Source organism: Helianthus annuus, chromosome 4 (assembly GCF_002127325.2).
Source record: "Helianthus annuus cultivar XRQ/B chromosome 4, HanXRQr2.0-SUNRISE, whole genome shotgun sequence".
Lineage (NCBI taxonomy): Eukaryota > Viridiplantae > Streptophyta > Magnoliopsida > Asterales > Asteraceae > Helianthus > Helianthus annuus.
Genome location: NC_035436.2, coordinates 1,479,011 through 1,546,214, shown reverse-complemented (window position 1 = coordinate 1,546,214; position 67,204 = coordinate 1,479,011). Strand labels below are relative to the sequence as shown.

Below are 67,204 nucleotides of genomic sequence, written 5' to 3'. Positions count from 1 at the left end.
GTCGTCGGCCTAGAGGCCTTCACACTGGCCTTGATCGCCGGCTCTAAGCCCCCAATGAAGCGGGCAATCCTTCGAGGTTCTGGTGTCACGAGATATGGCACCAGGCGTGACATGGTGTTAAAGCTTGTCAGATATGCTTGACAATCCAGGTTTGTCATCACTAGTGAGACAAAATCCGCCTCAATCTTCTCAACCTCGTGCTGAGGGCAGTAGTTTTCTTTAATGAGAGCAATAAATTCCTCCCATGTCATCTTGTACAAAGCAGACTTACCAGATGCCTGCACCAACGCCCTCCACCATGCCAGGGCCTCGCCCTTGAATGACTGCGACACATACTTCACCACATCCCTCGCTGCACACCCGCTGATGTCCACAATAGTGTCCATCTCGTCTAGCCAGGTGATACAGTCAACCGCACCTTTCTCCCCTGTAAATTCCCGGGGCTTACATGATACAAAGTATTTGTAGGTGCAACCCTTAGCACTGGATGCATCAGTATATTCTCTATCGCGATGAACGCTGTGCTCAGTGGACGAGTGTTTGTCGTCATCTTTCTTGGGTTCAGAGGGTGGTTTGGAGTGTGTCTTTGGTTTAGAGGGTGGTTTTGACACGGTTCTGCCTTGGGACTCAGTATATTGACGATCAATAGCTGCCTAAACAGCATTGTCAATTAGAGCCTTCAGTTGTGCGCCTGTCAGATGCACTGGCGTATTGTCATAGTCATCTTCATTTGTGTGGCTGTTCTCTCCATTGGGATCCGCCATTGTAACTTGAATCTGTTACCGAAGATAACAAAATTTTATTCAGGAGATTATTATATAATTGTCTTTTATGACAATTTGTCAACCATGGTACAGAGACCATATTTGGTTATCTTTTTATTTCATTAAATATTAGGATTTGAATATATCCTATTTCAGCTATATAAATAGTATTGGCGGCATAAAGCCTAATCATGATGATATTTTATAATATTAGCCGAGATTTCAGAGAATCAAAGGCATAGAGAATTGAACCGTAGTTCTTTTATCTCTTTCTGACAGGGAGTCATAGACCACCACTGTCTTTTGTCGTTATAAGTCAATTATTACGGCTCATAGGCACTACACCTCTAATGGATGTTTTAGTATGGTTGGCCCGTAGGCACTACATCTCTAATGGATGTTTTAATAATATTGGCCCGTAGGCTCTACACCTCAAATGGATGTTTTAATAATACTGGCCCGTAGGCAGTGCATCACTAATGGATGTCTTTATAATACTGGCCCGTAGGCACTACATCACTAACGGATGTTTTAATAATATTGGCCCGTAGGCACTACATCACTAATGGATGTTTTCATAGTATTGGCCCGTAGGCACTACATCACTAATGGATGTTTTAATAAGATTGGCCCGTAGGCACTACATCACTAATGGATGTTTTAATAGTATTGGCCCGTAGGCACTACATCACTAATGGATGTTTTAATAATATTGATCACCTTCATTGATGATTTAACCCACGATTTATTAATCTTTTAGTTGGGTTTTGAAATCCTTAAAGGATTATTGTATAAGAATGACGTGCGTGATTTTAACGAATCACATCTGCCATGATCGTTAACATGCGTACAGAGGTTAACAGGGAATCAGAATCTTTTCAATTAGGTCGTACCATCTTGACTGGATCTGAAAGACACCAAGCTAGGTTTCACCTTTTAAGATTCTTTATTTAGGCAGATCAATATAAAAGGAATGGTTTTGATTTATTTTATACATATTAAAACAAAACTCATAACATACATTCCAAAATCTCAAATACAATTACATATTGCCCTAAACGGGTCTTTCAAATAGTACATACCTCCACAGAGGTTTCAAAATAAGTGACAAGTCCACGCAGGGACCAATACAAGATAGGTGTCCAAGCAAGGACTAAAGATAAGTCCACGTAGGGACTGAATACCATAAGTTGTCCACGCAGGGACTTATTTCAAAGTAGAAATTACATTAGTACAACTATTAAGGGCTAGTGGTCACGTTTCTTCTTTTTGCCCTTTAGTAGGTTCGCCAAGCCCTTGAGAAATCCTCGGTGGCTTTTCTTCTCTTCCTCGAACTCTCTCTCCACACGATCTAGTCGATGGAGTATCTCTTCCTGTTCAGGAGGAGAGAAACGTGGTTGTGGCGCTTGATGCGGAACTGGAGGTCTGGGAGGTATTGGATACCCATGAGCTGAGTAGTCCGGTGGTCCCATGTTTCCATGTGCTCCGTCAGGGTAGCGCGCATTATATCTTGCCGACACCACATAGGGGTCGCGCTCATAGCCGTAGTTGTATTGTGCTTGTGATGGTTCAAACGGGTTATAAGCCGTTGGACCCGTGTAAGCTGGTATGGGTTGGTCATACCCAAACGGTGGCGAATTTTGTGCAGCTGGTGCGGAGTTCGCCTCCTGTATAGGACTTGAAGGTCCTTCTTCTTGTAGCGGCGGATAGTGGCTACTACTAGAATGTCGAGGAGTGCTGAAGTGGATACCCCCTTTTCCTCGTGTAGACATACGAGCATTTGTCCTCCTACGCCTCGGCGGATCAGGTATTACTGGTTGTGCCGGTGGCGGAGGTGGTGGCGTAACTGCCTCAAAGCGTGAATCCTCAGAGGGATCCTGTGGATGTCGCGGTTGTTGAGATGTCTGTTGAGGTGGCGTGTAGTACCACTCATGTCGGTCAAACATCGCTTGGAAACTGTCTGGTCCTTGATAGGGCGTTCCATGGAAGGATGACCTATCAGAAACTTCTATCGGATGCGTGGGCGTACCACGCGCAGGTTCAGTAGGATCCTCATCTTCCTCCATGGGATCTTCAGAAAAGTGGTCTTGTGGCCCTAGTGGAACAAAACCTGATGGTTCCTGTATGTAGTCAGCCGGATTAAACTGACCTATGTAGTATGGAGTAGGGTCGTCATAATTCCGGTGCGAAACCGAACGTTGTAGAGGTATGAAGGAAGGTTGTGGGTTGTTGGGATCATTTTCTGAATTTGGCCCAAAGGAGTGCCGGTAGGATGGCGTCGAGCTGTGCGAAGTGGAATGCCTCGCGGGTTCGTAAAGATCTCTTCGTCGTTGTGGCTCTTCGCTCTGTGTCATCGAAGGATGTCTTGTACCAGATGGTCCAGCTTCGTTATCGTGATGTGTCACGATTTCTCCTCGGCCTCTTCTTCCCCTTCCTCTTCCTCGGAATATAACAGGTGGCATTTTCCTGCTCCAAAACTTATTAAAAATCGAATCAAAAATAAAGACAAAAAGGAGTAATAATCCGAATTTGTCCTAAGTTCTTGTCTAGACTCAAGTATGTGCAATTGTGTCATTGAGATTAAACACAATAGGATAGTGTTTAATTCACTCAACGTTGGCTCTGATACCAACCTGTCACACCCCGATTTCCACGTGTCTCACCGGTGGGCCCGGTGGGGGATTACCGTGACGATGTTGGCAACAATATAGTCAAACCACACAATTATATAATGCACAGCGGAAGCATAAGATAAATATATAAACTTCAACCTCTGGTTGTAATATCAAATGTATTACAGGGGTTGAATATATCCACAGTGGATCGTAAACAAACATAAAGTATTGTTCCATCAGATACTGCAATCAAGCTTGCGAGACTTATCACGACGCTAGGGAGCTAATACCAGCCAGTTTACGTTTAGGTACCTGCACTTAATCTTTTTGGGGAAAATACGTCAGTTTACACTGGTAAATACATTCAACTGACACATTTGAAAATGTTTATTAAAATTGATTTGAATGCACAAGGCACAAACTCTTTTATAACTTGGGAAAATTATAATAAAATCTTGTGAACGTTTTACATGTTCTTTTATGCGTTCAGTAGCCCGGGTCGTGCCGGGTTAAAGATTTATAGACACACCACGTTTGCGTAAAACCGTAGTATAAAAACCAACGGCTACGTCTTTTAATTTTAATGTCGACACTTTATACCGGGTGTACGCCTACACCGGGATGTCGATGGTCGTGGCCATTTCGTAAAATGATGCCAAGGATATCCGGGACAACGGTCATTAAACCCCCCAAAGGCTTATAAGCAACAAAACTGTTTAAATGAGCCGATCATATTTTATCAATTAACCACCTAAGCGATGGAATTATATAATGCTCAATCAAGCGGTATTAATATACCGTAACCCAAGCCCATATAGGGGAAATAAGTTAAAGTATTTACCTTTGCAAGTGTATTTCCTTAATTTGGATTAAATCACCGATAGCTTTTACTGGGGCTCCTAATCTGGAACGAAGGTTTTAATTAACCTCTTAGAATCCTAACGGGTCGTTATAATGGCCGTAGCCTAGACCGGTTGGTTCCGATATATATATAGATAAGGTTTAATCGCGCGAAAAGGCGAAAACCGAGAATGGAGTGTGATTCCGTCCCAACAAGTTCAGAGACTTGTTTTATATGGGTTAATGGTTCACATTCTGGATTTTGGGGTTCAAATAATATTATTTGACCCGTATCGGCTAAATTATGAAAACTAGTTTCATAAGCCGAACCGTGCGCGCAATAGGCGAAACGGTTAACCATGAGAGTCGTACGCTTATTTCCTAAGTCAATATGCCTTAAATGGGTTGTGGTATCAGTAGGATACCTTCCGTGACGCCCGTAACGAGTTTAAGTTGGTATTATGCCCCGTAGGGGTTTTTCGGTCATTTTAAAGACTTTAAAAAGGCTTTTCGAGTTCTACAGGAAATCTGGGTTTCCCGAACAGCTTATAAAGCTTGAAATACTTTATTTATTATTTAAAACCAGTAGCAACTGGAATCGGGTCAAAAGACCTTGTAGAACTCAGGTTTTGGCCGAAAAGGGCATATTCGGTATTTACCGAACCGTAGCCATAACCGCAGGTTATGAGCGAGGTAAAATTTATTAAAAATCTTTAAAATTCCCAAAATATTATTTTAATACAGTGGGTAAAAGTTTTGGTGACGAAATCTTGGTTTAGATAGGTGTTATGCTAATTGCGCCGTTTATTACAAAAGTTTATTTAGATTGCGCTAATTAGCATAACTCTCATTCTAGACCTCGGATTGACGTGAAACTTTAAGGACATGCTTATAATTTAATAAGCAAGGTTTTGGTCCGTTCACGTGTCCGAAATACTCGTTTTTATTTTAAAAGGCCGTTACGGTCATCTTTTAGGCGAATGACGGAAATGCGCAAAAGACTCGGATAACTCATGAACCGACCACAGGGGTTTATACCAACATGTGACCTGGTCCTAAGAGAGTCCTAAGGTATATTTATACCTCACTAAAACGGGTCAGAACTGAAGTCAAAGCAAAAGTCAAACTTTTGCGACATTCGGCTCCGAACCGGTTCAATATAGCAAATGATCGATTCAAACGAGCGCAAACAAGTTTATATACTTATTATCATATTTTATAAGTGTCAAAACAGGTTTCATAACATATACATTACAGATTATGCATAAATCGCTAAAATAGCTTTCTGTTGACTTTTAACCGCACGTTTGACTCGATATTTGACATAGTTAGAGTGGTGATCAGGGGGAACCTTTTTAGAGGTTTATTACCCACATAATTACCTACTCAAAACTACTTTTGATCCGTCATAAGACTGAACCATTTGCAAGTTATTGTAATGACAACCGTTAGTTACGACGGTTGCGTTTTTGAGCTATAACTATGGAAATGCAGGACCAAATGAGTATGAACGACTTATAGAGGTGTGTTCTTGCTTATAGAGCAGAGAAAGATGCTAGAGAGCTCTAGGAATGATCAGATGAATGTGTTTTTGTGTTGTGTAATTGTAATGCACATAGTGTGGCTATTTATAGCCAAGGAAAGCTCTCTAGATCACTACACAACATCCTATACTGGTCATGATGATGGGTAGATGTCCCCTGAGTGATATGGGTCGAGCATAGAGTGCCCATGCCCCATTAATTGGTTGTTGGTCGTTCAAAGGGTCCAAAGGTCAAGTAGTTACAATGTTTCTGCATCTGGGCGTCCCACGCGGCCCGCATGGGAGTTCCATGCCATTTTAATGCGGGTCGCCTAGGATTTGAATATCAGACGCGTAATACAGGAGGCTCGCGGCCCGCCTCAACTTAACCATAACCTTCACGCGGGTCGCGAGAGGTTAAGATTTCAGAAATTTTAAATCTTTTGTCATGATTGCGAAATCCTGGTAATTAATAACGAAATCTTTCGTAATGATTTACCTGACCTTTCGGGTTTGAAGGGGTAACTTTGCGGTTTGGCCCTCGGTTATTTACCGATAGGGGCCTCGTGTTATTTACCCGCGTTGTTAAGTCCCTGATTGGTTTATTAATTATTCAGAAAGTCTTAACTTTCATTATTGACGCTTTTAACCCTTCTCATACGAATCTAAGTATAACTCTCTCATTTTAAGACGGAACTTCGCGGAATTTATACAGTATATTCTAGTGAGCGTATAACACTGTTACGAAGCTTTGGGAACGTTAAAGGGTCACTCAGAGGTAATATTAAACATGTTGACACAGTTAACCCCTGTAGCTCGAAATCTCTCACTTTCTTCCGCGTTTCGCTTCCGCACGATCTATGATTTATTCGTTTGAAGGTACAAGCGTTATTTAGGGTTACTATACAGTATATTTACCCTTGTTGACATTTATAACCCTCGAATTTATATACTTTCAAGGTTTGTCAAAATCAGTCCTTTATTTAATATCAATGCCACGTGTAAACAAATGACACGTGTTAACACATTATTGGACACAAAAATTCGAGGTGTTACATTACGACTCTAATGGATCTTAGAATCCATGAAATCATACCAACTCTTTTGAGTTTCAATAGTGTCAAGAACAAGAGTTATGTGTACAAGATGATTATTTTCACCTATGCTACTTTCTATATATTTTAAAAACTCCGAATCTATAATCTTCCGTTATACGCCAAACTCACGCACCTTTGCTTTCCCGTGTAGAAGGACAAGGTGCTCCGAACTAATTCATCTACAAACTTGCTCTCGGAATTTCAAGTCACCACTTGTAAACCGTGAGTATACTCGTATTTCCCCCTTTTTATTTTTACCACTTTTGGGGTGTAACATGTTTACCTATTGAAACTTACACATGAACTTTTGTCTAAACACATGAACATTCCTATAACATGCTTGTATATGTGATGACTTGATACTTTAAATTTGGGTGATTCTTATGTGTTGAACTTATCATTAACTTCGTACGAGCCAAACCTTGACATATGTAGCGCTATAGGATTAACGACCCGCCTCTACTGAAACTTTGGTTATGTCATGAGCAAGTTGCGTTTTCTTGGTTTGATTTGTTATACACATGCCATATTTAATGTTTATCTTGAATCGCATGCTTGCTATGAGGAATTGTTCACACTTTTATCTTATGCTATGTATGTACCAAACTTGTATACTCGCCTTTGCTTTTGCATTGAATTGTATTTTAAACATGTTACAGGTTGATGATGATGAAATGAAAGAGGTAGCACGATGCCTAGATACACACTTTAGACGTTAGGTTTAATATGTTGTATCGAATTTTGGTTATGTTAGTTTGTTATTTTGATTAAACTTGTTGTTATTTGGGATCTTGTATTGATGACTACTTGAAGTTTGGGAAATGAAATTTGGATTATTAAATTATTGTCACAAATAGTGTTATGATGTCTCGAGCAATCTTCACACTTCGTCTCATCCCGATGTTTCCGCCATTGTTTGGGGTGTGACATACACGATAACCATATGTGTTGTTCTCAACACTTTAATCATATTAAACCATTGATATACATGTACTTACCGGATTTGCGATCAAGCCTCGAACCGAACACCAATCTTTATCAAGAGCGTAAGGTTTAAGTCCAAGCATAGCTTTCCCGCCATACTTGAATCTCTTAAACCAAGGCTCTGATACCAACTTGTAACACCCGTTCTTATAAACTAAGGTTTAACGTCTCATTTAGGAAAAACAGTCATGTAATTAAGATTACATATTGTAACACTCTGGTTACTATTTAACGTTTATATATATATATATATATATATATATAAATATATATATATAAATACCAACAATTAGATGTGTAATTAAGTTTACACATACTATGAAAATACGAGTTTATTAAAACTTTTACAAATCATAAGTTATTCAACGAATATCAATGAGAAGTAATCAAAACCCCAACCTCATTTCAAACATTTCAAAAATCTCAACCCAAATTCATCTCTTTCTCTCTCATAAACATTCGATCTTCCCAAAACCCACCGGAGAAGAAAAGGGTCACCGGAGAATATAATCTGACCGGAGAAGAAAGTCTCGCCGGAGAAGAATAAAAAGGTGCTACGGTGAATCGCAAAACAAAATAAAAACAAGGTGCGACGGTGAATCGAAATCCCTAGATATGAGATCAACATTTCAGTTGTTATCGTCCGGTAAAAGTCACCGGAAATGGAAGAAAGCAAGAACCAAGTGCAGAAGCAAGTAAGTTTCATTCGGTTTTTTATCAGTAGGTGTTTTGATCAGTGATGAATTTTGTTTTTTCTGATCGGTAGGTGTTTTGATCGGATAAATGTTGGGTTTTCTGTTTTCTTTCCGATCGATCGGTGTTTTGGTCCGATCGGTGTGTGATTTGATCAGTGGTGATTTTTGTTTTGAATGAGACTAGAAAGTGTTAATGTTGGTTTTTATGATTTTTTCCAATCGGTAGGTGTTTTTTGGTAGAAACTGTCTCGGGTTAATGTTGGTTGAATGAGACTAGGAAGTGTTAGTTATTTTGAGTAGAAACTGTCTCGGGTTACTTTTTTTTTTTTTTGGATTGCAAACTTGCTAACTGCACGTTAAAACTATTGATTTGTAACAATAATTTGGTGGTTCGGCCGTGTATGGGATTGATTTGTAACAATAATTTGGTGGTTCGGCCGCGTATGGGTAGGTTAAAGTTACGTGGCGGGAACGTATGGGTAGGTTAAAGTTACGTGGCGGGAACATCAGCGAGTTCAAGAGGTAGGTGTTTTATCGAAATTAGGTAACATGTGTTAAACCTACCTTGTTTTTATCGAAAACAAATTAGGTAAACCTGTCATATTAGGGTTCGATGTGTTAAACCTACCTTGTTTTTATCGAAAACAAGTTACGTCTTATTAGGGTTCGATGTGTTAAACATATGTAAACATATTATCGGTGTTAAACCCGTCTTATTTTTATCAAATTAGGTAACATGTGTTAAACCTGTCTTATATTTTTATCAAAAACATATTAGGTAACATGTTTTAGACCTGCCTTGTTTTTTGTCAAAAACAAATTAGGTAAACCTCTGCCATTAAGGTACAAGTCTAAGGGCTCAAAAGCATATAAATATATTAGCGTAACATGTGTTAAACCTATCTGATATTAGGGTACAAGTCAACGGACTCAAAAGCATATAAACATATTAGCGTAACATGTGTTAAACCTTCTTATTAAGGTACCATGTGTTAAACCTCCCTGATTAGGTAAACATATTAGTGTAACATGTGTTAAACCTGTCTCATTTTTATCAAATGATGTAACATGTGTTAAACCTGTCTTATTACTATGTGTTAAACCTCTCCTATTAGGTAAACATGTTAGTGTAACATGTGTTACACCTGTCTTATTTTTATCAAATTATGTAACATGTGTTAAACCTGTATTATTTTTATCAGATTAGTTAACATGTGTTAAGCTCTCATATTTTTTCCAAGTTATCTAACAAGTGTTAAACTTGTCTTATTTTTATAAAAATAGGTAACATATGTTAAACCTGAATTTATTTTATCAAAAACATATTAGGTAACCTGTTTTATTTTTATGAAATTAAATAACATGTGTTAAACCTATTTTATTTGCAGCAACAAAGAGAGTAACAAGATCGCAAACTGGTAAGATACCGAAAAAGCGAAAGAAAGTAGACAAAAACCCACGATGAATGGGATGAAGAAAGAGAAGAAGCTGAAGGGGAGGTCATGTATAGGTTGAGGAAAAAGTCAAAGCGTGATAATTGGCCAGGGATTAGAACGAGATCATCACCAATCCAACTGGCCCGATGCATTAAAGTGTTGTCGTTCGAACAAAGAATGGCAGTAAAAGAAATGGGATTTGGTTTTTGTAACTATCGTAGTCACCACGAATTTTGTTTATTTTAAATTATGGCCATAACCCAAAATACAATATGACCATTCTGGTCTTCTCTGTAATATGTTGTAACTATCGTAGTCACCATGAATTTTGTTTATTTTAAACAGTTATGGTGGGAAATGTATTTGGTTACCACTTATCAGTTAACATGTGTTATTAGTTAACATGTATTATTAGCTACCAATTGTAAGAAAAGTAGTAGACGAGCATTGGGTGGTGAACATACTGTTTCAATTGTAACATGTGTTACTCATTAACAAGTGTAACGTGTGTTACACAGGATGAAGTAGAAAACAAGGTACATACCTTTACTGTTACTTGAAAACAATAAGCAATTGTAACATGTGTTACACATCTTACGTAAGTATATGCAGTACATGGTGGAACATGTAAGTAACATGTGTTACATAGATGTAGTGAATAAAAAACAAGGCACATATATGGTGAATAACATACGTATAGATGTAACACGAGTATATGCACCACAAAGGCATACGCATGTTAGATGTGTGTATGAAACACACTTGGTATATATAAAACACTTAGTATATGTAACGTGTATACATCCAAACATGCTAGTACATGTGATTTGTAACTGTAACACCCGTTCTTATAAACTAAGGTTTAACGTCTCATTTAGGAAAAACAGTCATGTAATTAAGATTACATATTGTAACACTCTGGTTACTATTTAACGTTTATATATATATATATATATATATATATATATATATATAAATACCAACAATTAGATGTGTAATTAAGTTTACACATACTATGAAAATACGAGTTTATTAAAACTTTTACAAATCATAAGTTATTCAACATAAGTGATCGAGTTTGTCGTTTAAAAATTTACGACGAGGAAATGTGCGGAAGCATGTATCTTTATCGTGTTCGGTCCTTCGACGAGCTTGATCGTCTTCCGGCATCCAAAAAGAACCTACATTTCATCAACATGAAATGCTTTAGTCATACGGGAAATGTGATAAGTCTAAACAAATCCGGTAATAATAATGGAAGGAAAAAGAATCCCAACGTTAAACTTTTGATCTCAAAACATGGATTTTCAACTGGCCTCCACCGTAACTTACGGTGGCACCGTAAGTTACGTTGGCCCCTGGTGTGACATGCCCCTACCGTAAATCAGTATGGGGCTGCCGTAAAGCCTTCAGCTCCACCGTAACTTACGGTGGCACCGTAAGTTACGGTGGCCCCTGCATTCCAGCTTTCCTATTTTGCCGTTTATTTGCACGAAAACTTTCGTATCTTTCAAACCGCTTATCCCATCTTCACCTACGGTCAAAACCATGTAAATAATTAGTTTTGACACTTTAATAATCGAGTATAAACAAGTTCCGTACTTAACGTAACAAAACAAGAAATTATTTTTGTTTTGTTTTCAGCCCCTTCACCCGGCCGTGTCAAAAAGTCACCCGGCCGTGTCAGTTAACATATATTTTTCACAGCCCAGCCACCCGGCCGTGTCAAAAAGTCACCCGCCCGTGTCAACTCTGCACGTCTATTTTTCATTAGTTCTTACCGAAACGGACATAACTCTCTCGTTTTTAATCCGTTTTATACGATTCTTTTTCCTACGCGTCCTTAATTTAATTCTCCATCATATGGAGTTAAAATCCGACATCCGGATTAATAAAAATTTAAGACTTTTAAGTCTTCGGCTTATTACCATTTTTACCCAAATTTTGACCCGTTCATGAATTCATCTAACAAACTTGATTGTGGCCCTTGTTTCTTTCGTAAACATAATATTATGATTATTTCCTATTGTACAAGGTTCAAATCACGGGTTATTACACATTCTTAACTCGTTTCGCTAATACTTCTATTTCGACCCGTTAAGGGTATTTACGCATTTTGGTCTAGAACTTGTGCTTTTCTTTTGATACTACAATATTTTCCATGTCTAATTAACTAGAAATATTCCACCACAACTTTTTTGTGGTGGATTTAACATATGAACCCCTTTTTCCCAATTTTACCTATCGGTTGGTCATTTTTCCGCAATTAACTATTTCTAGGCGTTCGACCCGCAATTGTTTTTGCCTAGAACTTTTATACACATCTAAGGGTTTCAAACTCATAATATAAGTTTCTAGGCAACCTCTAAGGGTCGTTTACATTGTTTACCTATTAAGGGCTCTTTGGTCACATTTAGTCCTTCATTTTGAAATGAAGGATTTCGGCTAGATGTTAGACCTTCTTGCACTTTTAACTATAAATTCACATATGCGTACCTGGCTCGGATCATAGTATTGACCCGTTTACATACTTCTTGCTTTAAATTTTCTAATTAAAGCAACGCAACACATGTTATTTCCTGAAATCACAAAACTCAACAAGCGATTGTCAATTGTTATTGCCAAATGGTGTTATCCACACCATTTGACCCATTTAGTCTAATTGACCATTTGTCCGTGTTGAGATGGTATTTAATTACCATTTCACCCCTTTTACCTATCCCGGTTTTCTTTGAACTTGTTTTACTTAAAACCGTTTTTAATTATTCGTCATTACATGACTAATTTACCATTTTCCCCTCATTCCAACTCTCATTGAATCGCGTCGGAATATCATATACCAACCACTTAGTAGCATTCATATCATGACTTGAAATTAAGTAACTTTGCAAATAATGTAAAGGGGCGTAAGCTCTACTTACCTCGCATCCGAATACGTTTTCTTCTCGTGCTTGATTCGTTTGACCGCTTCTTTTCCAAGCCTCCACCTAGCTCGTTAGGCGACAAACTATCATTATTCACAAGGTGGTTAGATTAGTCATTTCAATTCACGACTATTCCACCTTACGTATTTAGTCAAACAAGGCAATTACGCGTTTCATTCGTAATCTCAACATATAACATTCACTTAGGCATTTTAAAAAACACCTTGCGGGCATAATTTCTCACAATTTATTAACAAGCTCAATACTTGTCATTTAGCCATGGTTAACATCAACTAAGCATGTTTACATAAATTTTCACATTAACAAAAATCTGAATTTACTTCCTAGAACTCAAATTACACTAGAACCACAATTAAAATTCTAGTGTTTAACATGTTCCTACTACACCCACTTATCACCTTCAATGGTGATTGTGAATTCATAAGAAATAAGCATGATTTCAACATGTGATTGACTAGGGTTTTACTCCTAGACATTATATCATCCCTATTCTATCAAATTAACAAACATGCATCATCAAATTTCAGATTTCCCAAATTCATGAGAATTTCAAGTAGAGGATTTTCATGAATTTTCACATACCTTATGATCTCCTTTCAATGGGGATCACGAATATATGCTCGATTTTCGTTTTGGACTTGATTTGATCCTTCAATTGGTGGTTTTTGATGTGAACTAGGGTTTTGGGGAGCTTGAAGTCGCCCCCTGCCTTCTGATCGAACCCAACAACACAAACAAGTGTTGTGTTTTAATTTTTTTTTTGTTTTATTATTACTAGTTCTCACTTACACAACTTTAGTCCCTCAAGTTTCATTTTTCTTTTGTTTTAACATTTTAACTACTCATAAGTTGTCATTTAACTAGGTTAATGCCAATCCTGGTTAGTTTATTTTACCAATTTTATTTGTAACTAAATACAAATTTAAAAATGTGTATTTTCGGGATGTTACACCCTTCTTATTTTAAATCCACAATCCCTCTTATTAACTAAACCATACATTTCTAGTTAACTTAGCGGGTTTCGGGGATATTTACGACTAAGTTTATTTTAGGTCCCGTTAACTCAGACCTTTTATAAACTTTATTTATCCATAGACCTTTATTTATCTTTTTATTAAATATTAGGTTTATTTACTTAAAATTCCTAATATTCACCGGGTAAATTTTATTACTAATGGTACTTTACCCGTCTTTTAGTATTAACGGGGTTTGATTACCAAACCCGTTTTCGGGGTGTTACAGTAACACACGTTACAAAAGTATATGCAACACATGGGCATCATTGTCATCTAATATGATCGAAGTAATCGAATAAAAGCAGTGTGTAACACAAGTAATACATGATGGTTTGATTGGTTACCGAATTGGTTACAGGGGTGCACCCTTTTAAAAAAACAAAAATAGGTCGTTAAACATAAAAAGTGGTAAAGGTAACATATAAAAGTGGTACCATACACAAGAATATACACATCTAGTAAAACCAGTTAAGGGCAATCATGCCATTGTCAAATTACAACCAAAATACATGTTGAAACACGAGCGGGATATTGTTTATGTTTCACATGAAACGTACATATGTTAAACTAAGTAACGAAGAACATACTGAGCTTCACCAATCAACTTCCAAAAAGTAGCTTACCTAAACAAAAACAACCATTGGAAAATGCGTGTTACACACGTAACACATGTTACAACTACCTATTGTTTTGAAGTAACAATGAAAAAAGATATCTTTACTATTACTTCAAAACAATAAGCAATTGTAACATGTGTTACACATATTAGGAAAGATTGTAATATAAGAGCTACATGTGTAACACATGTTACAACTGCCTATTGTTTTGAAGTAACAATGAAGGAATCTTTTTTCACAACATTATGCAGGTACATGTAAGAATGCCTATTTCTACTTCAAAACAATAGATAATTCTAACATCTTTAACACATCTTATAAGGCCCACATGTAAAGGTGTAAGAAATGTAAAAAATGCAGATATGTAACACATGTAACACATGTTACAAATGCTTATTGTTTTGAAGTAACAGTAAAGATATCTTTCTTCACAACCATTTATCTTAATAGTTAGACGTGTAACACATGTAATACGCCTAACGTTTGTTAGGAGACATTGTAAGACAAGAGCTACATGTGTAACACATGTTACAACTGCCTAATGTTTCGAAATAAGAATAAAGGTTGTGACAGAAAATGATGTAAAGTAAGAGCTAAATGTGTAACACATGTAACAAATTGTTTTGAAGTAACAGAAAAGGTTGTAAAGTAAGAGCTACATGTGTAACACATGTTACATATATTAGGAGTAATATATCTACTAACTTGTTTGTCTGGTAAGTAGCATCGAACGCTAACACATCCCCAAAAGCCTTGTAGTTTAGCTTGGAGATCTCATCAGCCCAAAACACAGCATTCAATTTCCCATCAGATACAACAAAGTCATAGTAGAAGTTGGGAAGACTTTCCCTTCGATCACAAAGGCGGTCCAGAAAAAGTTGAGCATCCCGTTTACCTATAAAAATCCTCAACTTCTGGCTAAAGTTTTTAAAGTCGTCGGGAGTACCATGCACATTGTGATGACCACCTTTAATACTTACAAGGAACCTGTGGGCCTTGACTGGACCAATACGATTAATGCTCATTCGGTGAATAAATTGTTGCGTTGCAAATGGGAGTTTTCTTGATATTTTTGAAAGGTCGCGGTTGAATGGGTCAATAAGGGGGTGATTATGCACATCAATCCAGTTGTGTACAACAAAACGAGTAGGGTTTTGCGTGATGAGGACAAGAATCTGCGCCTTGCAATCAGTGTGTGTGAGTGTAGTTTTCCTGTTGGTCATCACCGAAGACTCACAGAGAGTGTCGAACGTCCTTTTCTGTTGCGGTTTAGCAGCTTTCGAGCACCTCAGGTATTTGTGCGTCGCATACCCATTCCAAACCTTTGTTTGCGCCTTTTTTACATTGAAGCCAGCTTGATATCTGTATACCTTATACATTGCAATAAGCTCCTCAAATGTGTCGTATGATTTTCCAAGAACGGGATGGAACTCCTTGTCAACAATAGGAGTCCAATATTTGGTTCCTTGTGGGGTCTGAGTTACAAAGTAGCGGGGAGTTCCTTGTTCATCTGTGTATAAAATGTGTAAATTAAACAAAAACTGAATATTTTTCGAAAAAAAAAACATAACGGCTACATATTTAACACATGTTACAACTGAGTAATTTTGAAAAATAACATGAATTGTATATTTTTTGGAAAACCTTGTCATAAGGGCTACATTTTGTAACAACATCATGGATTTTTTTACTTTTCTGTAAGGTTGTAACACATGTTACATGTTACATGTGTACGTGTTACGTTGATCAATGCATATGAGACTTGTAAACAATGCATATTTTTTTTAAAATACAAACATAAAAGTTATTTTTATTGCAGTGCTAACACTTTTATTGCAATGCTAACACATGTTACAATTTACCAATGAATATTTTTCAATAATATTTATGGTTTCATGCTGCCAAAAAGGTTAAAGATAACCTTCATGAACATCAGGTCCGGTTAGTGGGAAATTCCCAATGTCGTTAGCTCGTGCGCGTAGCGGTGATTCCTCGTCATACTCATCACTCCACATATCTGAAAATCTAGTTTGCACCGGTAATTAGAAAAACAAGAATAAGGTATTTTTTTTAGAAAAAAAAGCTTTTAAATCTAAATGTTAAATCTTCTTCATTTGGTGAAAACATCTGAAAGTGAGACTATTGAAGTTCTACCTCTGGCTGCATGTTCTCAGCTCTAATATGTCCAACACCTGATTATAGAATAAATCACAAACTTGTATAGTAATGGGTTTCAAACACCAACAAAACAAAAAGAAAATAAAAATTGGTTGCTTGGTTGTTCAAGATATTAAAAATGTGAAAAAGCTTCAAATAATTTGAACAAAAGGATCCAAAATAAATCATCTAATCCGCAACACCAACAAACATGTAAATGGCAGGGTGTTCATGATTGACTCATAAAAATGAAGAAAAGGAACCAAAAAGAAGATGATTACCCAGAAAAAAAGATGATTGACTCCTAAAAAAAGAAGAACACGAACAAAGAAAAACATGATTATCTTCTAAAAAAAGAGAACAAATTTTTGATTCATTCACATACCGGAAGAACCTGATGTCTGCTGGAAGTAAACCGCCGGTGATTGATCGTCGATTAAGTTGTTCCGGAATACATGGCTAGTAGAACAAGCCTGAAAATCGGCCATGAAAGATGGGAGAAAGCAATGGAGTTAGGGTTTTTGAAGAAGAAAGGAATTGGGGATGAAGAAGGAAGAAAGAAATGAAAGTTTTGTATATATTTTTTGGTTTAAAAAAGTAATGAGTTGATGGGTAATAAATGACTTGATGGGATGGGGAAGAGGGTGAAATGATGGCTTGAACAAATGACTAATTTGCCCTTTTAACATGTGTTTTAAAGATATGATGTGGATCAATCTTGTCCACACAATTCAGGTTTCCCAAGTTTTCTAGATTAAATGGGTTTTTCATAGATACTTACATATATATATATATATATATATATATATATATATATATATATATATATATATATATATATATATATATATATATATAGTGGAGAGTTCAAATGAGAAGAAACTTTATGTAAGAAGAAAAAAGAAGAAATTTCAACCAATAAAAATGCTTCATTTTACTTCATTTAATATAAGTATTTAATGTTACTATAAGGGTAATATGGTAAACCTACAATGATCATTAATTAGTAGTATTCCTCTTTAATAGCTAACTATGTTAAAAGTTGTAACTTATCTTCAAAATATATATTTTTTCAAAAAAAAAATAATTTAGAGTGTAGGATAAATTACAATGTGTAATATGATAAATTACGGGTTGTGTAGGATAAATTTCAACATGTGTAGGGTAAATTTCGAAAGGTGTAGGGTAACTTTTGATGTGTGTAGTCAAAAAAACATTAGTGTGAAGGTTGATAGTTTTTATGACTAATTAATTAGTCAAGATGATAATAAATAAGATAAATGAAAAACTATTTAATGTTTTACAATAATACCCTTTGTTCTTTTTATTCTCAATTAAATTTTCTTCTCAAATGAACCTTCCCCTATATATATATATATATATATATATATATATATATATATATAGGGAGGGGCTCATGCGAGAACCACCCTTATTGTGAGAACCTTGAGAACCAATGTGAACACAACCTAAAATAGCTAAAAACCTAAAAAAAAACCTAACCCCCCCCCCCTTCCCAAGCTAAATGCTAAAAAAAACCTAACCCCACCCCCCCCCAAAAAAAAAAAAAACCTAAACCCCCCTCCCCCACCCCCCAAAAACCTAAACCCCCCCCCCCCCCCAAGCTAAAATGCTAAAACTAAACCCCCAAAAAACCTAAAAAAATCAAAAAAAAAATCTAAAATTTTTTTTTTGAAATTTTTAATATTTTTTATATTAAAATCGCTACTTTTAGAAGCCAAAAAAAAATTTTTTAAATTTAAAAAAAAAAAAAATTTTTTTTGCTTCGAAAAGTAGCGATTTTTTTATAAAAAATATTAAAAAATTCAAAAAAAATCTTTTGTGTGATTTTTAGCTATTTTTAGGCATTTTTGGTGTGTTCACATTGGTTCTCGCGGTTCTCACAATAAGAGATGGTTCTCGCATGATCTTCTCCCTATATATATATATATATATATATATATATATATATAAGGGAGGGTTTAAATGAGAACGCTAAATTTTTGTGAGAACCGTGAGAACAAATGAAAAAACCGCGAGAACTTGGTCAAAAACAATTCGAATTCAAAAATTTTTTATACACTTATCATTATTATTCGAATACAATGTTAGAAATTTAATTTACACGTTTAAATTTGAGTGAATTCGTAAATAAAGAAAATTTACACATGTGTAAGTTTGCCATTTACACATGTGTAAATCTGGTATATTTACACATGTGTAAAAAATATAAAAAGAGTGATTTTGAAAGGAGAAAATGAACTATTTGACGTTGTAAATTCTTTTTTTGATGTTGTTTCTTAATTACAATGAGTTTTGTATTAAAAAAATGGTTTTGATTGGTTTTTTCATTCGTTCTCACGGTTCTCGCAATATTTAGCGTTCTCAAGATAACCCTCCCCTATATATATATATATATATATATATATATATATATATATATATATATATATATATATATATATATATATATATATATATATATATATATATATATATATATAGGGGAAAGATAAATCGAAAACCCATGTGAGTTGAGAAAACCCAAATAAACCCTATGTAACATTTTTATTTTTTTCTAAAAAAAATAGGGAATGTAATATAAATGTACACGGACCTATTTATGAAAAAAAATGTAAAAAACGCTTACTATTTTTTTTTTTAAAATGTTGAAAATTTGCATGTTACATTTTTTTTGGACATATATATTATGTAACCTGAAATTTTGTAACATTTTTTAAAAAAAAAAACTACTTGGTGTTTTTTTGTGTTTCTTTTTTAAAAATGTTCAAATATATGTATATTACATTTCCTATTTTTTTTAGAAATGTTTCTTGAGTTTACATGGTTTTTTTACAAAGGTTTTCTGAGTTTTCTCAACTCAAGTGGGTTTTCGATTTATCCTTCCCCTATATATATATATATATATATATATATATATATATATATATATATATATATATATATATATATATATATATATATATATATATATATATATATATATATATATAGGGGAGAGTTTAAATGAGAACGCTAAATATCGCGAGAACCATGAGAACGAATCAAAAAACCTCGAGAACTTTGTCAAAAACAATTCAAATTCAAAATTTCTTTTTACACTTATCATTATTATTCAAATACAATGTTATAAATTTCATTTATACGTTTAAATTTACATGAATTCGTAAATAAAGAAAACTTACACATGTGTAAATTTGTTATATTTACACATGTGTAAAAATTCTAATAAAAGTGATATTGAGAGGAGAAATGAATTATTTGATATTGTAAATTCTTTTTTTGATGTTGTATTTTAATTACAATGAGGTTTGTATTAAAAAAAATTGGTTTTGATTGGTTTTTTTATTCGTTCTCACGGTTCTCGCAATATTTAGCGTTCTCAAGATAACCCTCCCCTATATATATATATATATATATATATATATATATATATATATATATATATATATATATATATATATATATATATATATATATATATATATATATATATATATATATATATAGGGGAGGGTTTAAATGAGAACGCTAAATATTTGTGAGAACCGTGAGAACAAATGAAAAAACCATGAGAACTTGGTCAAAAACAATTCAAGTTCAAAATTTTTTTCTACACTTATCATTATTATTCGAATACAGTGTTAGAAATTCAATTTACACGTTTAAATTTACGTGAATTCATAAATAAAGAAAATTTACACATGTGTAAGTTTGCCATTTACACATGTGTAAATCTGTTATATTTACACATGTGTAAAAAATCTAAAAAGAATGATTTTGAAATGAGAAATGAATTATTTGATGTTATAAATTCTTGTTTTGATGTTGTATCTTAATTACAATGAGGTTTGTATAAAAAAAAATTGGTTTTGATTGGTTTTTTCATTTGTTCTCACGGTTCTCGCAATATTTAGCGTTCTCAAGATAACCCTCCCCTATATATATATATATATATATATATATATATATATATATATATATATATATATATATATACATACATACATACATACATACATACATACATACATACATGCATATCATGTTATGTTATGCATGAGAATAACAAAATATGAAATTGATTAACATAAACATGGTTAAATCACAATTTGTAAAAACCAAAATTAAAACTTGTCCTCAAACTAAGCTGCATAATTTATATTATCTGTTTGTTGACTGCAACTATCCCTATATCTCCTATATTTAACATCTCATGTGTTCCACACCCTCCATTCTGCAAAATCCAAGACACGAATCGGTAAATAAATAAATCGGTTAAGCTGGAAATACGAATAATATACAGGTAGAAAAAAGAAAACATGCCAAACAGGTCTGGTTGACAGTGGCGGATCCAGAAATTTTTTTACATTGAAACGTAGAGTAATCCGAATTCATACCGTTGAATGAAAATGTATTATATTTGACCCGACTTTTTTCCATACAAAGTTTACGTCGAAACGTAAACCAACTCAAAACGTACATAAAATAAATACGTGCAGTGGTGTCACACGCGGCGTGATAAAGTATAGACTACAATCGACCCGACTCGTTTTCGAACTAAATTTACGTCAAAATGTATAGCAACTCAAATTTTTGTTGTCGAATGAAAACGTATTATATTTGATCCTATTTGTTTCTAAACAAAACTTACGTCAAAGTCAAAACGTAGTCCAACTCAAAACGTACATAAAATAAAACATTTTCTAATTGTCCCGACTCGTTTCCAAACAAAAATTATGTTAAAGCGTAGACAAACTCGAATTTATACCGACACGTACATAAAAACAAAAACGTAAAAATTAGTTTTAGTGTAAACTCGAAACTTTAGGAACTTGAGGGGGTCAAAGTGACATTTACAAAATTAAGGGTTAATTTTGACACTACACAAAAGTTTAGGGGTAGACTGGGTCGGCGGCAAAGCCACCGACCTTTAGTATTAAGGTTATATAAATAAATTTGGTTATAACGGCCAAGTCGGCGACTTAGAGTGCTCAGCCCATTTGACCTGTTTACTTTTGAGTAATTTTCTTTTGAGTAAATTACGTTTTTGGCCCCTGTGGTTATATCACTTTTACTATATTAGCCCAAAATAAGAATTTTTAACATATCTGCCCCCATGGTCTCTATAACTAACCATTTTGGCCCCTAAGTCTAACCATTTTAGCCCCCATGGTCTTCATAACTAACCATTTTGGCCCCCATGATCTCTAGACTTAGGGGCCAAAATGGTTAGTTATAGAAACCATGAGGGCAGATATGTTAAAAATTCTTATTTTGGGCTAATATAGTAAAAGTGATATAACCACAGGGGCCAAAAACGTAATTTACTCTTTTCTTTTTAACCCATTTAAGATAAAAACATAACCAATATCAACTAATTTATAAACGACTGGGTCAAAACTGTCACCTTTAGTAAGAATAACATGAAAAATGTAATTTGAAATAAAAAGTAAAAAAAAATGACAAACCTGATATTTGAGCGGTATGGTTAGACATCAAGACTGAACTAGTAACCATCGAACGCTTGTTTATGTTGCTGGTTTTGACTAGGGTTTGAAAGATGGTTCAGTTGGTCCGAACTTGGGGAAGGCCTGGTCAACTGATTGGGCCCAAACTGGTTGCGTGGGTCCGGTTTAGAATTACTCATATTTGCTTCAGAGTACGAGTTTTCCATCAGTCCTTGTATCTGAATTCATAATGGTTTAGTTATTTAAACAAAGTAATTACATTATCAAAAGAGAATGTAACATTATATAATGCTTACCATATCGATACGCTTCTTGTGGAGATCGGTTGCTGGCTGCGTAGTAGAGCGTAGATAATTAGAAGTCGTAATTTCAACAACTTAAGTCAAACTGGGTCAGCTTGGTTAAGTTTCAATTTTGGGGTGTAGACGAGCCGGGCCGAGACCAAGCCCGACTAGGCTCGAGCTCGGCTCATTATGTTTTTATGAAGCTCAAGCTCGGCTTGGCTCGACTTGGCTTGAGCTATTTTGAGAACAACCTCAAACGAGCTAAAAGCTGAGCTCGAGCCGGCTTCAATATCGCTTAAACGAGCCAAAGCTCGGCTCGCCAATGTTATCATCATTATTATTATATTATATACATGAAAAGCTCGAGCCGGCTTCAATATCGCTTAAACGAGCCAAAGCTCGGCTCGCCAATGTTATCATCATTATTATTATATTATATACATGAAAAACTATAATTTTGTTTGGGCTCGTTTAGGCTCGCGAGCCTAAATGAGATTTGTATTTCAGGCTCGAGCTCGAGCTCGGGCTCGATAACTAAACAAGCTCTATTTCAAGCTCGGGCTCGTTAAGGCTCGACTCGTTCGAGCTTTTAACCGAACCGATCACGAGCAGCTCTCGAGCCTCTGGGCTTGTATACGCCCCTAAGTTTCATCACCAAATCATTTTATTCAAAAGGGTACCATCACTATGTTAATAATAATATACAAAAAAATATTTAATATATTACTACTTATGAAAATTGAAAAAGAAGAGTGAGTGCATTAGTAATTTTATAGTGAATAAACGATTCACAACCAATACGAATAGTGATTTAACTGTTTAGTCGAACGTAAATAGAACTGTTCTAGATAGCGTAGATAAATTATATACACACAGTGTGATTTAGCGGGTTGTTAACAATAAACATAGCACACGACAAAAGAACTTACGTTGTTTTGTTCTTGTTTCTTCTCTTCACTTGAGAATCCAGGGATTGTTAATTTGTAGTTCTTTTCTGTAAAAAAAAAAATACAGCACATATTACATAATAATAGATAACAACGATGTTCAAATATAATTCTCGTTGGCAAAATGCCTCAACTTAGTTTGCATTATACATAAAAATTTACAAATATACGAATTTACAATTGCATACAGGGATGAGCTCGGTACCAGTATCGGTAGGTACCGAAAGTACCGGAACCAAAAGTACTGATCCCAAAAATCGTCAGAAAAAATTGGGTACCAGTACGGTACGCATTTGACGGTAACGATTGGTAAAATACCGATATCGAAAAAGGAAAGTACCGATCCCAAAAAAAAGAGTTAATTACTATTTTCGTCCCTGTGGTTTGTCAAAAATCACTATTTCAGTCCATTAGTTTAAAAATTGCGATTTCAGTCCCTGTGGTTTCACTTTCGTAACCATTTCAGTCCTTGTGATTTCACTTTTGTAACCATTTCAATCCATTATTCTGTTAAGTACAGGGACTGAAATGGTTACAAGGTGGACTAAAATGGTAACGAAAGTGAAACCACAGGGACTGAAATCGCAATTTTTAAACTAATGGACTGAAATAGTGATTTTTGACAAACCACGGGGACGAAAATAGTAATTAACTCCAAAAAAAACAAAAAGTGGGTACCGAATTGGTACCGAAAATCATTCGATACGGGAAGTTCGGTACCGGTACCGTTCGGTTTCGGGATTTGGTACCGTTTGTTCATCTCTAGCTACATATACATTGCATTCAAACTAACTAAAAATATAAAAAAAAAAAAAAAAAAAAAAAAACCATTAAACAATATAGTAGGAATCAGAAACTACATGTATACTACATGGAAAAAAACGGTTTTAAGTATTGGGTCCAAGGGACTTGGACTTTAGAACCAGACATTCAGGCCTAATCGGTCTTAGGATTGACCCTAACCGGGATTTTGATAAGATGTTAGAACCAATATGCCACTTTATATAATCAACTGGGCCTCTTTGGGCCACTCTCAAGCCCGTTTATGAATCGTGCATTGTGTGGATGAAGCGAAGCACGTACCTAGGTGTAGCAACACATCTTTTGATTCTACAATCGAAGATTTTCGATGTTTCGCCAAGGTGGCTCCAAATGAAGTAACCTACAAAAAATTCAGAATCAAAATCATGTATAATACATGAGTAAACAAAACATATTCCAGCTGTTGTAATTAGGGGTGCAATCGAGCCGAGCTACTCGCGAGCAACTCAGGCTCGGCTCGAAAAAAAGCTCCAACGAGCCGAGCTTAAGCGAGCTCGAGCCCAAGCCCGAGCCTAAAAACAAGCTCGTTTAGTAAACGAGCCCGAGCTTCGCTTATCAAGCTCGAGCCGGCTCGCGAGCCTAATCGAGCTTTCTGTTTATATATATTTTTTTATTAATATAGTAAACATATATTTTTATAATAATAATTACCATTTATATAAATATAAAAAATAACTAAATTATATGTATAATAATAATTATAATTAATATAAATTAATTAATAAATACTAAACGAGTCGAGCCCGAGCCGAGCTCGAGCTTGAAAAATTACCTTCGAGCCGAGCTCGAGCTTTAGAAATAAAGCTCGAATCGAGCCGAGCTTGAGCTCGAGCTTTCATATGTTAAACAAGCTCGAGCTCGAGCCTGGTCGAGCTCGGGCTCAGCTCGGCTCGTTACACCCCTAGTTGTAGTAATATTGTTCTGTAATCATAGTTAAAATGTTAACTACTAATAACTATATTTAATAGACGGAGAATATCATGTTTGTGGGTCAGCCCAACACATACCGAAAACAGCCCGTTTAAAACCAAACCTGTTTTGACCCATCACCCAACCCACCCGTATTGCGACCTTTACACACAAAGTTCATATTGTACAGTCAGCGAGTCTCACCGAATCGATAAATTCATCAGCAAGCATCAAAAGAAGCTCTTCAACTTCAGGATCTAAAGTTGCATTTGGATCTACCTGAAAAAAAAAAACAAAAAAAAACAATAAATATGAATAATTATGTACCAAATTTACCTTATAAAAAATGCTAAAGAATAATAATAAACCCTAATTTAGTTAATATTCCTAATGTGAATGCAGAATCTAAATATCGACAGACCTGTGCGACCAAATCTTGAATTTTCCGTTTACCGAGAAGATGATTGCTAGCTTCAGTCCCTTGACTTGAACTGCCACCTGGAGTGGTGGTCCCGGAACCAGTTGCATCGGGTTGCGATCCGGTCAAACTTAGCGATTTCTGACCAGCAGATCCTGCAATTCTCGGAGACTGCTGCTGCTGCTGCAAAAGTTGTTGCTGACCTGGCAGTTGTTGCTGCTGCGGATGTCCAATCGGTTGTTGTTGCTGATTCACCTGCTGCTGCTGTTGTTGTTGAATCATTTGCGATAAATGTTGTTGGTTCAACGACATTGAGTTGTGCAATTGAGAAGGAAGCTGTTGACCTAAAAGTTGTTGTTGCCGTTGTTGTTGTTGTTGAAGTCGAAATGACGACGGAGAATTAGGCGCTGCCATCGTAGGCATTTGCTTCGGCCATTGTTGTGTTGTTAGATTGTTTTGCAGCATCGCTAATTGACCATTTTGACCTAATTGTGACAGCTGTGAGTTCATGAATGACGTCCTCGATAGCCCCTGTGCCTGCATTTTCTAAAAATTAATTTCGTAATATCAGCAATATTATAACGAATAAGTTGTTATTAGATATGCAAATAGTATATGTGTACCTTTTTTTAATTTTAGATAGGTCTTATTATAGCATATGACAATAAAGAGACGATAAAAAGCAGCGGTTGTTTACTACCGACAAAATCTCACATCAAACCAGCTATAATAAGAAATACTCATATTTTTCGTGTTCGGGTTTTCTAAAGTCAATGAAATAAAATTCAAACTTTCACATTGGTCTTCATTGGTTTTGAGGATCCGAGTGTGTGATATATGGACACGAGGATTTGGCAAAAAAGATAAAAACATCAAGGATACAAGATGCGCAATTTAAGTCTGAAAAAACGCGTTAAATAAATATGTTAATTTCATAATTTTGTAGTCGTATCGTATCAGGAAAAGGTCTAAAAATCGTAATCAATTAAATGCTATGCAGTTAATATCGGTGATATATGGGTTATCAGTCCCCATGTAAAATATCAGTGTCAAATATCGGTCAGAATATCGGTACCGATATTATCGGCGATATATGACCGATATATCACCAAACTGTTCGTGTTAAATTGCTATATATATAAATTCTGCATGATATTAAGATTGCCAATATCCCACGATATCTCACCGAGATAACCTATATCTCAAATATCGGTCCTTGACCGATATCCGATATTTTACCGCATTAACTGCATAAATTAAATGTCTACCTAAACTGTTTTACCAATTTTTCTCATCTGCGACCATTAAATAGAATTAAGAGTAAACTTCCGTTTTGCTCCCTGTGGTTTGGTCACTTTAACGGTTTTGCCCCAAATCTTTTAAAATAGTCATTTTACTCCCTGATCTATGAAGCTTATCTCTATTTCACTCCCCGCCCCTAACGCCATCCAATTCAACTGTTAAATCCTGGTCACATGCCCCTCACACGAGGGGCATTTTAGTCTTTTCCCATCCCATTTATTTAACAGTTGAATTGGATGGCGTTAGGGGCGGGGAGTGAAATAGAGATAAGCTTCATAGATCAGGGAGTAAAATGACTATTTTAAAAGATTTGGGGCAAAACCGTTAAAGTGACCAAACCACAGGGAGCAAAACGGAAGTTTACTCTAGAATTAATTTATCCCAATCGGCAAAATATCAAGCCCAAATCAGCGTTTCAAAACATAAAAACCAAAACCTCAAGAGTGTTTTAAATCTATTTTTGCCAGTTCAAAGTGATGATGGATCAAACGAGGTTCAACTTATAAAAAATCACTTCATCTCCACCTTCTTAGTCTCCTCCAATTCCTTTTTATCATTTGAAGATTGTTCGACGATGTAAGTAATTACTTAGCACTTTAGCATATTTTTTCAAGCCATTTTTCTTATAATACACTATGCAGTTAATATCGGTGATATATAATCCACATGTAAAATATCGGTGTTAAATATCGGTACCGATATTATCGGCGATATTGACCAATATTTAACCGATATTTGACTGATATATCACCGATTTTCCCAATATCAATACCTTTCTTCTTAGTTCTACCATTCGGCTTTCTTCTTATTGCTACTATTAGTGTTTTAAGTCTTAATCTATGTAGTTAATATCCCGATATATCAGTGATATATCGGTTATCGGTCCCCTGCCAAGATAGCCGTACAAAATATTGGTCAGAATATCGGTACCGATAATATCAGCCATATTGTCCGATATTTGACCGACATAGGACCTATATTTTTTCGATATCAGTACCATTCTTCTTATTTCTGCCGTTCATTTTTCTTCTTATTGCTGCTATTAGTGTTTTAAGTCTTAATTGTTAGTTGTTAGTGTTAAATGTTAGTGTTTTAAGTCATAGTCAGTTCTTACTTGTTACAATAATTGCTATATATATATAAATTTAGCATGATATTAAAATTAGTGATATCCCACAGATATCCCACCGCGATAACCGAAATCTCAAATATCGGTCCTTGACCGATATCCGATATTTTACCGCATTAACTACTTAGGTCTTAATTGTTAGTGTTAAATGTTAGTGTTTTAAGTATTAATCAGTTCCTAGTTCCTACAATGTGTTTTGCAAGTTGCGAAAGGTTAATTTGTTAATGGTAGGAGGGTATACTGAATTGTTAGTGTTAAATAGCTTTATATATAAATTCTGCATGATATTAAATTTACCGATATCCCACCGCGATAACCTATATCTTAAATATCGGTCAAGGACCGATATCCGACTTTTTACCGCATTAACTTCATAGGTTAAAGAAGCACTTAAAAATGCCATATTGGTTAAGAAAAGATTAAATTTTCATATTCGAAGCCTATCAAAAGCATTAAGCTGTCAAGTTAGTATAACAACCGTCAAGAGGCCACAACTTATATCTTTCTTCACATCTTTTACATCTAAACGGTAGAATTATCCAAAAGCATTATGCGTGTGTTTCGTTTTTACATAAAAAGGGTTTGAGTTAATTACTGTTTTCGTCCTCGTGGTTTGTCAAATATCACTATTTCAGTCCATTAGTTTAAAAATTACGATTTCAGTCCCTGTGGTTTCACTTTCGTAACCATTTCAATCCATTATTCTGTAAGTACAGGGACTGAAATGGTTACGAGGTGGACTGAAATGGTTACGAAAGTGAAACCACAGGGACTGAAATCGTAATTTTTAAACTAATGGACTGAAATAGTAATTTTTGACAAACCACGGGGAAGAAAACAGTAATTATGACACTAAACCTTACAAAAAAAAAAAAAACAGATACCAAAAGCAAATTGTAGTTGAGAACGACAAATATGTATACCTGACCAGACGCTAGTGCGTTTTGCTGTTGCAATTGCGGTCTCATCTGCCCCTGATTCATCCTTTGTTGGTTAAAAGCAAGAGACCCGTTTGACCGAATTTGATTATTTATAGTGTAGGAATTCATCATGTTCATCCCCATCTGCATTCCTTGCAATTGCCCACCTGTATTTCCGGGATGAAACTGAGAACCTTGAACTAACCCCGTCTTCTGCCTCGGCTGCAAACTCAAATCACACAACGGTTTAAACACAAAACTGACCGAAAAAAACAACTTTTTTCAACTGAATCAAATGTACAACACAAGTAGAGTGTAGAAAATGTAAATTGTACTAAAAATTGAAACGTGTACACGACAGTTTACACAGAAAACTGACCAAAAAACAACTTTTTTTTCAACTGAATCAAATTCACAACACATCATAGTTTTAAAGGCGCGAGGCGCACTCGGGGCGCTTTGTTGGGCCCGGGGCTTTATTTGCGCCTAGGCGTGCCTGGGCGCTCGCTTTAGTAACTATGACATGAACTAACTTGAAGCATAGTTATTAAAGGCATGAGGCGCACTCAGGGCGATTTGTTGGGCCCGGGGCTTTACTTGCGTCTAGGCTCGCCTGGGCGCTCGCTTTAGCAACTATGACATGAACTAACCTGAAGCATAGTTATTAAAGGCGTAAGGCGCACTCAGGGCGATTTGTTGGGCCCGGGGCTTTATTTGCGTCTAGGCACGCCTGGGCGCTTGCTTTAATAACTATGCAACCCATGTGTAATATAAAAAAAAAAAAAGTAAATTGTGCTAAATGTTGAAACTTGTACACAACAGTTTACACAAATAACTGACAAAAAAAAACAACTTTTTTTTCAACTGAATCGAATGTACAACACAAGTAGAATGTAAATAATGTAAGGGGCTGTTTGGCAACTTCTGGATGGTTAAGTGCTGAACCAGTAAGAGGTAGTAAGAGGTCTGAACCATTAAGAGCCAGTATAATGCTTAACCCTTCAAAGGCATATTAGAGGTCTGACCAATTCAGATTAGAGGTCTTAACCATTCAGACTTTGTATAATACTTAACCATTCAGAGGCAAATGTCTGAACCATTCAGACATCTGCTCACGAAACAAAAAGTCTGAACCATCAAGTGTTGAACCAGTAAGAGGTCTGATCATTAAGAGCCTCATTAAGATGTAAACGAACAGCCCCTAAATTGTGCTAAAATTTGAAACTTTTACACATAAAACTGACCAAAAAAACAAACTGTTTTCAACTGAATCAAATCTACAACACAAGGGGCATATAAACAATGTAAATTGTGCTAAAAATGAAACTTTTACACTTAACATTTTACACATAAAACTGGCCAAAAATTAAGCTTTTTTCAACTGAATCAGGGGCGAAGCTATGAAGGGACCGAGGGGCGCCCGACCCCCCGAACTTTTTGCTCAGTAGTGTTATGTATGTACGTTTTGTATAGAATTTTTTTAGGTATATACGTTTTCGACCTCCCGGTTTTATAAAAGAAAAAAAAAATTAGGTATATACTTTTAGGTCCGTTGACTTCCGACCCCCGGGTGGAAATTTTCAAGCTTCGCCACTGAACTCTGAATCGAATCTACAACACGAGTGGCATATAAACAACGTAAATTGTGCTAAAAACTGAAACTTTTACACAACATTTTACACACAAAACTAACCAAAAAACAACCTTTTTCAGCTGAATCAAATCAACATCACAAGTAGAACCTAAAAAATGTTAAAAATTCTGCTAAAAATCAAAAGTTTTACACAACAGTTTACACACAAAACTAACCCAAAATTCAACCTTTTTTCAACTGAATCAAATCCAAAACACAAATAGAATATAAAAAATGTAAATTGTACTAAAAACCGAAACAGTTTACACATAAAACTGACCAAAAAAAACAACTTTTTTCAACTGAATCAAACTCACAACACAAGAAGAACCTAAAAAAACATAAAATTCTGCTAAAAATAAAAACTTTTACCGAAGCTAACAAATGTGACTGCAAATTAAGCTGAGCAGCAGCAGCAGCTTGATTAGGCAACATAGTAAGATGACCCGTTTGACCCATCAAGTTTGACCGGGCTAAATTCGCATTATTCCCAATCTGCCCCATTTGCTGATTCTGTTGCTGCCCGCTTCCAAAACTCACCTGCCCGTAAACCCTCGCAGCATTCAAATTACCCGCACCCAAACCATACTGCTGCTGCTGCTGCTGTTGCACGTGACTCGCACGTGACATCGAAGGAGACCTCTGTAAACCCTGTTGATGAATTTGAAAATTGGGTGTTCCCGTTCCCGTTCCTGTTCCCGTTCCTGCTCCTGTTCCTGTTCCCATTAGATTGCTTTGTTGCTGTTGCTGTTGCTGTTGTTGGATCAATTGTTGTTGGGATACAACGTTGGATGAATTGGGTTGTGAAGAGGTTGATGTGATTTGGGCAATGGTGGAATCGGGTAGGGTTTGGGGTTGTTGATCTATGGGTGTTGTGGTGTTGGAGATTGTGGGTTGAATTGGGGATGATGAGGAACCATCAGCCATGATTGAAATTGGGAGTGAAGGAGGGTTACAGGTTACAACATGTGGGAATGAAAGAACAATGAAGAGTGATGATGATGATGAGAGGGAAACTAGAAGAAAGAAAGAATGAAGGTGAAAGAGAGGAGAATGAGTCGACGAGATTTATAAATTATTGTTATTATTATTATTATTATTATTATTATTATTATTATTATTATTATTATTATTATTATTATTATTATTATTATAATTATTATTATTATTATTATTATTATTATTATTATTATTATTATTATTATTGCTAGTATGTTGAGTGTTTCTTCCTAAGAACAAAAGTTACAACTTAAACCTTGATGATGATATGTAAATACTAACTATTTTTGTTTGATTTATTGTAAAGATTAGTAAAGTGATGATGAAATCTTTGTGTATTATATACCAAGTAAAGGATTTAACTAATGAATTCTTTTGATATACTAAAACAATTTAACCAATAAATTCTTTCTTTCTTTGCTCTTTTGAAGTATGTTGTTGTCGTTGTTGCTGTTAGAACTCGACTTTTTTAACAAATACAAATCAAGCTAAAGTATTGTGTTAACTAAACGTATCAAGAATTCTAGTTCCTTTAACGAGTTTCGGTTTCTTTGTAAGATTTAGTTTTGATTATAGTTTAAAAATAAATGTCAGCGAAAAAGCCCCAAATGCTGGTTATTGGAATTTTATTTGAATTGTGGGATTTTGTTAATTATTTTATAAAAGAGGATTTTATTTTGATTTGGATTTAAGAACTTCTATAGTATAACTAGGAGAGGCATCAAACAAAACTTAGGAACTCAAGATTTGGCAACTCTATTTTTCAAAACCAACTATTAAGAGTGGTGAACACTTCAAGTAGTAAACATTTGTTTACGAACAATCTTAGTAATTGTCGAGTCCTCGGGTCACTGATGACGGTCAAAGGATCTCGTTGACGTTGTAAATGCCCTTGCTTCCATTTCCTACAAGAAAGAAACCCGTTAGCCTCGTCACGGAGGACCCCGGGAGGGGGATCCGTGACCAAGCTCCGGCGTGAGAGTAAGTAAACTGGCCGAAAATAATGAGAAGCTTATTCCGGCGAGTATTATCGTCGGAATATTCTCCTTGGTGTGGATTCTTATGAGTGAGCAATTATCTCGGAATAAATGCTAATATGAGGTGGTCGGAATAAATGAGGTTGTTAAGCATTTAGTGAGGGTTTTTCTTGTGTGTCCCGAGTTGTTTCTTACCTTCCTTATATAAAGGAGACCACTTAACTCTCTTGGAAACCGGCACCGAATCATCTAACGGCTTTCTGCTGTCTTTGGGGGACTCAGACACGTGTCTGAGCCCCAACAGTGAGATCAGGGGCTTCATTTAATGAAGCCAGCTTGTTTGTACCTTCTTTCTGGCGGATCCTTCTTCTCCATCAATCAAGCATTTAATGCTCTATGCCTTCCTCGGATCCTTTCTCTTTTTCCCGCTCATTTTATGTGTGTGAGGCCCTTTCTAGGGCTTACTTGTCACACCCCCAAAATCCACACGCGGAGTAACACCGCATGGGGGGCGTGACATGACCAGGATCAAGCCACCAATCATATTGAACATTGCAAGTATTAAATAAAATTCAACCCATCAATATAAAAGGTGGTCAAAAACCAAACATAGTTAAAGTATAACGGAAGCATAATTGTGAAACCCAAACATGAGTACAAGTTCATAAAGTGTAAATGTTTAACATGGAACTCAACAGTCCATGTTCCCACAACGACCGCGCCTCCCGTGCAAGCTCCATAAGTACCTATTGTCCTGCAAGGCATGTAACAGAGAGTCAACAACTAGTTGAGCGAATTCACAGTAAATAAGTTCGTAATAATAGGTCCGTTGCATCACCATGCGTTATTAACTAAGTCAATTGTATGTTCATTTAGTGGGGGCTTCCCATGTATGTATGTACTAGACTAGAGGTAGCCATAAGCGTTCTTCTTAACCCAAGAAAAGTAGTACGTACGTGGTTTACGTAGGTTTTACGTAAGTGTCCTTCTTAACTCGAGGACAGTGGTACGCGGGGGTTTACGTAGGTTTTACGTAAGTGCTCTTCACAACCCGAGGCAGTAGTGAGTATTATTTTACGTAGGTTTTACGTAAGTGTCCTTCGCAACCTGAGGACAGTGATAAGTACGAGTATACGTAGGTTTTACGTATGGGTCCTTCGCATCCGAGGACGATGGTAGGTAGTCTAGTAACAGTGTAAGTACAAGTAATTGTTCAATCCCATTCCTTCAAATCCCATTCCCTACCCGCCGGGAATCCCATGCCTTGGTAAGAGTGTGAACTCACCTTGGTTTGCTCGGCAGAACACGAAAAGGTTACTTGAGCTAAGAGGGGTCAACCACGTCCTAACATGGTCACCATACGAGTCAGGTTTTGATTCAAGTATTGCACGTATGTTTACACATAACTAACAGGTTTCGAGCACGTATGGATCATGGCAAACACGTTAACAGTCATGAAACAATTCCAACTTGTGCGATTCAAATATAAGCCCAATAGTACCCGGCCCAACATGTTGTGCGTTCAGCACAGCCTTGTGCGATCCACAACATGTTGTGCGATCCAATGAAAACCCGGCCCAACAGTTAAGAAGTCCAGCACGTAAACGGCCCAATCAACGATCTTGTGCGACCCGGATGACTTGTGCGATCCAGTTGGGTTGTGCGGTCAGGTTTTGGGCTGTCCGGCCCAGCAACATCAACAGTTTACTCATGTGTGTGTGTGGCCCAACATCTTGTGCGATCGGCACCAGCTTGTGCGATCCACAATATGTTGTGCGATCATGCATAACTAAACAGTACCCCTAGCTTTAAATGTTGCACCTAGCTTGTGCGACTCTATTGTGCGATTGCCCTTGTGCGATCCAAGAGCTTGTGCATTCAGCTCTTGTGCGACTAGAGGGCTTGTGTGATCAGTTTAATTGTTCCTAAAATCTTGCAATCAGTTTCGTGGTTTCCATTTAGGTAGTTATCAATCAACAATCAATCAGTTTTAGATCATGCACATGCTCGATCAAACAAAGGTTTTTATCATCAAATTCATAAGAACCCTATTCATATTCAAAGCATAAACAACCACTTAACAAAACATATTACTTGGTTCGATTACATGAACACACAACCGATTACATACATTCGATACTAAATCATCATGCAACAAATCCGAAAACAAGATATGATAGCCGATTAACATCATCATACAAATCCGATTCACAAGAACATCAGCATTCACACAACTATTCTAGTTATCACATAAAATCATGGCATTCATAGTATCATCTTATCAAAACAATAACAGTGCAACACTAACCGGTTAAGAAAACGTAAAGAGAATGATCCGAGCAATAAGAATCTTTGATCATAAAGGGGATGCTTGCCGTCGGCTTCAAGAGGAAAGGAAAGAGAGTAGGGTTTGTGTGTGTTGTGTGTTTTGTAACTAACGAGGAACACCATCCTATCCTAGGTGGTTGTACATGCATAAAAGGAGTGGGTCGAACCCATACATGGGCTGCCCCTTGGGTTCGAGTACAATAAGTGCAAACCGAATGGGCTTGTGCGACTACAAAGCATATACACACACAATACATGCAATCATATGACATATCAACATAGCATGTAACATTTATTCATAAAACCAACACATCGATTAGTCACATAGAGTTCATACACGTTACATTAAACACAAAGACATGTTCTGAAATACGAGTTGTCACATTATCCCCAAGTTGAAAGAAATTTCGTCCCGAAATTTGGTACGTACTCACTGAGGAAGCTAGTTAAGTTGCATGGTTTTCCTGGTTTTCCTGGGGTGTAACATTACTAGTTGGGCCCAGGCGATAAAGCCCAAGACGGGTTGTGTTGGGCTACCAACTGGACCCGTCGTCAGTAATAAATACGACATCTATATTTTTCAACTTTGCTTTAATCTCTAGTTGTGTTTAGTGTATATCTTGTTGTTATTGAATCTCGTTGTATATTAGCCAAGGAGGCACCTAGTTAACATATTATACATAACTACGTCTAACATCATTAATAAACGTTGTCTTTAATATTTAAAGGTTGTATTTTTACAAACGAGCATATGATTTACATGGCTTTAACCTTGGCTCCTTTGCCATATCAGTGCCTAATTTGATATATGACCTTTTGTGACACAAAAAGTCTTGTCAAAAGTTCGATATTTGTTTGTTAGTTATCATATAAGACTTTACAAGTTGACTTAGGCAACATGTCTTCTTTCTACCGCATTATTTTCTTCTCGTATAATACATGTTCATAGATGATACTGACTTAATCGTCGGACATAGTACTCGAGGCCACAACTTGGGACATCTTCAAAGGATTTTCTCTATGTTGCAGTTTCATCTTAAACTCTAGAAAGGATTAATCCAATTCATATAACACTAATATCTGACCCCAATGACTGATGTAGCAACACCCCCAATTAAGAATAATACATTAAACAAACACTTTTTTTACTTTATGGGACTACAATATTATCCCAAATGTTAATTTTGAAACTAACTACCACAAAAAATATCACAAACACTTATTCCATAGAAATGCAAAGAGTGATAAATGATTGTTCTAATATATTTATATAAAATGATGATACATACGTGTTGCATATTTTATTGAAAATTTACCATAAAATAAACAATTATCTTGCAAAAATCATAATACTTGACTATTAACATCTTAATGTTTTGCAAATCCAATAGCAAATGAATCACACCATGCTCAAATTTGGCTAAATAGCGTTAAACTAAGACCAAACTCGAATGGAAAAATTCTTTTCGTTGAAGCAAACTAAAATTTAATGTTATTCTTAACTAATGCATGTTAAACACAACTTAACAAAATATGAGCTTGATGATGAATCAAATAACATAAAAACATTTCTACCAGTTGTATTTGATGACGTTAGATATTCAATATAACAGTTGATGGGGGTAACAAGTAACAACCCATATTCCCTAATGACATCAAAGATATTCAAGTGCAACTGAAGGCAAACACAAAAGCTAAGCCGTGAAACACCTCAACCCTAGTTAAAAGCCAAACCAAACGACTTGCTAGCCATATAACGTAAAGGGAAACTAAACCACAACTCAAGGAAAATGAAGAAAATGGAACAGCCAAATAGTTGAGCCGCAACACATTAAATATAACCCAACCACAACATGATATATAGTGTAGACTGAGAAGGCTAGGTGCAACTCCAAGACCTAGAAATACTTGAGAAAACGTAAGGGATATCTGGGAATTACACGAATAATCATATCATTGGTTGCTAGCGAATATGGTTAACATACAGACCACCAAAAGGTAACGTTCAAAGTTCTGGGTTGTGTATAAAAACCCAATAGTTAGTACATACCAACAATATCAACAAGGTTGTCTCGGAAGAGAGTCAAGGTAGGCAGGGCCCGCTTCCCTCAGAAGCCAAGAATTCAGAAAAAATAGAATAAAATTATATTATGTAATTTACATGGGTTTGTGTGTGTGTGTATATATATATATATATATATATATATATATATATATATATATATATATATATATATATGTCACAGCCCCCGATCCCTAATTCCCGGGGACGGGCGGCCGTGAGCCAGTTCTGGTGGTATCTCGTTATTATCAAATTTGGCAGCGGAAATTTCATCAGGACCGTAGTTAGGAAATAATTAATCAGAGTAAAATACCACATTTTCCATAACATTAAACACATGGGTAAAACCCAAGTTTTCAGTACACACTTTTCATAGGATTAAATCCTATTTTTATTTGAGAAAACATCTATTTCTTTTAGGTAACTTTATTGCCACTTTTCCAAGCTTTCATTGCTGTCCAGCTGGCTTCTAATTGGCTTTCACATTTTGTTACCTGGAATGCGTTTTAAAAACATTTTGTCAGTGGGAAATACTGGTGAGTGAATCCCAGTTTAATCAAGTTTAAATAAAAAATCACAGTGAACAGTATTGAGGGCGCATCCACAATTACATTTGTTTCCAAGTTATATCAATTACCACCACACGGTAATGTCGTTCCGACTTATGGTCATGTTACTCCTTTACCAGGTGGTAACAAATTTTGTATACAAAACCCCAAATTTACAGACTGTAATTGTATTCTTACAAATACTTAATAACTGTTATTCGCATGGAAAGATATGTAAGGTTTTGTAAAAACAGTTAACAAAAAGAGGATTACTCACATTGCTGTTTTAGGGTTTTCGGTAAGGATTTCCTGGGAATAATCTATAAATTACACAAATGCATGTGTGTTAGTATAATAACCCATTTTAACATTAGTAATACCTTCCCGAGACGGCATTCCAACGACTACGTCGGGCAGAACCACGACAGTCGTTACCCAACCCTAGATCAATCGGGCAGAGTATCTAATACGTCTCCATGGGTTATGATACTTACATCGTAGCAGAACCTCGCTATTTAAGGGGGTATAATACCCGCGTATTATCTCTACTATTCAGAAATTTGGGATTTGAGAATGATTGTGAGCGATCGGAACTGAAAGTCGATGCGTTCTATTTATAGTTGCTGAACCTGGGTCTCTCGCGACCCGCGTAACATAAACCGAGGGCTTACGCGGCCCGCATCAAAGCCAGTCAACGGACTAGCTTGTCCGGGTCATCAGGTAGGCCCGCCACGATGAGGACACGTGTCGGCCTGGGGTGTTGCCGTGTTCTCGGTCTCACGCGTCCCGCGTAAGTGTAAGCTAAGGCTTACGCGGCCCGCCTAAACTTAAGAAATCAACGAAATCAGGTTCCAACCCTTATACCGCCCACGTAAGGATTGAGGTGGGTTCTACGCGGCCCGCCTCAACTTAAACTTGTTTTTAATTTATTTTTAATGCTATATTGTATTTTGGGCTCGGTTTTCACATACGGGGTGTATTTAAAGACATACTGAGACATTTTAAAATATAATAGGGTGTCGGAAGTATTATGAGGGTGTCGGTTTTATGTTGGGGTTGTTATATCCTCCCCACCTTGTTTTAGAGCTCGTCCTCGAGGTCTACTGGAACAAGTGTGGATATTTCCTTTGCATTTCTGATTCAAGCTCCCATGTGTACTCAGGTCCTCTTTTGGAGTCCCACTTCACTTTGACCAGAACTAATCTTTTATGCTTAAGATTTTTAACTTTTCTGTCTTCAATCTGAAGAGGCCTTTCTACAAACTTGAGTTGTTCATTTACCTCTATATCCTTAAGAGGCACTACGAGTGATTCATCGGCTACACATTTCTTAAGATTTGATACATGAAATACATCATGTATCCCTGCCATTTCCTCTGGCAGTTGTAGCTGATAGGCTACAGGTCCTATTCTTCTAACAATTTCAAAAGGTCCAATACACCTGGGACTTAGCTTTCCTCTTTTGATGAATCTTACCACTCCTTCCAAGGACAGACTTTTAACAATACTTTATCACCTATCTGGAATTGTAACGGCTTACGTCTGTTATTAGCGTAGCTCTTTTGTCGATCACGTGCTGCTTTTAGTCGTTCCTTGACTTGAATGATTTTATCGGTTGTTTCATGTACTATCTCAGGTCCAGATAGTTGTTTTTCCCCAATTTCTGCCCAACAGACTGGGGTTCTGCACTTTCGTCCATAAAGTGCTTCGAATGGTGCAGCATTGATACTTGTGTGATAACTGTTATTATAAGAAAATTCTATTAAAGGCAAGTGATCGTCCCAATTACCTCCAAAATCAATTACACAAGCTCTAAGCATGTCCTCCATTGTCTGAATTGTCCTTTCACTTTGTCCGTCCGTTTGAGGATGATAAGCTGTGCTTAGATTCAGCTTGGTTCCCATTGCTTTTTGGAAACTTGACCAAAAATGAGAGGTAAAACGGCTATCCCTATCAGAAATAATTGATAAAGGTATTCCATGTAATGAAACAATTTCATTTACATACAATTTGGCTAATTGTTCCATGCTAAAAGTTTCCTTCATTGGTAGGAAATGAGCTGACTTAGTTAGCCTATCTACAATCACCCAGATTGTATCTTTTCTTGTTTTGGGTAATTTGGTAACAAAATCCAGTGTTATCAATTCCCATTTCCAAACTGCCATTTCTAATTGTTGTAACAAACCTGAGGGTTTCTGATGTTCAACTTTAACTTGTGAGCAAGTTAAATATTTAGAAACATAAGCTGCTATGTCCTCTTTCATTCCTATCCACCAGGAATTTTTCCTTAAATCCTGGTACATCTTATCACTTCCTGGATGCATCGTATATTTAGATTTATGAGCTTCTTCTAATATACGGTGACGTAAATTTCCTAATTTAGGTATCCATATTCTCTTTTTATGGAATCTCCAAATTCCATCTGTTCCTTGTTCTAATTCCTTAATCATTCCTTTTAATTTTTCAGTATCTTCCTTGATTACTGATTCTTGTGCTTTTCTAGTCTGATCGTTTAAATCTACTTGTAGATTTAATTTAAGAGAACGTACCCTTTTTGGCTTTTTGTGATACTTTCGACTTAAAGCATCAGCCACTACATTGGCTTTTCTTGCATGATACTGGATATCACAATCATAATCACTAAGCAATTCCATCCAGCGTCTTTGTCTCATATTCAACTCTTTTTGCCCGAAAACATACCTTAAACTTTTATGATCTGTAAATATGGTAAACTTACTACCATAAAGATAATGTCTCCAAATCTTAAGGGCAAAAATTATGGCTCCTAATTCCAAATCATGGGTTGAATAATTCTCTTCATGATTCTTAAGCTGTCTAGAGGCGTAAGCTATAACCTTTTGACGTTGCATCAACACACATCTATAACCTAACTTAGAAGCGTCACAATAGACTACAAAGTCTTCAGTTCCATCTGGTAACGCTGGTATAGGTGCATGGGTCAATCTTTGCTTAAGGATTCTAAAGGCTTCTTCTTGTTTTGGTCCCCATTCAAACTTAATGGATTTACAGGTTAATTTAGTCAAGGGAATGGCTATTCTAGAAAAATCCCGAATAAATCTTCTATAATAACCGTTCTGTCACAGCCCCCGATCCCTATCCCCCGGGAACGGGCGGCCGTGAGCCAGTTTCGGTGGTATCACATTTATTTATTCAATTTGGCAGCGGAAATTTTCATCAGGATCGTAGTTAGGAAATATTTTAATCAGAGTAAACCACCATGTTTATAACATTAAACATATGGGTAAAAACCCAAGTTTTCAATACACACGTTTCATAGGAATACATCCTATTTATTTGAATAAAAACATCCATTTTATTCTTAGGTAACTTTATTGCCACTTTTCCAAGCCTTCAGTGCTGTCCAGCTGGCTTCTATTTGGCTTTCACATTTTGTTACCTGAAACGCGTTTTAAAAACATTTTGTCAGTGGGAAATACTGGTGAGTGAATCCCAGTTTAATCAAGTTTGAGTAAAAACCAATTTGCAGTATTGAGGGCACATCCGCAATTACATTTGTATCCAAGACATCACAATTAACATCAGTGGTACGGTCATACTCAACATATGGGATGTTACCACGCCAGTAACCAATTTTGTATACAAAACCCCAACATACCCACTATAATTGTATTCTTTACAAATACTCAATAACTGTCATTTGCATGAAAAGGTATTTAAGGTTTTGTAAAAACATTCAACAAAAGGTTTACTCACAAAAATGAGCATATAAAAAGAAGGATCACTCACATTGCTGTTTTAGGTTTTTCGTAAGGGTTTCCTGGAGATAATCTATAAATTACACAAATGCACGTGTGTTAGTATAATAACCCATTTTAACATTAGTAATACCCTCCCCGAGACGGCATTCCAACGACTACGTCGGGCAGAACCACGACAGCCGTTACGGAACCCTAGATCAATCGGGCAGCGTATCTAATACGTCTCCAGGGGTTATAATACTTACATCGTAGCAGAACCTCGCTATTTTAGGGGGTATTGGACTCGGGTATAATGCCCACTATTTAAAAGCTAGAGAGAAAGAAAAAGAATTGAGCGAGCAGACTGAAGGCCCGATGCCCTCTATTTATAGTTGTGAAATCGCATCCCCATGCGGCCCGCGTGGAGTCTGGGCCTGGTTCTACGCGGCCCGCGTCAACAGGCGGTCAACGCGTAGCTTGGTCCGGTCAGCGTATAGCTTCGACACGAGTTGGACACGTGGCCGCTCCGGGTCACGCCACAAATCCGGACACTCGCGGCCCGCATTGACTTAACCCACCCTGTACGCGGCCCGCTTGGGCTTAAGGTTTTGGCAAATCCTGGTTACTACTCGCGCGGCCCGCATAGACTTGAGGTGAGGCCCTACGCGGCCCGCCTCAACTTAATAATTTATTGTTTTTGTTTATTTTATATAGTATAATCTATCTTGGGGCTCGGTTTTCACATACGGGGTGCATATAAAGACAAGTTGATATATTTACAATATATATTAGGGTATCAGAAATATTATGAGGATGTCGGTTTTACCGAGGGTTGTTATATCCTCCCCACCTTGTTTTAGAGCTCGTCCTCGAGATCTACTGGAACAAGTGTGGATATTTCTTTTTCATTTCTGACTCAAGCTCCCATGTATACTCGGGTCCTCTTTTGGAGTCCCACCTCACTTTGACCAAAACTAGTCTTTTATGCTTGAGATTTTTAATTTTCCTATCTTCAATTTGTAGAGGCTTTTCTACAAACTTGAGTTGTTCATTAACCTCTATATCCTTAAGAGGTACTATGAGTGATTCGTCGGCTAGACACTTTTTAAGATTAGATACATGAAACACATCATGTATTCCTGCCATTTCCTCTGGCAGTCGTAGCTGATAGGCTACAGGTCCTATTCTTCTGATGATTTCAAAAGGTCCAATATACCTGGGACTAAGCTTTCCTCTTTTGATGAATCTTACCACTCCTTTCCAGGGAGAGACTTTCAATAACACTTTATCTCCCACTTGAAATTCTAATGGTTTGCGTCTGTTATCAGCATAGCTCTTTTGGCGATCACGTGCTGTTTTCAGTCGTTCCTTGACTTGAATGATTTTATCATTTGTTTCTTGTACTATTTCAGGTCCAGATAATTGTTTTTCCCCAATTTCTGCCCAACAGACTGGGGTTCTGCACTTTCTTCCATAAAGTGCTTCGAATGGTGCAGCATTGATACTTGTGTGATAACTGTTATTATACGAAAATTCTATCAAAGGTAAATGTTCGTCCCAATTACTTCCAAAATCAATTACACAAGCTCTAAGCATGTCCTCCATTGTCTGAATTGTCCTTTCACTTTGTCCGTCTGTTTGAGGATGATACGCGGTGCTTAGATTTAGCCTGGTTCCCATTGCTCTTTGGAAACTTGACCAAAAATGAGAAGTAAAACGGCTATCTCTATCAGAAACAATTGATAAAGGAATGCCATGTAATGAAACAATTTTATTTACATATAATTTGGCTAATTGTTCCATACTAAAGGTTTCCTTCATTGGTAAGAAATGAGCTGACTTGGTTAACCTATCTACAATCACCCAGATTGTATCATTACCTTTCCTTGTTTTAGGCAATTTGGTAACAAAATCCATTGTTATTAATTCCCATTTCCAAACTGGTATCTCTAATTGTTGTAATAAACCTGAGGGTTTCTGATGTTCAGCTTTAACTTGTAAGCAAGTTAAACATTTAGAAACATAAGCTGCTACATCCTTTTTCATCCCTATCCACCAGAAATTTTTCCTTAAATCCTGGTACATTTTATCACTTCCTGGATGCATCGTATATTTAGACTTATGGGCTTCTTCTAATATACGGTGACGTAAGTTTCCTAATTTAGGTATCCACATTCTCTTTTTATGGAATCTCCAAATTCCATCCGTTCCTTGTTCTAATTCCTTAATCATTCCCTTTAACTTCTCAGTATCTTCCTTGATTACTGATTCTTGTGCTTTTCTAATTTGATTGTTTAAATCTACTTGTAGATTTAATTTAAGAGAACGTACCCTCTTTGGTTTTTCGTGATATTTTCGACTTAAAGCATCAGCCACCACATTTGCTTTTCCTGCATGATACTGGATATCACAATCATAATCACTAAGCAATTCCATCCAGCGTCTCTGTCTCATATTCAACTCTTTTTGCCCGAAAACATATCTTAAACTTTTATGATCTGTGAATATGGTAAACTTACTGCCATAAAGATAATGTCTCCAAATCTTAAGGGCAAAAATTATAGCTCCTAATTCCAAATCATGGGTTGAATAATTTTCTTCATGATTCTTAAGTTGTCTAGAGGCATAAGCTATAACCTTTTGACGTTGCATCAATACGCATCCATAACCTAATTTAGAAGCATCACAATAAATTACAAAGTCTTCATTTCCTTCTGGTAATGCTAATATAGGTGCATGGGTTAATCTTTGCTTAAGAATTCTAAAGGCTTCTTCTTGTTTTGGTCCCCATTCAAACTTAACAGATTTACAGGTTAGTTTAGTTAAAGGAATGGCTATTCTAGAAAAATCTCGAATAAATCTTCTATAATAACCGGCCAATCCTAAGAAACTTCTAACTTCAGTTGGTGACTCTGGGGTTTTCCATTTGGTAATTGCCTCGATCTTGGTTGGATCTACATGAATTCCTTCATGATTAACTAAATGTCCGAGAAATTGCACTTGTTCTAACCAAAACTCACACTTTGAAAACTTAGCATAAAGCTTCTCCTTTCTCAATAAACTTAAAAGTAAGTGCAAGTGCTTTGCATGCTCATCTTTACTTTTAGAGTAAATTAGAATATCATCTATGAAGACAATTATGAATTTATCCAAATATGGCTTACATATTCGGTTCATCATGTCCATAAATGCGGCTGGGGCATTGGTTAAACCAAATGGCATGACAGTAAATTCATAATGACCATACCTTGTTCTGAATGCGGTTTTAGGAATATCCTCTTCCTGTACCTTTAATTGATGATATCCTGATCTTAAATCGATTTTAGAGAAAAATCGAGCTCCTTGAAGTTGATCAAACAAATCATCGATCCTCGGTAATGGGTACCGATTCTTAATCGTGACTTTGTTCAATTCCCGGTAGTCAATGCACATACGCATTGATCCGTCCTTCTTTTTAACAAATAAAATCGGCGCTCCCCATGGCGATGAGCTTGGCTGTATGAATCCCTTTTCCAACAACTCGTCTAGTTGTTTCTTTAGTTCTTGCATTTCAGCGGGTGCTAAACGGTAAGGTGCTTTGGCAATCGGTGCGGTTCCGGGTAACAGCTGAATTCTGAATTCAACTTCCCTGTCTGGCGGTAGTCCTGGCAATTCTTCTGGAAAGACATCTGAAAATTGGGATACCACTGGGATATCTTTTACTTCTTTTCCTTTAGTGTTAGTGATTATAGAAATCAAATACACTATGGATCCTTTTCTTATACAACTTGCAGTTTTCATCACAGAGATGAATTTAGTGGATCTAAAAGGTTTATCTCCTTTAATTGAGATCTTTTCACCTCTTGGTGATTTTAATTGAATTGTCTTTTGATCACATAAAATACTGGCTTTATTGGCTATTAACCAATCCATTCCTAACACCACATCAAATCCTACCAGATTCATTGGGTAAAGGTTTGCCATAAATTTTTGATTAAAAATTTCTATTCTTGCTCCCTGCAAGATTTCAGAAATCTTAACAGTTTCTCCATTTGCGGTTTCCACTAGACATTCTTGTGGTAGTTTAGTTAATGATTGATTTAGGAGTTTGCAAAACGAAGTATTAATAAAACTTTGGTTTGCACCAGAGTCAAATAATACTTTAGCAAAAATATCATTAACTAAAAACGTACCAGCAATGACGTCTGGAATCATCCTGGCTTCCTCTGTAGTTAGCACGAATGCTCTGGCATTTTTAGGATTTTTGTTGGTTGCAGCTGGAGCCAATTTCGGACAGTTTGTTCTAATGTGACCTTTTTCCCCACAATTGAAACACATTCCATTACTGGATTTCTTCTTACAATTCTCTTCCTTGTGTCCTGGGGCCTTGCAAAAATTACAGTAAGTAGAGCATCTTCCAGAATGCTTCTTTCTGCAGGCTTTGCAGTAGGGTGCAGAGGTAGAACCTACATTCCTACGATTGGAATTCCCAGAACGGAATTCTTGAGTAAGCCTTTGGGTTAGGTTTCTCCTCTGGTCTTCTTCTCTAGTACGGATTAACTCATCTGTCAAGGTATTAGCTAGTTCTACAGCTTCTTCTATAGTTTGGGGTCTAGCTGCCTTGACTACATGTCTAATTTCTCCAATTAATCCCCAGATGTAACGGGAGATTAACACTGGTTCAGGTGATGCAAGGGTAGGTACTATCCTAGCATATTCAAAGAATGTGGTAGTGTAACCCTTACTGTCTACCCCGGTCATTCTTAGATTCAGAAACTTATTTGCTATCTGTTCTTTTTCATTGGGAGGGCAGAATTTCCTTTCGACCATGTTTTTGAATTCTTCCCATTCCATATTATAAATCTTTATCACTTCCTCTGGATTGGAGGATAGTGTTCCACCATTCTAAGGCTGCATTTTTAAACAGATTTGAAGCAAACATTATTTTATCTTCTTCAGCACACTTACTTATTTTCAGAACTGCCTCAGTTTTCTCTATCCAGCGTAAAGCTGCAATGGGTCCTTCATTGCCCGAGAATTCTATTGGTTTGCAAGACCAGAATTCCTTATAAGAACAACCATGTGGCATGGTTCTTCTTCTTTTGGGGACGGGCGCTTGAAGTATGGGTCCATTGTTCACGCTGTTTTCTGGTTCAGTTGGTCGCTTACTGCTATGCTTACTTTTATTATTCGCTTCCTGAACTGTTTGAATAATAAATGGCATCGCATCTATAATTCCTTGTGCCACAATATGCTGAACGGCACTATTATCCATTTGGTTTCCGTTGTTATTATTGTCCGAATTCTCATTAACCACGTTAATGTTACTCTGGTTATCGTTATTCAGATTTTCTTGATTTCCTGCGTCGGCCATCTGAATTTTTAAACATTTACCAAATATTAATATCACAATTAATATTTATATATAGCCAATCACATGACACGCTCTTTTTAACCAAAAGCGTCGAGCATTGCGACTTTTACTCTTTTTATATAGTATGCATCAGTACACACCAGTACAGAAATAAAAATTACAGTACCGACTGAAATGTAAAGCTACAATACTAATAGTATGCATCCGTAGTTTTTTTTTTTTTTTTTTTTTTTTTAACACATACACACATATATTATTTTATTATTATTATTATTATTATTATTACTGTTTCTACCATCACCTTCACTGATATGGATTCATCCAAAAATCCATATTACGCTCATCGTATTTCCATACGAGGCGTTCTCCCACCTGTCGCATACGATCACTGCTTTCTAAAATTTCTTCCCCAAAAGTCCTAAGTTCCTGGACATTTTCTGCACTCATTGGGGGTGCAGGTTCTAGGACTGGGTTTGGAAACTGAGGTACTGGTTCCTGATACGGAGGCATAGGGGCTTGGTACGGGTATGGATTTTCTAAAATTTCCCTAACATATGCATTACTAATGTTGTAGGGATCTTGAGGATCTAACCCTGGGTAAGCTCCTAAGTTGGGCATTGGCACATTTTCCTGTATTGGGTTTTGTTGCACGTAGTCCCTAACATCGTCCCACCAGGGGTCGTAGTTGTTTGGGTCTAAAGGATCAGGTGCAGGTACCCTAGGTATCTCCTCCGGGTTGAAATCAGGCATTTCTATCTGGTTTTCTATTTCCATGGGTTGATCAGGATTTTGTGGTTGGGGTGCTAGCATTTGTTCCAGGTTTGGATCAGCAGCAGTGGTTGCTAAAATGTGGATATTAGCGATACCCCTATTGAGCATATCCTGATTATAAGCATCAGTTTCTCTTTTTGCTGCGGCTAACATTCGCTGTTCCTGCAACTTTTTCATTCTTTTCCTACGCTCGTGCGCTCCCCTACTGAACCATCCCCTCTTTTTCTGAGGAAATGGCTCTTCAGACTGAGCCTTAAACACAAAGATCCCTTCTTCTGTGTCAGCAGAATACCCTGAGAGGGCAGGCTGAGAAGAGGAGGTGCCTTCGCTCCTAGGCGAACCAGACAGTTGACGATAGGCGTCAGAAAGTCCTTGGTCACTCATACTGTAAACTAACAAATAGTCAGATAACACATAGCAAGAAATACAATTATACACGTATTTCCATAATTTATTTCCTAACACTTTGAATTTTGATGTCAGCAGAACACTTCTGTGGCTGAATCAGTGGCATAGCTCTGATACCACCTTCTGTCACAGCCCCCGATCCCTATCCCCCGGGAACGGGCGGCCGTGAGCCAGTTTCGGTGGTATCACATTTATTTATTCAATTTGGCAGCGGAAATTTTCATCAGGATCGTAGTTAGGAAATATTTTAATCAGAGTAAACCACCATGTTTATAACATTAAACATATGGGTAAAAACCCAAGTTTTCAATACACACGTTTCATAGGAATACATCCTATTTATTTGAATAAAAACATCCATTTTATTCTTAGGTAACTTTATTGCCACTTTTCCAAGCCTTCAGTGCTGTCCAGCTGGCTTCTATTTGGCTTTCACATTTTGTTACCTGAAACGCGTTTTAAAAACATTTTGTCAGTGGGAAATACTGGTGAGTGAATCCCAGTTTAATCAAGTTTGAGTAAAAACCAATTTGCAGTATTGAGGGCACATCCGCAATTACATTTGTATCCAAGACATCACAATTAACATCAGTGGTACGGTCATACTCAACATATGGGATGTTACCACGCCAGTAACCAATTTTGTATACAAAACCCCAACATACCCACTATAATTGTATTCTTTACAAATACTCAATAACTGTCATTTGCATGAAAAGGTATTTAAGGTTTTGTAAAAACATTCAACAAAAGGTTTACTCACAAAAATGAGCATATAAAAAGAAGGATCACTCACATTGCTGTTTTAGGTTTTTCGTAAGGGTTTCCTGGAGATAATCTATAAATTACACAAATGCACGTGTGTTAGTATAATAACCCATTTTAACATTAGTAATACCCTCCCCGAGACGGCATTCCAACGACTACGTCGGGCAGAACCACGACAGCCGTTACGGAACCCTAGATCAATCGGGCAGCGTATCTAATACGTCTCCAGGGGTTATAATACTTACATCGTAGCAGAACCTCGCTATTTTAGGGGGTATTGGACTCGGGTATAATGCCCACTATTTAAAAGCTAGAGAGAAAGAAAAAGAATTGAGCGAGCAGACTGAAGGCCCGATGCCCTCTATTTATAGTTGTGAAATCGCGTCCCCATGCGGCCCGCGTGGAGTCTGGGCCTGGTTCTACGCGGCCCGCGTCAACAGGCGGTCAACGCGTAGCTTGGTCCGGTCAGCGTATAGCTTCGACACGAGTTGGACACGTGGCCGCTCCGGGTCACGCCACAAATCCGGACACTCGCGGCCCGCATTGACTTAACCCACCCTGTACGCGGCCCGCTTGGGCTTAAGGTTTTGGCAAATCCTGGTTACTACTCGCGCGGCCCGCATAGACTTGAGGTGAGGCCCTACGCGGCCCGCCTCAACTTAATAATTTATTGTTTTTGTTTATTTTATATAGTATAATCTATCTTGGGGCTCGGTTTTCACATACGGGGTGCATATAAAGACAAGTTGATATATTTACAATATATATTAGGGTATCAGAAATATTATGAGGATGTCGGTTTTACCGAGGGTTGTTATACGGCCGATCCTAAGAAACTTCTAATCTCAGTTGGTGACTCAGGGGTTTTCCATTTGGTAATTGCCTCGATCTTTGTTGGATCCACATGAATTCCTTCATGATTGACTAAATGTCCAAGAAACTGTACCTGCTCTAACCAAAACTCGCACTTTGAAAACTTAGCGTAAAGCTTTTCTTTTCTTAATAAACTTAAAAGTGCGTGCAAATGCTTTGCATGATCCTCTTTACTCTTAGAGTAAATTAGAATATCATCTATGAAGACAATTATGAATTTATCCAAATATGGCTTACATATTCGGATCATCATGTCCATAAATGCGGCTGGGGCATTGGTTAAACCAAATGGCATGACAGTAAATTCATAATGACCATACCTTGTTCTAAATGCGGTTTTAGGAATGTCCTCTTCCTGTACCTTTAATTGATGATATCCTGATCTTAAATCGATTTTAGAGAAAAATCGAGCTCCTTGAAGTTGATCGAACACATCATCAATCCTCGGTAATGGATACTGATTCTTAATCGTGACCTTGTTCAATTCACGGTAGTCAATGCACATACGCATTGATCCGTCCTTCTTCTTGACAAACAGTATCGGTGCTCCCCATGGCGATGAGATTGGTTGTATGAATCCTTTCTCTAACAATTCGTCTAATTGTTTCTTCAGTTCTTGCATTTCAGCAGGTGCCAAACAGTAAGGTGCTTTGGCAATCGGTGCTGTCCCTGGTAGCGGATGGATTCTGAATTCAACTTCCCTGTCTGGCGGTAGTCTTGGCAATTCTTCTGGAAAGACATCTGAAAACTGAGATACTACCAGAATGTCTTTTAATTTTTTTCCTTTAGTGTTAGTGATTATAGAAATCAAATATACTTGATGTGCGTGAAGTGTGTTATATTTTAGGTGTATATTTTAAGCCCTTTTTACACTTTTTAGCCAAGTTTTAAATTTATAAACACGATATTCACTAACACTAAAAACACATATGGGCAAGTGCACCCATCGTGGACGTAGTATAGTGTTGGTAAGATACTGAGGTCGTCCAAGGACACAAGATCTTTTAGTACCGGGTTTATCCTCAACGTCTAATCAAATCAAAAAGTTAGAAAAAGATTTTTAAACTAGAAAAATAAAACTAACTAAAATGCTGAAAAGTAAAATAAAAGTAAAAACAGACAGACAAGATGAATCACTTGGATCCGACTCGTGTGTAGTGTAACCTTTGATTATTTTCGCACTTTTGCACCTTGTTTAAGAGATTATCTTAGTTATTGTAGTAGGCCCCTCTTTTGAAGGCGACATTACCCTCAACCCAGTAGTTTGAGTCAGCAAGGATACAATCCTAAAGGGTCGGATTATTGAAAGATAACTAATTAAGTTATTAATGCATAATGTGGTAGGCCCCTCTTTTGAAGGCGACGTTACCCTCGGCTAAGTAGTCTGAGTCAGCAAGGATACAGTCCTAAGTAGCCGGTTAAAGTTTTAGTAGTAGTTTAACTTATGAGGGGGTCAAAGAGTTTGGACCCCCGCCATCCAATACCGTTGGGTATTGAAGGAGATCCTACTAAATTTGACCCAGGTCCTTTGCAGGATCTATACACTGAACAATTGCAAGACTCTTACCAAACCGTTCCCTTAACCCCCGACCAGGTAGCCAACATACCTCCATATAGACCGTGGAGATATGAATGGTGAAAATCTTTTATTTTATATAGACAGTAAAATAATTCCAAGACACCACGGACAAACGATAAGGAAAAATCACCTTCAACATAAGAAACTAGTTATTAAAGTCATTAATACAAAACTAATTAAAAAGTGCAAAAGATTAAAAATAAAAAGTATTACACTAAACACTTGTCTTCACCAAGTGACAAGTGATGTAAGAGACTTAGGCAAACATGGCCTTTGATTTTCAAGAACTCTTACGATCAATCTTGGATCCCGAGACGACTCACACACTCTATGATGGACAATGGATGATGGTGGTGGATGATGTTGTTGTGATGGTGGTGGGTGGTGGGTGAAGTGTGAGAGAGGTGGTGTGCCAAGGGATGAGTTGCAAGAGCTCCAAGCACTCCTATTTATAGGCTGAATAGAAGCTTGGGCACGGCCCCGTGTCCATTGGGCACGGCCCCGTGTCCATTGGGCACGGCCCCGTGTCCATCCTCCTCTCTTTCTTCATTAAATGCAGTTTGTCTGCATTAGTTGACCATGCCCCCGTGTCCACTGAGCACGACCCCGTGTGCAGAAGCATATCTGTACTATCAAGATTTGCCTGAATTTCGTAAATCTTATAGTTGACCACGGCCCCGTGTCCGCTGAGCACGGCCCCGTGGTGGGCGATGGAAGCTTCTACCACTTTGTCTTTTCTGCTGACACTTGGGCACGCCCCCATGCTCACTGAGCATGGGGCGTGTTCAGCCCTCTGTTTCCTTGTTTTGCTTGGGAATATGCTGTCGGGGGGGTCGGGCATGCCACGTTTGTTCCTTTTCTTGTATTTGTGTTAGATTTAGTTGCCTTTTTGCTTCTTTTGTTCCTTTGAGCTCATTTAATCCTGAAAATACAAAAGGAAGACAAAAGCACACTTTTTCCAACATTAGTACTGAAAAAGGGTTAGTTTTATGCCACAATTGATGTAATTTATATGTTGCATTTTGTGCACATCAAATACCCCAACACTTGAATCTTTGCTTGTCCTCAAGCAAAACTCTTTATAATGTGGCTTTTTTTCACTCCCAAATGGAATGGGTAGAAGAGAATGTTTTTGGACTTGTCATAGAGTGTCGGGATTTCCAAGATTCTTTATTAAGTTTTATTTTTATTTATTTACAATCTTATTCGTCATGATTTATTAAAAACGTTTCATAAGATAAATTACTTATTAGGGCGTAACATGCCTCTTTTAAAGTTCCATTTATATACAAGTTCACATACCTCACGGGGATCACTCAACACTCGGCCGAAGGTGTATTTTTAGTGAATCACTCGAGAGCGGCATGGAACTTACTCCTATCATAAGCTTGCCAAGCAATCAATCCTCCTCCTTTTTAACTATATACCTTTGTAAATATCAAGAGGACTTTTGGGTGAAGGGTTAGGCTTGGGCTAAAGGTGGGTGGTTGGGAAAGTGGTTAGTAAAGGGCGAAAAGCGTAAAAAGCATCGGTTTTTGAAAGACTTTTTATTTTTGATAATTTATTTTATTTTGATGAACCATTTCTTTCAAACAAAGTTATTTTTTGATAAACTTGTTTATTTACTTGGTTTCATCATCATTTTTTTTAAGTCATAAGAAAAACCGAGCCTTGTTACTAAAAGAAAGGGTTAAAATGAAAAAGGGTTTTGGTGGGTAAAAAGGGTGTTTGTTTTTGGGTTAAGAAATGAAAAGGTTTAGGCTCAAAGGGGTTAACTAGGGAGATTTTGGATAGGTAGTAAAAAAAATGAAAAAAAACGGTGTAAAAATAAAAAGGGTTAGTCCTAATGCATCCATCATTTACTTACTCGGGTTTAAGTTGGTAAGGACCGGGAATGCATTGTCGTGGCAAGTTCTAGAGTCGTAAGAACCAAGCGGCTATTCACACAAGAAACGAAAAATGAGCATTTAGTGTAAAGATACGTATTTGTATGCTCAATAAAGGCTAAAAACTCACTTTTGTGGGAATGGGTTTTTTATGTGATCAAGTATATATAATCAAATTTTAACTAAGTTTGTCATGCCGTTTCATAGTTTTCTTATGTTGGTTCTTTTTATCACGACGCTATCGGTTGTAAATTTGTAAAAATATAACCTTGTTAGAACTTGAAATTCCCAACTTAAACCTAGACAAGTAAAAAGAAAATGAAAATTTTTGAAAAAATTTGGGGTGATTAGCGGTTCCAATAGAGTTTTGTGTAAGGCTTGTTAATTAGGACTTGCAGATTCAAAGTTTTAGCATCCCCCCCCACACTTAAATTACACATTGTCCTCAATGTGTCCCAAAAATAAGTTTTTAGGTTGATTGAATGTGTAAAAGGGTGTTAAAAGCAAAATTTTATGTTACTGGTACTCTGGACACGGCCCCGTGTCGGATAGACATGACCCCGTGTTCAGTTGCCATTAACGAAAACTTACAAACGGTGGACACGGGGGCGTGTTGGCTGGACACGACCCCGTGTCTGGCAAAAATCTGCAGAAATTAAACAAACAGCAGGTCTGGGAGGTGGGCTCGGGGGCGTGTCGGCCGGACACGACCCCGTGTAGACAGTCTGCAAAGTTGAAAAACAGGTTTCTAGCTCCAGTTTTCCTGTCCCGGCTTTAGTAGTACTAATGTTTAGTACTCTAAGCCTCGTATGTACCTGTTTTATCAATAAATGCCACACCAAACAATACCAAACATCCTAGATTACCAAGTTCAACATCCAAACCATCAAGTTAAAAATAAAAACAAAAGCAGAGAATAAAAAGAAGTTAGGGAAAGTAAATTGTTCGACACTCGGCACGCAGGCCGGAAATTGTTCGATAGAAAAAAGGGTTTAACCTGTGGGATCACCAACCAGCCGCTCCTACTCCTACTCCACCAGCCTAGTCCATGTCTTCATCATCGTCATCACCTCCCCTCCATGCCCCGCCATGTACTTCCGGATGCTTCCAATATCATCTTGGATATCGGAGATCTTTCTTTCAATGGCTCTGATGTGTGCTAAACAGACTATAAAAATTAACTAAATTAGACTCCCTAAGCTAGACACTACGAAGCTTTAAATTTATAAAAACAGACTCTCTAAAACCTAAACCACACAACCGGCAAGTGTACCGGTCAATGTAGTATAGCCCAAGCAAGTCCGAGTATCGAACCACAGGACTCTATGTATCACGTAGACTAGACTCTAACAGACACTGACAGATGCGACTTAAACTTGTTTAATTGTTTTGGGGGGGGGGGTTACGGAAAATCTATATTAAACTACTAAATTAACCAAGAATTAGACTAAAGACGAATAAAGACTGAGGACTTTTCTTATATGAGAATGAGACCACCTAGACAAGAATCCTGGATTGTTTTTAAGAGATTACCGATTAAGTTAAGTGCACGAGTTATGGAACCGGGATCTTAAAATACTAAACCTATTAAGAACCAACGAGGCCCCTCGACCCTTCTCAAGGAGAAACCTGTGGAACTACCTAGGCCGTTAATCCTACCGGTTATTAGACGCCTTTCCAGTTGTCTAATTATTGTGTAAGTACCCTAATGTTGACCTACTCTTTTCCAATCCTAGGTCTAGGGTAGTTTGAAGTAATTAATTTGATTTGATAGACTAATAAGACCGACAGGTAAACCAAGACATAACCTTTTCCAAGGACTATCTAAAGCAATTCGCCGGGTAAGACCTACCAATAGCCCCTCACTTTCCAGGTATTAGGACTAGTAGAACACTAAGACTTAGTAAATTATTACCAATTACTTCTAGGGGTTATCGGCCGATTCTCCCTAAAGAGCTAAGGTTTTCTTATATGATATAGACACTCACCGAAATCCTAAACCCTAATATGACTCTATGTTGTGATATAGACCGTCACTAAGAATCATATGAAGCAAATAATAACAATAAACCAATTCAAAGTACGCATACACATCAAACCATTAAATCAAATCGCTTACAAAACACAATTAATCCATAACAATCATGCAAATAACATAAACCGGTAAAAACTTTATCTTAATCCATTCATCAAAGTCTAGGCGGTTAATAAATCTAGCCGAGCATGCTAAAACATGAAAATAATTCAAAGAAGTCTAAACCGGAATTCATCATAACAAGTTTCGTAAGAAAAGTCAAGAATAAAGAACAAGAAAACCCGATTAGATCTTCAAGTCTTCTTCCCCGAACTCGTACCGATGATTCCTAGGCTTCGAAATCTCCAAAAACGCTCCAAGAATACTCAATAAGTCGCCCAAGATGTCCCACAATCGAAATTAGGGTTTTTCCCACGTTTAGGATGATTATATATCTCTTTTCATAACAAACCCTTTCAATTTTCGTAATAATTACCAGCCAGAATGTTTCTGGCTGGGCGCCAGAAAATCAGGGACTGGGTGGTGGGGTGCCACCTTGTTTTTCAGCTCATGTATTAACTTCAGACTCTCGCCAGGTGCCAGAAACTTGCTCAGTGGGTGATGGGGTGCCAGAAAGTGATTTTTCAGCTTTTAAACTCTATTTCAACTCCTCGACCTTTCCAACATGCTTCAAGACTTGACACTTCAATATTTTAACTCGTTTTACTCGGTTTCTCGCATATTTGAGCATCAAGACCTGCGAAACACGATTTAATTAATAGCATACATATTCTAACGAAAATCAAAACTAAATATAACGAAAACTATACAAACTTTACACGAATAAATGATGTATTTTGCAATACATCAAACATCCCCACACTTACTCTTTTTTCGTCCTCGAAAAAGAATTATGCAACGGAATCATAGACAAATATTCACTCGGGTCAAAAGCATAGGTATATTTAATTAAAACCCAGACTTGCGTTAGCTGCGATTGCGAATATACTTGTCCCCTTAAACCCGAATCCAATCCTAAGCCCTTATCATGTGAATTTAATTTAAGTGCGGTCAATCTACCTAGGGTCTCACGCTAGAATTTACAGTCCATCTACTCCCGCCTCAAGCTTATAGGACTAAAAGAACGATCACTGGACCAATTCCCAACCGTCTTATATCAAAACCAGAAGAGTTTACAATCATATATTTCTTTTTTTTTCCATTTTTTTCCTTTTTCTTTCGTTTTTTTTCTAAGTGAGCGTAGACGATGCTTTCCCTAACTAAGAGGCAATCCGGCTGTAGAGTCGCTATCCCCAACCACAGATTACTTAAGTTTCGGTACTTTTTTCTGTTTTTGCATAGTCGATTTCACACACCCTAGCGGTAATCTTGCTGTAGAGTCGCTATCCCCAGCTCAGATTACATAGGAATGTATTACTTTCATTTAGTTTCTAGCCCACTTTTTATTCTAATTTTTTTCATGATCACAAACTCTAACGGTTTTAACTTATAACAGTGCCCCTTATACTATTATTGGCCGTTTTAATTTCCCATATTTCCCAGGCGAAAACCCACTAGTAAACCGACAATTAAGGTATATTAGCTCAAAGGGACTTAAAACCAAACCCGGGCCTATCCACATATCCCTAACTAGACGCAAGCTCGATTTATTTAAATCTCATATTATTATTATTTCAACCCGAGCAAAAATTCGTCTATTCTATCATTTTCCGTTTTAATTTGCAAACTTCTCTTTTATTCGAAAGACATTTTCTAATTTTTCATTTTTTTGGATTTTTCAATTTTTTTTATTTTTTTTTATTTTTTCATATTTATGACTCAAATATTTACAAGTATCCCATCCCCACACTTAGAGATTGCATTGTCCCTAATGCAAGAACGAAAATACGACTCAACAACTACCTAAAAAAATAAAAAAACTGCAAACGAAATAAATAAAAATATACAACAACAACAACAACAAAAAGGGAAACGACTTAGCTGAGTATGTGAGACTGTCAAAGTGCCAGTCGTTTCCACATAAGCCCTCCAATTCGATACGCGCTCAGCAAACAACTCCTAACCTCGGACACGCGAACGAAAGCGGCTATTACAATCACCCTAATCACGCAAACACCAAACACTAGCAAAAGATAATATATAATATCACGTTCAACAACCATCCACAAGTGTATCAACCAACCCCAAACCCATCCAACCTGCTTAAAATATTAGTACAGACCAAGATATGATGAAAACAGCATAAAAGAAAAATATAACAAAACGGCATGCTCGATCACTGCTGCATCATCCTCAAACCACACCATCTACTCCTCATCTCAAACCATGCTCCACGATAACTGACCACTCTCAGTGGTAAATCAGCCGGCCGTTCCTAAACAGCCCCCTGAGATCTCGTGGAAACACCTCACCTGCGTTTGGTGCCTAACGAGGAGCCTTCACTTGACATCCTGGAAAACTAGTTCAAAAACGCGCAAAAACAGGTGAACAGTCAGTAAACACAAACTATTTTTTGTTATTTTTTTGAATTTTTTATTTTTTATTTTTTTTTGTATTTTTTATGTTTTTTTTTTATAATACTGTACATTCAAACAACGGCCGTATAGCATTTCGTTCGCGGCCGTTGTTCGAAAACAAGTGACTTTATGCAACACAATTACAAACCGACTCCGCCCGAATGGAGATTGAGTACGAGCGAAGCGGTTTGCCCTCGAGTAAACCCAAGTGCCTACTAAACCGACATCGACATTCAAACTTGCTTAAAATAAGCCATGTAGTAGTTTAAAACAAATTTTAGCATTGAAAAATACCGCCTAATTAAAGGAGGTTATTATCCTTTGCAAAAATTCCGTTTCAAAATCGCAAGTTTGGACTCATACGCGTCAACATACTACAACCCACTCAAAATTCAGCACATCAAGTTCCAACCCAACCCGCAAATCCCCAACATCCCGAAACCAAACCACAAACCAAGCGGACATCGAGTGCGAACCAATATAAAGTTGAAACTTTTGTGTCGCTTTAGGGAAACGGGTCAAAATGGATGTTATAAATCTGAATTTATGTCAACAATTCACCCAACCGAATCCCCCACACTCAATGTTAGTGCAACCTAAACCAAGTTTTGATGAACATTGCAATCGAACCCCAAACCGAACCACCCGCAAACAATATTCTGCTTAAAAACCGAAACCGAACCCAAACGCGACATTTACATACCAAAAAATACTCAACCGATTCACAAACTACAACACCAAATCTCTACTACATGAACTTAGACACTAGACTCACACTAAATTCATCCCTAATCTACATAAAATGTAAACTATTTGACTCACATTACGTAGCTGACAAGAGACATACCTCGGGGATGCGAGAAACACGAAGAAATAGAAGAAATTTTGGTTAAACTTCAACTCCACAGTAGAAATTTCGGTGGCTATTAGTGATTGGTGGGTTAGGGAGATGGTTGAAGGTTTTAAGGGGGTTGAAGGGGTTGTACGGCAGAGAAGAAAAATAAGGTGATGTGTGGATTATCGGTGGGTATAGAGGGTGGTTAAGGTTTTCAACGGCGATGGGTGGGAGGGTTGGTGGAGGGTTGAACGGTGATGGAAGTGGTGAGGATAGGGTAAGTTACCGGCGGTGGATGGGAGGGGGCTTGGTTGTCGGCGGTGGAATGGGTGATAAAGGGGGTGGTGGTCGGCGACGGAAGGTAAGGAGAGGGAGGAGTGGTTGACGGCAGTTGAGGGAGGAGGGAGTTACCGGCGGTGGGGAGTGAGGGAAAGATCGGTGGATAAGGTGGGTGTGGAGAAAATTGTAGGTTACGGTGGGTGGAAGAGGGTGTGGAGAGAAGAAGAAAAAGGGTAACAGGTGAACTTTTAGGTAGAGGGGGGAAAAGAAATAGGTTAGAAGGAAAGGATGTTTTTCGGTGAAAAAGTAAATTTAGGGGTTTAATTTTTTTTTTCAGATCTACGTTTTGGCGGCCCGCTAGAAATCTTTGATGTGGGTGGCGGGGTGCCACCACGTTAATTACGTTGTTTGGTTTTAAAATAATTGGGTTTCAGCTATGGTTTCTGGCCGGTGGCCAGAAAGTTCAATAAATGGTGGCGGCCCGCCAAACCGTATGAATTTCCGATTTTTTTTTTTTTATACCCTAAATCTCCTTTTCATGCCTTAAACAAAATTTTGATTTTACCCAAACCATCAAAAAACCAACCGAATTTTTGTTTCTTTTTCTACGACTTAAAACTTACTTGGAACCTTATTCTCCTCGCAATTTCCTGCAAATCCTCGGTGATGCACTCCTGCAAATGACTCAAGACACAAACTAGGACCCGAAAAAAAAACTAACAAAAACGACCGTTAGCTACTAAAAATTACGAAAAAATAAACGAAGATACAAACGGTACAAAATATACACTTGGGTTTCCAACTTTTCGCATACTTATGGAGGATCAAAAAGATGCAGCTCACCTCCAAACACACACTCACGGGCTGTAGCACCATTATACCTATCATCGCTCAACTCAACCCAAACACTCTTATCTCTCTCACAACCTCTCAACTCCTCACTTGGCGGTTTGAATCTATACTCTTCATATCGAACTCCATCCCCACACTGAGCCTTGCTCAGTGTTTCTATCTTAGATTCTAAACGCACGATTCTCTCCTCTAATTCCTCTACTCTCCTATCCGGTGGATCCCCACACTTGAGTCCTATCACTTTTTCTAGACTCGGACCACTCATCACCTTTTCCTCATCTTTCTCGTCCTTCTCACACTCACCCACTAACGATACCGCCTGCACCCTATCACTTGACCCTCTCGAATTCATAACCTTAAAAACTACCGATTCCTCGCCCGCTCTAAGTGTGATGGTGCCTAAAAAGACATCTATGAGAGCTTTAGCGGTGTTCAAGAACGGGCGTCCTAAGATTAACGGTACGTTTTCATCGGCTTCCATGTCGAGAATGACGAAGTCAGCCGGAAAAATGAACTTGTCCACCTTAACAAGCAAATTCTCGACTATGCCCCTAGGGTGTTTCACGGATCTATCAGCTAAGGATAATGTCATTCGGGTGGGTGAAAGCTCTCCTAAGTCTAGCTTTTCGTAGAGGGAAAATGGCATCAAATTGATGCTAGCACCTAGGTCGGCCAAAGCTCTAGTATTAGTGTTACTACCGAATAGACAAGGAATTGTGAAAACACCGGGATCGGTAAGCTTCTCAGGAAGCTGATTTGAGACAACGGCCGAACATCCTCCATGAAATGGGACATTCGATAACTCCCCTAACTTCTCCTTATTCCTAAGAAGGTCCTTTAAAAATTTCGCGTATTTAGGCATGGACTGGAGTGCCTCGATAAAAGGAAGATTAATCTTCAATTGCTTGAAGATGTCTAAGAATTGCCCGTATTCCCTCGAGTATTTTTTATTCTTAAGACGGGAAGGGAACGGGACATACGCATGGTTCACTAAAGGCGAAGGCCTAACATCCACGGGAGGTTTCTCTACTCTCTTCTCACCTTGAGACTCACCGGGCTGTGCGGTACTTGCTGGGCGCAGCCTCGATTGCACTTTGCCGGGAGCCTCCATCTCTATCTCTTTGTCTACAATATCTCCATCCTCATCGACTACTCTCTCCTCTACGCTCGGGTTCCCTACGGTTTTACCACTACGGGTGGTAATGGCCTTTACATGAGCATTCGGATTAGGTTGGGTGTTACCCGCAAACTGGCCGGGTAATCTCTCCTCTAACTTCCTAGACATATCACCTACAACCCTTTGAAGGTCTTGGAAAGCAGCTTGGTGATTCTTAAGCATAAGGTCATGTTCGCTAAGTTTCTTTTGGGTGGTTTGATCCCTAACAATTAATTGACTCATCATGGACTCCATCCTTTCTAGGCTACCCCCAAGATCATAGCTTGAACCCTGACTACTTGACCCCCCATCATTAACCTGCCCATTTGAACCCCCACCAAAGAGTGAACCTAAACCCCTATTTGGATTTTGAGCTATTTGAAAACCAGGGGGTCCGTTTGAGCGAAAATTGTTGTTAGAAGCAAAATTATTATTATTATTATTATTATTACGCCAACCCGAACCAAAGTTATTATTACCAAACCCACTAGGTTGACCTCTACCTTGACCCCCTCCTACAAAATCGACTTGCTCCTCACCTATTAGCAGTGGACACGCACTCGTGTCGTGACCCCCTCGACAATACTCACATTTGTCTACCTTAGCCTTAATTTCCTTAAGTTCCCTAGACATGTTTTCCAATACAGCGGCTAAACTAGGATCCATGGTGACATGGTTCACCCCTCGGGAGGGTGCACTAGTAGTGGTATTTGAATTACCACTTTGATACCGCTAATCGGATCTTGATTGGGATTGAGACTGAGCAAATGCCTCAAAACGCTCTAGACACTCAGCAACTGTAAGAATACCCGTCATATGCCCCCCCGCATTAGTATCGAACCTATCTCGAGTCTCTTGGGTGAGACCGTTATAGAATTTCTCACATAAAGCCCAATCGGAAAGACCATGTTGGGAGCAACGAGCACAAAGGTTTTGGAAACGCTCCCAAGCAAAGTAGTAAGGCTCGTCAGGCTCCATGCGAAAAGAGTGGATTTGGTCTCTAAGACGTGAGGCTTTAGCGGGCGGGAAATACTTATTCAAAAAGGCTTGACGAAGCCCCGCCCATGTGGTAAAGGTACCGGTTGGTTGAGAGTCCAACCAAGTAGCCGCACGGCCAGCTAGTGAAAATGGGAAAAGCTGAAGGTAAGTAGCATCATTAGGTGCTCCTTGAAGGCTAAAAGTAGCAAGGATACGGGAGAACCGGTTTATGTGGGCCGGTGCGTCCTCGTCCTCGCGGCCATGGAATTGGATGCTATTAGTAATGGCCTGCATGGCATAAGATGGAATCTGCCATGAGTTCTCGCTAACTATGGGTGGAACGGTGATGGGCGAAGCGAGGCCGGTGAAATTCTGGGGGGCTTGTTGGTGAACGGTTTGCCTAGCGTTGGCCATGTGTTCTAAGTTTTCTGAGGTGCTAAAAGTAGGGCTATCGGGTGGGGAAATCTTAGGTGATGTTTTGGGTGATTGAGGTGGGGTGGGTAATGGAGTAGAATCGAAATTGGGAAACTGAGACGTGGATGAAATACTAACCTGTGGGCCTTGGCCCAAACGAGACGATAATGATGACTCGGTGACTGGTGGCTTCGGTGGCGGTCCGTGCGAGCGCAGATGTGGCATCCACTATCCGCAAAAACCTGAATGTGAGAAAAGCAACAGTAGTCACTACGACTCAAACGAAAATAATAACACAAATAAAAGACTCAAACAAACTAAACACGTAGCACGTATATGTCAATAAAGTCTATCAAAGCTAATAAACGCGATTGCCAAGAGTCCCCGGCAACGGCGCCAAAAACTTGATGTGTGCTAAACAGACTATAAAAATTAACTAAATTAGACTCCCTAAGCTAGACACTACGAAGCTTTAAATTTATAAAAACAGACTCTCTAAAACCTAAACCACACAACTGGCAAGTGTACCGGTCAATGTAGTATAGCCTAAGCAAGTCCGAGTATCGAACCACAGGACTCTATGTATCACGTAGACTAGACTCTAACAGACACTGACAGACGCGACTTAAACTTGTTTAATTGTTTTGGGGGGGGGGGTTACGGAAAATCTATAAAATCTATATTAAACTACTAAATTAAACTAGAATTAGACTAAAGACGAATAAAGACTGAGGACTTTTCTTATATGAGAATGAGACCACCTAGACAAGAATCCTGGATTGTTTTTAAGAGATTACCGATTAAGTTAAGTGCACGAGTTATGGAACCGGGATCTTAAAATACTAAACCTATTAAGAACCAACGAGGCCCCTCGACCCTTCTCAAGGAGAAACCTGTGGAACTACCTAGGCCGTTAATCCTACCGGTTATTAGACGCCTTTCCAGTTGTCTAATTATTGTGTAAGTACCCTAATGTTGACCTACTCTTTTCCAATCCTAGGTCTAGGGTAGTTTGAAGTAATTAATTTGACTTGATAGACTAATAAGACCGACAGGTAAACCAAGACATGACCTTTTCCAAGGACTATCTAAAGCAATTCGCCGGGTAAGACCTACCAATAGCCCCTCACTTTCCAGGTATTAGGACTAGTAGAACACTAAGACTTAGTAAATTATTACCAATTACTTCTAGGGGTTATCGGCCGATTCTCCCTAAAGAGCTAAGGTTTTCTTATGTGATATAGACACTCACCGAAATCCTAAACCCTAATATGACTCTATGTTGTGATATAGACCGTCACTAAGAATCATATGAAGCAAATAATAACAATAAACCAATTCAAAGTACGCATACACATCAAACCATTAAATCAAATCGCTTACAAAACACAATTAATCCATAACAATCATGCAAATAACATAAACCGGTAAAAACTTTATCTTAATCCATTCATCAAAGTCTAGGCGGTTAATAAATCTAGCCGAGCATGCTAAAACATGAAAACAATTCAAAGAAGTCTAAACCGGAATTCATCATAACAAGTTTCGTAAGAAAAGTCAAGAATAAAGAACAAGAAAACCCGATTAGATCTTCAAGTCTTCTTCCCCGAACTCGTACCGATGATTCGTAGGCTTCGAAATCTCCAAAAATGCTCCAAGAATACTCAATAAGTCGCCCAAGATGTCCCACAATCGAAATTAGGGTTTTTCCCACGTTTAGGATGATTATATATCTCTTTTCATAACAAACCCTTTCAATTTTCGTAATAATTACCAGCCAGAACGTTTCTAGCTGGGCGCCAGAAAATCAGGGACTGGGTGGTGGGGTGCCACCTTGTTTTTCAGCTCATGTATTAACTTCAGACTCTCACCAGGTGCCAGAAACTTGCTCAGTGGGTGATGGGGTGCCAGAAAGTGATTTTTCAGCTTTTAAACTCTATTTCAACTCCTCGACCTTTCCAACATGCTTCAAGACTTGACACTTCAATATTTTAACTCGTTTTACTCGGTTTCTCGCATATTTGAGCATCAAGACATGTGAAACACGATTTAATTAATAGCATACATATTCTAACGAAAATCAAAACTAAATATAACGAAAACTATACAAACTTCACACGAATAAATGATGTATTTTGCAATACATCAGGCTCCGACCCGGTTGTATGTGTTGTTGGCGAGGTTGTAGGTGTTCCTGGTGCACATAGGGTTTTCCTGCAAAAGATCATGTAAACTTTGAAAGTTAGGAAAACCACCTCCTTGTGAGGAGGATTGGCCCGGATCACCGTGAGGGTGGTACTGATAGTGGGGAGGTTGTTGAAACTGTGGAGCGTGAAGGACTAGTGCCTCTTACGGGTTCCATGCATGCCCTTGCATCCTCTGAAAGCTAACCGACCCGTCTTCCGCCTCATAGATTAGGTTCATGGAGCGGCAGATGTGTACATCGACTCTTCCCGACCATGGGCTCCTTTCGAAAGACCTAGGTAAGTTCACGAAGTGCTTGAAGAGACGGCATACCCACCCCCCCCCCCCGAAGAAGATAGGGGTTGGTGCATGAGCCAGCCGGTTCAGATGCATGTTGCGGAGCAGGAGAAACGGAACATCGAGGTGTCTTCGGGTATGAATGCAGTGAAGGACTATCAAATCTCTCAACCCAACAACGCCACCACTATCATGCCTTTGGCTTAGAGAGTAACCGAGGACCCTATGGATGTATCGGTAGAGTGGGTCCCTCAACTTGGTACTCTTCGTGCTGCTTGGGTTGTAGTGCCCTTCACCAATTTGTGGCCACGCGGCTTGGCGCTCGTTCTTATCCAAATCCCACACCCCTCCGGTGTTCTCTTCACTACCCGAATCTTCCTTCGTATATAGCCCAACTATTGCCCCAAGTGCAGTTTTTCCCAAAACAAACCGTTTACCCCTTCAATTTTATCTTTTTCGGTTCAACAACAAGGGTTTGGGGTTTTTGTGAGAAATCGGGCAAATCTATGAACAATACAAGTGGATTTACTTCCCATAACACTAATCTAAACTAATGCTATCATATTTATGCAAAAATTTGAAGTTCGATCCAGATGAACTTCAAGAACCCTAGATTTTTCCCCAAATTTTTGATGTTTTAACTACATGCACGTAACTAATCTAACTACTAATGGGGATAGAATCATACCTTGATGTTGTTAGAACGAGAGGGAACGTCAGAATTCTGCGGAAAATCGCCCGGACCAGAGCGTTTTGTGGGGAAATGGGGCGTGTGGAATGATGTAACTGTTATGAAAAAGGGGTTTTATCCCGACAGTTGCACGGACACGGCCCCGTGCCGAGCAAAGTTTTTTTTATTTTTTTAAGTGCTCGTGTGAGTGCCCTGTTTTCCAAAACTCGGTTAGAAGACTTACCAATTTCGTTGTTCATCCGCTTGTTCGTAACTTACGAGGTATGATGTTGATGCTTTTACTCGTCGACCGTTTGAAGCGAGATTTCTTCCTCCTCATCCTCAATGAATCCTTGATAGAGCTTCAGCCGTTGGCCATTGACTTTGAATGGAATTCCATTTCGAGGTTTAATTTCTACTGCACCGTGAGAAAAAATATGGGTGATGGAAAAAGGTCCTGACCACCTAGATTTTAGTTACCCGGAAATAATCGAAGTCGTAAATTAAACAATAGAACTTGATCTCCTACTCGAAATTTATTAGGCTTAATGTGTTTGTCATGTAAATTTTTCATTCTTTCCTTATAAATTTCAGAGTTACAGTATGCATAATTCCTTAATTCGTCTAATTCATTTATTTTACAGAATTGATTTTTACCGGTAAATTCTAAATCTAAGTTTACATTTTTGATTGCCCAGTAGGCCTTGTGAGCTATTTCTACCGGCAAATGAAAACTTTTTCCATATACGAGCTTATATGGGGTTGTACCTATTGTTGTTTTATAAGCAGTTCGAAAAGCCCATAAAGCATCATCTAATTTATCGGCCCATTCCTTTTTATTTAATCCTACGGTTTTTTCGAGTATTCGTTTTAAACCTCTATTAGTCACTTCGGCTTGTCCGTTTGTTTGAGGGTGATATGTTGTTGAGACCCGGTGATAGACCCCACATCTTGTTAAGATTTTTTCAAGTTGATGATTACAAAAATGGGTACCTCTATCACTTATTAATGCTTTAGGTGTTCCAAAACGAGAGAATAATTTTTTTCAGAAATCTTATCACGACCCTTCCATCGTTTGTTGGAAGTGCCTCGGCCTCGGCTCATTTAGACAAGTAATCGACTGCCACAAGTATATATTTGTTTCCTTTTGACGGTGGGAAAGGTCCCACGAAATCGAGTCCCCACACATCAAAAATTTCACAAACAAGAATGCCATTTTGTGGCATTTCGTTCTTGGAAGAAATATTACCTGATCTTTGGCAAGCATCACATGTCTTGACAAGACTTTGTGCGTCTTTGTAAATGGAAGGCCAATAGAATCCTGAATCGAATACATTTCTTGCGGTACTAGCGGCACCATGATGTCATCCGTATAGACCTTCATGACAATGGCGAAGAATTCTTCTTGCTTCACTACCATGTACGCACCTTCGGATGAGTTGGTCGGCACACATTTTGAAAAGATAAGGATCTTCCCAAAAGTAATGCTTTACGTCAGCAAAAAATTTCTTTCTTTGATGATGTGACCATCCTTTGGTGACTAGACCGCTCGCTAAGTAGTTAGCGTAATCGGCATACCATGGCTCTTGTCTATACTCCACCATTTCTAGGGACTCTGTTGGAAATTTTTCGTTGATTTGCTCGTCCCTGGTTGCCTCCAAAGCTGGGTCTTCTAAGCGTGAAAGATGAGCTGCCGCGGTGTTTTCTGCTCCTCTTTTGTCTTTGATTTCGATATCAAATTCTTGGAGGAGTAAAATCCACCTAATCAAACGGGGTTTTGCGTCTTGTTTCTTGAAAAGGTATCGAATGGCTGCATGATCTGTATAGACTATTGTTTTAGAAAGAACAAGATAAGAACGAAATTTATCAAAAGCAAATACCACAGCTAGTAATTCTTTTTCAGTTGTTGTGTAATTCTCTTGTGCATCGTTAAGTGTTTTACTAGCATAATAAATTGAGTGAAAACGCTTTTCTTTTCTTTGTCCCAAGATTGCTCCAACTGCAAAGTCACTTGCATCACACATGATTTCGAAAGGCAGTTTCCAATCAGGCGCTATCATGATAGGTGCATTGACTAGCATTTCCTTGAGGGTTAGAAATGCTTGATTGCAATCCTTGTCAAAGATGAAAGGCGCATCTTTTTCAAGTAATTTTGTTAGAGGTCTTAAAATTTT

General features: G+C 37.8%; 1 protein-coding gene and 1 long non-coding RNA gene across 4 annotated transcripts; both read right to left on the bottom strand.

Annotated features, from left to right (window-relative positions):
• Positions 1–10,939: 10,939 nt before the first annotated feature.
• Positions 10,940–13,667, bottom strand: LOC110935475. 2 transcript variants are annotated; one of them, XR_004891883.1, is made up of 3 exons: positions 13,481–13,667; positions 12,875–12,960; positions 10,940–11,487 (listed from the first exon to the last, which is right to left on the bottom strand). It is a non-coding gene; the product is annotated as an uncharacterized LOC110935475 (long non-coding RNA). The 2 variants fall into 2 exon arrangements; XR_004891882.1 differs by lacking the exons at positions 12,875–12,960; positions 13,481–13,667 and adding an exon at positions 12,450–12,868.
• Positions 13,668–20,773: 7,106 nt separating this feature from the next.
• LOC110935474 (transcription initiation factor TFIID subunit 12b) lies at positions 20,774–31,588 on the bottom strand. Of its 2 annotated transcripts, none has more exons than XM_022177858.2 (9): positions 30,917–31,588; positions 28,915–29,133; positions 25,564–26,106; positions 25,347–25,421; positions 24,495–24,573; positions 23,394–23,458; positions 22,477–22,512; positions 22,181–22,398; positions 20,774–20,946 (listed from the first exon to the last, which is right to left on the bottom strand). In XM_022177858.2, the coding sequence occupies exons 1-8, from the start codon at positions 31,469–31,471 to the stop codon at positions 22,219–22,221; spliced, it is 1,752 nt and encodes a 583-aa protein (XP_022033550.1). In that variant the 5' UTR covers positions 31,472–31,588; the 3' UTR covers positions 20,774–20,946; positions 22,181–22,218. The 2 variants fall into 2 exon arrangements, with proteins under 2 accessions (XP_022033550.1, XP_022033551.1); XM_022177859.2 differs by having other exon boundaries at positions 25,564–26,097.
• Between the last annotated feature and the right edge of the window lie 35,616 nt (positions 31,589–67,204).

What these genes read in the sequence shown, in the direction of transcription:
- LOC110935474 (XM_022177858.2), bottom strand. Translation starts at nt 31,471, where the DNA reads ATGGCTGATGGTTCCTCATCATCCCCAATTCAACCCACAATCTCCAAC. An exon ending in ACGCACTAGCGTCTGGTCAG is followed by an intron (nt 26,107 to 28,914) that starts GTATACATATTT and finishes ATTAATTTTTAG; the next exon opens with AAAATGCAGGCACAGGGGCT. An exon ending in CTGATGAATTTATCGATTCG is followed by an intron (nt 24,574 to 25,346) that starts GTGAGACTCGCT and finishes AATTTTTTGTAG; the next exon opens with GTTACTTCATTTGGAGCCAC.